We start from the raw sequence: 52,811 nt of genomic DNA, 5'->3' as shown, positions 1-52,811 counted from the left end.
GATCCCATGAAAAATATGGCCTTTAGAGAGGTCACAAGGTTTGTCTATTATTTGATCTACTGACCTAGATTTTGATGGCACGTGACCCAGTTTCGAACTTGACCTAGATATCATCTAGGTGAACGTTCTGACCAATTTTCATGAAGATCTTGTGAAATATATGGCCTCTAGAGAGGTCACATGGTTTTTCTATTATTTGACCTACTGACCTAGTTTTTTAAGGAACGTAACCCACTTTCGAACTTGACCTAGATATCATCAAGGTAAACATTCTGACTAATTTTCATGAAGATCTCCTGAAATATATGGCCTCTAGAGAGGTCACAAGGTTTTTCTATTTTTAGATCTACTGACCTAGTTTTTGACCGCACGTGACCCAGTTTCGAAACTATCCTAGATATCATCAAGATGAACATTCAGACCAACTTTCGTACAGATCCCATGAAAAATATGGCCTTTAGAGAGGTCACAATGTTTTTCTATTATTTGACCTACTGACCAAGTTTTTGACGGCACGTAACCCAGTTTCAAACTTGAACTAGATATCATCAAGGGAAACGTTCTGACCAATTTTCATGAAGATCTTTTGAAATATATAGCCTCTAGAGAGGTCACAAGGTTTTTCTATTTTTAGACCTACTGACCTAGTTTTTGAGGGCACGTGACCCAGTTTCGAACTTGACCTAGATATCATCAAGTTGAACATTCTGACCAATTTTCATGAAGATCTTTTGAAATATATGGCCTCTAGAGAGGTCACAAGGTTTTTCTATTTTTAGGCCTACTGACCTAGTTTTTGATGGAACGTGACCCAGTTTCGAACTTGACCTAGATATCATCAAGGTGACATTCTGACCAATTTTCATAAAGATCCCTCGAAAAATGTGACCTCTAGAGTGGTCACAAGCAAAAGTTTACGGACGGACTAACGCACGAACGGACGCACGGACGACGGACGCTGCGTGATCACAATAGCCCACAACAAAATCAGATTTTGGCTCACATCAAAAAATAAACGTATTTTTTTTTCGGGAAATTTTATATTTTCTTTTTGTTTTGGGCATTTTTAAGACGTTAGAATTTTTTTTTCTAAATTTTTTTATTTCATCTGCAAAATTACCGACTTTGTCGGAATTTCGCAAAATTTTGCGAAAATACAGAAAATGAAATATGCATTTACTTAAAAATTAGTCGATAAAAATGAATAAAAATTGTACATAATGCGAGTACCTATTGACACAACAACATGTTTACATTTGGTGGCATTTGCCTTATTAGTTATTGAAATATTTAAAAAAAAAATATGTCGGACGATTTTTTTCCGATTCCGACACCTGTTCGACTTCGTCCGTCGTATTTTTTTACTTTTACATCCAATAAATTAAAGTAAATTCTTTCGATTTCTGCTCATATTGAAAATACCTATCGGATGTGTCAATTATTGTTTATATTTTATTATTAAAATGCGATTTTAAGATATTTAAAACACTGGTCGGAACTTTTCGTAAAATTTTACGAAAATGAAAAAATGAAAGAAGAGGCATTTCCAAGTCGAAAGAAGATGAATAAAGAGAGGAAAGTCGCTTTAGTGGGTGTCGTTTACTTATGCTTGAAGTATGATGTTATTATCACCTTAGATGTTTCAGATATTAATTATAATTACCATTAAATTTGAAGAAAATTCACCAATCCACAACAGAAATCAAAATGTGAAGAAAAATTGTAATAAGGATAGCTCCTTATCAAAAATAAGTGAATGAAATAAAAAGGACCGAGGCAAGATGATAGCGTTGGATATCCGCTTGACCATAGTATCAATTATTTTGGGACCGGACCTGGCAACGCAGGTTGAAAGCGCGGATCCCCGGGTTGCCAGCAAAACCACGATATAAATATATATATAACTCGCTTTTTGGTATTTTGCCAATATCTAATAAATTACTGAAAGTATTTCCTTGACATCATGCATAAAATTAAATAAATGTGTTATTAATGTCATAATAAAAAACAAGTATATCAAATCATTCAAGAATATAATTTAATGCATTTGGTTACTACTACCAATGTTCAAAAGTCACAGAAATACACAAAACGTTGTGCTTTTAGAAAACGATTTAATTCAAATAATAAGAGAACAGAGATGTATATTTTGAGTTTTATTACGAAATTGTTTAATATGACACATATTAGCGTTAGGAATGGTTGTAGTAGTATCAGCAAGGGCTGTAGCAAAAACTTTAATTGACAGATGCAGTAAAACTAGCGATAGTATAAGCAGCTCGTAGTTTTAGCAGTGAGCAGTAGCAGAAGGAAAAGACATCAGTAGCAGTAGCAGCAACACTCTCACTGCTACTGCTGGCACTGCTTCTGCTGCTACTGTTTATTCTGCTTATACTTTTACTGTTCACTGGTGCTGCTACTGCTGGTAGTGTTTCTGGTGTTACTGTTGGTACTGCTAGTAGTGCTACTGCTGGTACTGCTACTGTTAGTACTGTTTCTGCTGCTACTGTTTTTTCTTCGATTTTTAGTTCTACTTCTGCTGCAACTGTTACTGTTGGTACTGCTAATGCTCACTGCTACCGCTGCTATAAATATTCTGCTGCTACCGCTCACTGCTACTGCTAATACTTCTTAAGCTAATTGCTACTGCTGATTATTACTCAATTATAGCATGCTGCTGCTGCTACTGGTAATGCTTCTGCTGCTACTGCTAGTAGTGCTTCTACTGCTACTGCTTACTAGTACTGCTTCTGCTGTTACTGCTACTGCTCACTGCTACTGCTTGTACTGTTTATGCTGCTGCTTCTGATGGTACTCCTACTGCTCACTGCTACTTCTCGATGATACAACTGGTACTGCTTCTACTGCTAATGTTTGTGTTGCAATTCGTAAGCTTCTATTACAACCTCTGGTACAGCTTCTGCTGCTAAAGCTCACTGCTACTGTTGGTACCGCTTCTAAGCTCAATGCTGCCGCTGGTAGTGGTAATGCTTGTGCTGCTACTAGTACTGCTTCTGCTGCTACTGTTTCTACTGCTTTTATAGGTTCTGCTTCTGCTGGTACTGTTGGTACTGCTACTGCTTACTGCTACCGCTACTGCTGGTACTGTTTCTGCTGCCTTTGCTGCTACCTCTTACTGCTACTGTTGTTGCTGGTTTTGCTACTGCTAGTACTTCTACTGTCTATTGCTTCCGCTGATTATTACTGTCCACTCATACTGCTGGTAATGCTTCTGCTACTTCTGCTTACTGCTTCTGCTGCTTTTGCTTCTTTTTGTACTTCTACTTCTTATTACTGCTGCTACTCACTGCTACTGCTACTGCTAGTACTTCGTCTGCTACTACTAGTACTGATTGTACCCCTATTGCTGGTACTGCTATTGCTGATATTGCATTTGCTGCTGCTTCTGCTGTTACTACTGCTATTGCTGGTACCGATCCCGCCGCTAATACTATTACTGGTATTGCCTTTGCTGCAACTGCTGCTTCGCCTTCTGCTTGTTCTCCTTTTGCTGCTACTGCTGCTTTTGCTTCTGCTGATACTTCTATTATTGCTGGTACTGTTACTGTTGGTACTGTTACTTCTGCTAATACTTCTTAAGCTAATTGCTACTGCTGATTATTACTCAATTATACCATGCTGCTGCTGGTACTGGTAATGCTTCTGCTGCTACTGCTAGTAGTGCTTCTACTGCTACTGCTTACTGGTACTACTTCTGTTGTTACTGCTACTGCTCACTGCTACTGCTTGTACTGTTTATGCTGCTGCTTCTGATGGTACTGCTACTGCTCACAGCTACTTCTCGATGATACAACTGGTACTACTTCTACTGCTAATGTTTGTGTTGCAATTCGTAAGCTTCTATTACAACCTCTGGTACAGCTTCTGCTGCTAAATCTCACTGCTACTGTTGGTACCGTTTCTAAGCTCCATGCTGCCGCTGGTAGTGGTAATGCTTGTGCTGCTACTAGTACTGCTTCTGCTGCTACTGTTTCTACTGCTTTTATAGGTTCTGCTTCTGCTGGTACTGTTGGTACTGCTACTGCTTACTGCAACCGCTACTGCTGGTACTGTTTCTGCTGTCTTTGCTGCTACCGCTTACTGCTACTGTTGTTGCTGGTTTTGCTACTGCTAGTACTTCTACTGTCTATTGCTTCCGCTGATTATTACTGTCCACTCATACTGCTGGTAATGCTTCTGCTACGTCTGCTTACTGCTTCTGCTGCTTTTGCTTCTATTTGTACTTCTACTTCTTATACTGCTGCTACTCACTGCTACTGCTACTGCTAGTACTTCGTCTGCTACTACTAGTACTGATTGTACCCCTATTGCTGGTACTGCTATTGCTGATATTGCATTTGCTGCTGCTTCTGTTGTTACTACTGCTATTGCTGGTACTGATCCCACCGCTAATGCTACTACTGGTATTGCCTTTGCTGCAACTGCTGCTTCTCCTTCTGCTTGTTCTCCTTTTGCTGCTTTTGCTTCTGCTGATACTTCTTCTATTATTGCTGGTACTGCTACTGTTGGTACTGCTACTACCGCTAATGCTACTACTGGTATTGCCTTTGCTGCAACTGCTGCTTCTCCTTCTGCTTGTTCTCCTTTTGCTGCTACTGCTGCTTTTGCTTCTGCTGATACTTCTTCTATTATTGCTGGTACTGCTACTGTTGGTACTGCTACTACTGCTAATACTTCTTAAGCTAATTGCTACTGCTGATTATTACTCAATTATACCATGCTGCTGCTGCTTCTGGTAATGCTTCTGCTGCTGCTGCTAGTAGAGCTTCTACTGCTACTGCTTACTGGTACTGCTTCTGTTGTTACTGCTACTGCTCACTGCTACTGCTTGTACTGTTTATGCTGCTGCTTCTGATGGTACTGCTACTGCTCACTGCTACTTCTCGATGATACAACTGGTACTGCTTCTGCTGCTAATGTTTGTGTTGCAATTCGTAAGCTTCTATTACAGCCTCTGGTACAGCTTCTGCTGCTAAAGCTCACTGCTACTGTTGGTACCGCTTCTAAGCTCAATGCTGCCGCTGGTAGTGGTAATGCTTGTGCTGCTACTAGTACTGTTTCTACTGCTTTTATAGGTTCTGCTTCTGCTGGTACTGTTGGTACTGCTACTGCTTACTGCTACCGCTACTGCTGGTACAGTTTCTGCTGCCTTTGCTGCTACCGCTTACTGCTACTGTTGTTGCTGGTTTTGCTACTGCTAGTACTTCTACTGTCTATTGCTTCCGCTGATTATTACTGTCCACTCATACTGCTGGTAATGCTTCTGCTACTTCTGCTTACTGCTTCTGCTGCTTTTGCTTCTATTTGTACTTCTACTTCTTATACTGCTGCTACTCACTGCTACTGCTACTGCTAGTACTTCGTGTGCTACTACTAGTACTGATTGTACCCCTATTGCTGGTTCTGCTATTGCTGATATTGCATTTGCTGCTGCTTCTGCTGTTACTACTGCTATTGATGGTACTGATCCCGCCGCTATTGCTACTACTGGTATTGCCTTTGCTGCAACTGCTGCTTCTCCTTCTGCTTGTTCTCCTTTTGCTGCTACTGCTGCTTTTGCTTCTGCTGATACTTCTATTATTGCTGGTACTGCTACTGTTGATACTGCTACTACTGCTAATACTTCTTAAGCTAATTGCTACTCCTGATTATTACTCCATTATACCATGCTGCTGCTGGTACTGGTAATGCTTCTGCTGCTACTGCTGGTAGTGCTTCTACTGGTACTGCTTCTGCTGTTACTGCTACTGCTCACTGCTACTGCTTGTACTGTTTATGCTGCTGCTTCTGATGGTACTGCTACTGCTCACTGCTACTTCTCGATGATACAACTGGTACTGCTTCTACTGCTAATGTTTGTGTTGCAATTCGTTAGCTTCTGTTACAACCTCTGGTACAGCTTCTGCTGCTTAAACTCACTGCTATTGTTGGTACTGCTTCTGACCGCAATGCTACCACTGGTAGTGGTAATGTTTGTGCTACTACTAGTACTGCTTCTGCTGCTACTGTTTCTACTGCTTTTATAGGTTCTGCTTCTGCTGTTTCTTTTGGTACTGCTACTGCTTACTGCTACCGCAACTTCTGGTACTGTTTCTGCTGCCTTTGCTGCTACCGCTTACTGCTACTGTTGTTGCTGGTTTTACTATTGCTAGTACTTCTACTGTCTATTGCTTCCGCTGATTATTACTGTCCACCTATACTGCTGGTAATGATTCTGCTACTTATGCTTACTGCTTCTGCTGCTTTTGCTTCTGTTTGTACTGCTACTGCTTATACTGCTGCTACTGCTACTGCTACTGCTAGTACTTCGTCTGCTACTACTAGTACTGATTGAACCCCTATTGCTGGTACTGCTACTGCTGATATTGCATTTGCTGCTGCTCCTACTGTTACTACTGCTTTTGCTGGCACTGATCCCGCCGCTAATGCTACTACTGGCATTGCCTTTGCTGCAACTGCTGCCTTTCCTTCTGCTTGTTCTCCTTTCGCTGCTACTGCTGCTTTTGCTTCTGCTGATACTTCTATTATTGCTGGCACTGCTACAGTGGGTACTGCTACTACTGGTAATGTTTTTGCTGGTAATTCTACTGCTGGTACAGTTACTTCTTACTGCTTAGTGCTTAGTACAACTGCTTATACCGCCTCTGATGTTAATGCTACTGCTGGCAATGAATTGCTGCTACTGCTACTGCTGTACTTCTTCGGCTGCTACTGCATTCTCTCATTTAAACTGCCCACTGGTACCGCCTTTGATGTTACTGCTACTATTGATACTGCTTCTACTGCCATTGAGTCTGCTGCTTCTTCTACTGTTGATACTGCTGCTGCTACTTCTGGCATTGCTTCTGTTGCTACTGCTACTACTGTTACTGCTTCTGCCGTTACTACTATTGCTTATGTTGTTTCTTCTGATTCTGCTGCTATGCTACTGTTGGTACTACTGCTGTACTTCTCTGATACTAATATTGGCATTGAATCTGCTGCTATTGTTACTGCTGGCACTGCTTCATTTGATACTACTTGCATTGCTTCTGTTGCTGATGCAACTGCTGCCACCGCTCACTGCTACTGCTGCAACTGATTTTGCTGGTACGTCTTCTTTTTCTTCTGCTACAGCTTGTACTATACATGCTTGTACTGCTACCGCTGCATTTCTTCTGATAATGACACTACTAGTACTGCTTCTGCTTCTACTAAATCTACTAATCTACTACTGTTTTCTGCTGTTTCTACTCAAGGCTAGCACTGGCATTTCTTTTGCTGCTACTGGTTGTTTTGCTACTGCTAGCTGATACTGCTATTGCTGCTTCTGCTGTAGCAACTGCTATTAATGGTACCGCTTCTGTCACTACTGCTACTGCTGCCATTGCCATCGCTCACTGCTACTACTGCTATCTTTTCTGCTGGTAATTCTACTGATTCTACTGCTATTGCTGGTACTGCTACAGCTGGTATTGCTACTGCGGGTACTGTTACTGCTTACTGCTATTACTACTGCTCACTGCTACTATTTATACTTCTGCAGGTACAGAAAATGATCACTGGCACTGCTGGTACCGCCTCTCCTGCAACTGCTATTGGTAGTACAGGTTCTACTACTTTAACTACTGGTATTGCTTCTGCTGCTACTGCTAGTACTGCGGTTGTCGCTACTGCTACTGCTACTGCCGGTATTGTTTTATACTGCCGCTGCTTCTTCTGCCTTTACAGCAGCTATTGCTACAGCTCACTGTTGCTGCTGATGCTTCTGCTGGTACTTCTACTGTTTCTATTGCTGGCACTGTAACCGCTGGTACTGATAGTGCTTATTGCTACTGCTACTTCTCACTGCTACTATTGTTACTTCGTTTTTGGTATTAAATTTGCTAACTGCTACTCCTAAATTTGACTGTTGGTACCACCTCTGCTGTTACTGCTACCGCTGGAACTGTTCCTGCTCTTATTTACTTATTTACTTCTGGTATTACTACTTCTGCCTTTAAGGCTACTGTATGTATTTCTTTTTCTGCAACTGCTGCTATTTTTTTGCTGCCACTGCTGCTATTACTGGTACTGCTACTGTTGTTTCTTCTGTAACTACTGTTACTACTGGTACTACTTCTGTCACTACTGCTGTTGCTGCTACTGCCACCGCTCACTGCTACTACTTCTATTTTTCTGCTGATACTTCTATTGTTTCTACTGCTATTGCTGGTACTGCTACTGCTGGAACTGTAACTGCTTTTTGCTACTACCACTGCTCCCTGCTACTATTGATACTTCTTCTACAGCAACTGCTCACTGGTACTGCTTGCACCGCCTCTGCTGCTCCTGCTACTGGTGGTACACCTACTACTTCAACTTCTGGCATTGCTTCTGCTGCGTCTGCTGTTACTGCCGTGGTCATTACTGCTACTTCCGGTATTGTTTTACTGCCGCTGCTGCTTTTGGCTTTACTGCAGCTTTACTTCATTGCTACTCCTCACTGCCACTGCTTATTTAAATTGCTGGAACTGCATCTGCTGCTTCTGCTCACTGCTGCTAAAATTTCTGATTCTTACTTCTTTAGCTGGTATTTCTACTGCACTTGTCATTACTTCTGCTGTTGTTACTGCTGCCTCTTGTCCTGCTATAGTTGCTACTGCTAATGCTGCTACTGTACTTAGATATTTTCTTTGCCAAAACTGCTTCCATTGCTGCTGCTGCTGCTATTGCATCTACTGCTAATGCTAATACAGCTTCTGCTTCTTGTAGTGTTACTGCACACTGCTTCTGCTGGTACTTCTACTGCTCACTACTACTATTAGCACTTCATCTGCAGCTGCAGATTGTTTTAGTTTTTCTTTTGCTTCTACTGGCCCTGTTGCTACTGCTACTGCTGGTATGTCCTATGCTACTACTGCTATTATTATTATTATTATTATTATTATTATTATAATACCAGATTTATATAGCTATCGCAGCTTCTGATTCTTCTGGTACGCTGCTACTGCTACTGCTGGTTTTACTTCTGCTGCTAAGCTGCTACTGCTAGCGCTCACTGCTAGTGCTACTTCTTGTAATGCTACTGCTAGTACTCATTCTGCTCTTTACAACTCTTCATTGATACTTCCTACTTATAGTGCTCTTACTGCTTCTACTAATGCTAGTACTGGGACTGCTTACTGAAACTGCTCCTGCTGCTACTGCTACCTATAACTGCTCCTTCTGTACGGGCCCAGTTTTTACTACTCACTGCTTCTGCTACTACTCTATTGATTTGTAAGCAGAAAGCCCCATACCTTCAGTTGATAACGTTTGGAGTTCGGGACTAATCGGCACTTTATCTTTAGCTGGAGACAATGAATCAACGACGTTTCCCGATTCCACATTTTGTAAATTAACATCCCGGCGCTTTGTTTCGGCTGATTTTCTTCTCGGTGTTCTGCGCATTTTTTGGATATCATCAAGTGTTAAATGATTCACAACGGGGTTCTTCGCTCGCATTCCGTTCATTCGATTTGATTTTTCATACACAGGGATCTGCATTCGTAATAAGCACGTGGCTACATATTACTTACTTTTGAGCTGCCATCTTTTTCTTCTTTTCTTGTATGTCCATTATAAATAATATCACATAAACACAGTCTGAGTCTTATACACGCCAACAAAGCATGTAGAACAGAGAGAAAAACACTTCGATATACTAATAGTAAATCCTTTTAGCAAAGCAGTAATACATACAAAGCAGTAATACATACAAAGCAGTAATACAAATTTGTAATGCATTAGGTCATTGGAAAATGTGTTTATATACAGTGTAGAAATAGATGCAATAAGCATGTGGTCTCTTTTCCAGGCAGCCACATGCTGTTTAAAGATGTCGCATGCAGGCATCACTATATATGTCCGCTCGGTGATAAGAGTGCCGTCCTGACTGTCACATATATGGCATGTGTGCTGCGACGCACTGAGACATACGTATGCCCTCTTACCACGTAACTGCAATGTCTGGCCTCGAATCCGTCTTATAAAAATGACCACGGACTCTCGTAAAACTTGGTGATTTTCCGACTTGATATTGACATCGAGTATTTTTTTTTTTTATTTATTTATTTTTTTTTTGCGCAAAACAGTTTAGTTTTATTTCCTCATCAGCATAAAAAACTATATTGCAGTTTTAGAAAACGACTGTTTTCCAATATAACGTAATATATAAAGGAAATTGAACGTTTCCATATGTCATACAGTATAGTTCGCTGGCTACGAATTAATTAAACAATTCAAATTTACTAAAACCACAATGTTTCGTGTAGGAAAATTACCTTGCTAAAAACAGAAAATATATGTTGTATGTATATATACTGGAGAAAGAGAAAAGATCATTCTTATGAATAATTATTGTATCACATGTTAACCAACACATCATATTTAAAGTCGAATTTTATATATCAGAAGATGAAACAATGGTCTTTGTACTCTCCAACAACAATATCGCGATTTTGACTGGAAAATAAACCTGCTACAGCAATCTTCCACTAAGATTAAATTTTATATATAGAAAGGATTCATGTTTAACCCTGTATAAAAGATCAGTGTTCTGTCTCTTAAATTTCAAAATTTCACAAAACCAAATCGACGGCATGCACAAATGTGTAGATTTATAGGCTGAATATTGAATATTTAAAGACAAAATGAATTTCTATAAGAAAATCGCAATTTTCAATTCCTTTTTGATTTTTAGATTATATTATACAAATTACTGAGCGTTGATGTCGTTGAACATGCAATCCATTATGATAACTTTCAAAATATAAATAATTGTAAAGGTGTATAGTTGTAAGTGTTCTAATAATTCATAGTAAAAAGATGCTGTAGTCACCAAAATAATCACGGAATTTCGTAAAATTTCGGGATTTTCCGACATTGATATTGGTCTTTAAGTTGTTGGACTATAACATCAGGGAATAAAGTTTCTTAGCCATTTGAATTAATGTTGCCAATCAAAAAAAAATGAAACAATAAAGATTTTTAACAAAATCGCTCCAAGGCATCTTTAAAGTTAGCTAAAATTTATTTCTAAACTTTTTTGCCAAATAATCACCATTAATTATCAAGTGAGATGTTGTGCATTTTCTGTCAGCTTCGGAAGATAACCACTAATTGATAAGCAATAATACTGTTAGAAATATTTTGTAGTTATAAATATAACCACGGATTCTCGTAAAATTTGGTGATTTTCCGACTTGATAGTGACATCGAGTATCTTTATTTTTTTATATTTTTTTTACTTGTTTTTTTTTCGCACAACAGTTTAGTTTTATTTCCTCACCAGCATAAAAACTATATTGCAGTTTTAGAAAAAGGGCTATTGGTTTACAAACATACGTTGTAAATAGTGAATAACCTAACATTTAAAAATCACCTTAAAATAATTTATGTACAATAAATTCGAAGTTTCTTTTAATTTTCTAAACATCATGATATATCAGAAATGCACAATTTGAATATTCAACGTACCAGTATCACATATTTCATTTGTGGATTTGTGGAATATTAGTAACATAGCTATCCACCTTTAATAAAAAAGAAACCCAAAAGTTTTTACCAGCGATACGGAGGGATTTCATAAAATTCGGTTGGATGGAACCAGGTTTCTTCTTAGCTTCTAGTTGAATTCTTAACGCGACATTTCTGCTAACATAATAATAAGAACTGTCTGAGACGCACGTCATACATGGCATTTATTATACATTTATTGACTTATGTTTCAGGCAGCATGTTTTTACGGATCTTTAAAAATGATATTGACCGAAGACGCAGAGTAAATATGTATAGAAACATTTATTGAGTGAAACATAAGTCTATAATTGTTATATCATATGCACTTCTCAAATGCACTCATTTGACTGACCAATATTTCATACATACGAGAAAAAGTGATTTTACAAGAGTCATTATTTCTTTGTAGGTCAATATCTATTTTTGTGGACCCGCGAGTGCACCCATTTCGACCAATCAAATGAGCGCACTTGAGAACGGTATATAACATTTATATTTATATTTATTTGACTCTTGTATACATATATGATCAATATAATACAACGTCAACGTAATTCACACCATAATTTGAATGTAAATTACCATTCTATACAAAATTACAAGACAACATGTTCATACATATTAAAATAATATATTTACATCATTCACGAACAATTTACATGATAACGCCAAGGGGCAGTTTGCTAATCGTGTTGTTGAATTATAATGTAAAACAAATATAATATAGAAAATGGTAACAAAAAAGTGGACATTAATACACAGAGAAAATGGGACTAGAAACTTATAAAGCGATCAGATCGTAGGCGAATTGACTATAAAACAGAACTATGATTAAAAATCAAATACAGCATTATTTACAAAGATAGGATTTTCGTCTAATAAGAATATTGAATTTAAGCAGTGGGCATTAGTAAAAACAAACACGAGTTTGTTGCTCTCTGGCAAATTAAAATATTCAGCACACTGTTAGGATAACATCAGTAGTGATACATTAATTGGATATTAATAAAAACTAATTAATAAGCAATTAGTTATTCTATGACATAGATAGATTGGATAACTACCCGTAATTGATAAGTGATTTTACAATTAGAAACACATTGTAGTGATGAAAATAACAGCGGACACTCGTAAAATTTCGAGGATTTCCGACAATATTCTAGAAAAAGATATCGTGTTTTTCAACTTCTATTTTTGTTTTTGCTTTTTATTCGTATTCGTTATTGAAATCTGACATTATATTACTGATTTTCTTCATCGTATACTTTCAATTTCTCTATTTAAAGTACGTTCTTCTTTTGATTACTTCCTCTATATATAGAACAGTAAACATGAATATTACCACTCCCGTATGAACTTTATCATTTAAAATTGTATATGTATTTGTTCGCATGTATTCACACCATGTAAACTTTGACTCTGAATTAAAGTATTGACTTGACTTGGAAAGTGAAATGTAGTATAATGTAACACATAAATTGTGGCATTGAAAAAACATTATATTTACCCTTCACTCATTCAAACAATGGTTACAGAGTAAAATGTAAAAATGAGTACGACAATATGTACACACTCATTTTTTATTTTCTGATAATTTTATTATTTTTTTATTCTACACCGTTTAGATAAAAGTGAAAAGTATATGATTCCGAATAATAATACGTTCAAAATCGCCCGATACAATTTTATGCTAAAAAGGGAATGCAATTTTCGTGTATTTACAAAAATAAAATGTATTATATATTAAGCAACGCAAAATGTTTTATAACTGACCCTATCGATGTAGAATAAGGGGCATTATAGCATTGAGTATATTTTCTGAAACTTAAATTAAATAGCGAATCGTTGCATTTATCTCTTTGATTTTACGCAACAAGACGTAACATTGGAATAACTAACCAAATAATCGTCGTCTATAAAGCAGATAATGTCATATAAGCAATAACAAGTAGATGTGATTATTTAACAGCATAATATCAATTATTTCTTGATCGTAAACAATTCTCTAATTACCACTGTAAGATCAAATGAGGCACTTGAACAAAGTAGGCTGATGACACATTTAGTGTTTAAACAAACCAGTTTTATTTTAGTACGTTAATAAGGACACCCAAATTGCCTCCTATTGAACTATAACTTTTTTTACGTAGTTTGCACATCACACAAGTGTTTTTTTTTTCTTAATCTGCATTTCATTTACCGAATCATATTGTTCTCATATTTTTACAATTTATAAGTAAAAGAAATGAAATCACACACTAAATATTCGGAAAAAAAACCCCTTAAAGCTATTAAAAAGTAATAAAAGCACTTACCAAATATAAAACATATAAAACATTATCAAGAGAAAACACATAAGATTCCGCCTTTAACTTGTAGTTCGAAACTAAAAAAAAAATCGGATAAAGTGTTAATTCGCGAAATATTTTCAAAACTTACTATATCTGTTTTTAGACATGAATCTAATAATGAAGGTACGTGCATTCTTTGTAAAAATACGAATTTCGACAATTAAAAATTTATTCTACATAGTCTACATATTCATGTTTGATTTTTTTCAGTTGACTTTTCAAGTTGTTCCCCGTTCAAAGCAAACTAAAAAAAAATATCCTAATAAATAAATAAGGAAGAACTTTTAAATGTTATGCTATTAGATGCATTTTAGAAAGCAAATAGCGTTCTCTTTGTTTCGTTAGGAAAAAGTTCAAAGACTATGTGGACAATTTCGCAAATATATACGAAATGATTTCGTGAAAATTATAACGGCATACATGTGTCTGATATTTTCTAAGACTTCTTTTTAAATATTTTCTGAATATTTACACATAAGATTTCATTAGATATCTATAATCCGCCATACTCAAGCACTGATTTGCTCGTACATTTAATTGCAGATCGAAGAGATATATTGATAAATTTTTCGAATTATTTCGTTCGATTCAACGTTAGTTGTAGAAATTCCAAATTTGATTTTAATATCCATTTTAATTAACAATAAAAAGCATTCCAAATGACTTCATTGTTTCAATCATGTATTATTCCTTATGATTACGCGATTAATATTGCGAGAAAAAAGAAGACTTTATAAATAACATTCTGTAAGTTAGATTCAACGGAAAATCCACAAAAAATGCGGGATGGTTTCGTAAAAATCAGCGACATAGTTCTGTTTCTGATATTTTTTTCTTTTAAACATTTTCTTTGAATACGTAAATGAATAATAAGTAAATAAAAATCGTAACACTACCAATAACAAGCACGACTTCACTAGTATCTTTTACCGCAAATGGAAGAGACACGACTTAAACGTACATTTTAAAATTTTAAAATTGTATTTCATTTTACATTGAAATTATTGAAAAATTAACCCAATCGAATTAATCATTCCAAACATATACTATTTATTAAGACCACACAATAAATATTTCGATGAAAGACAATAATGTTAGATGTGACGGAAACTCGCAAAAAAAGACGAAATAATTTCGTAAAAATCTGCGGCATAATTCTGTTTCTGTTAATTCTTCTTTTAAACCTTTTTTTTTGAAATTTAATATGTAAAATATTATTGAGATATCTATAAATTACCATTATCAAACAGGTATTTGATAGTATCTTTAACCACAAGATGGAAGATACAAGATAAATTATGTGCGACTTTTACGTAAATTGAAGAATTTCAAATTTAATTTATAAGTTAAATATTCGCAGAATCACACCCAAACGATCACATATCGTCAATTATTAATCATTCATTATGATAACACGATAAAAAATTCGACATAATAAAGTTAAAACATTTTAAAGACAAAAACGTAGAATTTTACGTGAGATTTCCGCAAAATTTTGCGAAATCAGAAATGTTGTAAGCACAAAAGCTCACCTTGTCACTATGTGACAGGTGAGCTAAAAAAATGATAGAGAACCAGATAGTATAAAAAGTATTTAAAGAAACAGCTTCCGAAATAAGTATTATGAACGCACTGAGCAAGAAGGAAGTAATCATCAAAATCAAACAATTTCTCAATGAGAATGAAATTTTCAAGTTCTTCAACAAGAATTTCAAAAGACAATTGTCATTATCTGAACAAATTTTATTTTACATTCATTCGCTTTTGTGTGATCGCTTTTGTCTTCGGCAGCCTACTCTATAATTTCTCATTGCTGATCATTCTTACAGAAATAAGAAACGGTTAATTAACATTTTAAAACTCATCTTAAAGCTGAAAATACTTTAAAACTTTTTTATCAAGATTTTGTCTCATTTGCCAATTGGTTATACTATTTTACCGGATAATACAAATTTTATGGGCGAAGATGTATTTGAAATAAATTACAACGTATGGTTATAACAAATTTGCAAAGAAACAAACTGCAGTGAAAAAATATATTCTGTTCTATTACATGTATTCTTAGCATTTTGTGTTTGTAACTATTCAAGATTGTAGAAATGATATTCGTAAGTCATCGTGACAGCAAGAAATTTGTTCTGTAACTTGGAAAAAGTTATTCTTTACAAACCAATGACAGTCAAGGTCATATAATTGTTATTACATAATTCCTCTAAAATATCTTTCGTCTCACCTTCTCAGCTTCCTCTTTCCCGACTTCTTTCACAACACTGGCCTCTGGCTCCTGTGAAGTGAAAGAAATTTTTTTCTCAGATTCTGAGCTATTTCAGTAAATCCATAACATTTAATTGCATTTTAAACATTTGGACGCGAATATCTATAATTTTCATGGAGTAATGCTGTCTGTAAGTGCAGTTGATATCTTTTTACGAATGATTTGCTCTAATAATAGTACCTAAATCACACTATTTCTGTCGGGAGAGGTTGCCACGTATTTTATTTGGTTGGACAGAAATGATTATCACAAATGGGTAATGTTTTCGGAATACTCGGTCATGAGTGAGAAAATTGTTTTCCATTTCGGTCAAACAAAAGCAACGCGCTTTTAATTAAAATGTTTTAATTCAAAAAGAATGTTGAAGAACAAGACTTATAATAGCTAAAGATAACTACAACATCATTTTAATACACCCATGTATTTATAACTCGCCTTTGCCTCTGGCGTATCATTGTCGTTCGCACTGTTTGTGACCGCATCTTCTTGTTTCTGAAAAAAACAAAAACAAGCGACTGATGTATTGCCATGCAGTACAGAGTCCCCTCTTGAAGTTGAAGTAAAACCTAGTTATCTTATATATAAGCTTACGGTGTATATTCAAAATTGTGCTATATATACAATTTTTGTTATAACGCAAAATGTTTCGCATTGAAAATCTACAGTTGTCAATTGCTTTTTAGAGCTATTAATTTATAAATGAATTAATAGCATTTTACTTTTACACTTGTAAATTTGTAGGAAATTATAAAAAATGTAGTGAAATACTTTATCATATTATTGAGAAATAATTCAGAAAAAATACACCATTTCTTTTCTTCAATTTAGTCCATACGACACATCAGCTTGTTATGTTGAATGGTATCAAATTAATCAATTATCCATGTAAGGATGAAAACATTACAGACTTGACAAGAAAATGACCTGAAATAAGTACTCGTCAAATTCGGACTACGTTCTGAAGGAGAATAAATGTTTCAAGTTACGAAATATTGTAAATTCATCTCAAACAAGTATTGTCATCAGAAAACAGTATTATCTAATGTTGTTTAGATAGACTCACATTCGTGTGTTCGCTTTTGGGCAGAGCTCTATTTTAACCAAGTGAATGCAGTATTGCCATGCATACAATGCCATTCAGTCAATCGGCCATTCAATTACTCGGCCATTCAGTCACTCGGTCGTAATGTATAAACAATACTGTACTAATATGTTATAACAAAACACTTGGATTAAAATTTATATACATTAAAACCTACAGTTGTTTCCATATACCATTTTTGGCCGATTATCAAAAAAAGTATCCTATTTATGGGAAAAAACGGGAAATTTATCTTGAAAAAATCTAAAATGTCCACACAAAACTCTTTACAAGGTAGAAATAGGTCAAAATACACCTAACCATTGGATGTAACATGCATGTTGTACCACAGAAAAATGGTATTGATTTTCCCTACGAATGTAATAAATAAGATATAACATAAGCTATTTATAGTAAAACAAAGGGACATTATTCTAAAAACAAGGGTGCCTCATTGTGGTGAACTTTTGTGCCAAGTTACATCAAAGTCACTTTATGCAAGAAGAAGAAATGCTCCGGACAAAGTCATTCCTGAATTTGACATTTGACCTCTAATTTTGACTTGAACTTAAATCTAAAGACCTGGTTCTTGTGCAAAACCATCCGATTCATGATAGTGAACATTTATGCAAAGTTACATCAAACGCCTTCCATGCAAGAAGAAGAAATGTTCCAGACTCAGTAATTCTTGTATTTGAACTTTGGCCTTTATGTGTGACCTTGACTTCAGACCTATGGACAAGGTTCTTACGCACGACACTCCGTTTCATGCTGGTGAACATTTGTGCCAATAAATATTAATATCCCTTTAAGGATTGTTGAGTTACAGATTGGACAGGAAAAAAGCCCTTTTGTCCTTTGACTTTAAAGTCTGACCCTGACCTTGCAGCTAAGGGCCCGGGTTTTGCGCATGACACAATGTCTCATCCAGGGAATACTTGTGCCAAGTAAGATTAAAATCCATTTTAGCATGACAAAATTATACACCGGACAGGAAAGAAGTTCCATTGACCTTTGATCTCCAAGTGTGACCTTGACCTTTAAGCTAGGGTTCTGGATGTTGCGCATGTCACGACGTCTCATCATGTAACATTAAAATCCCTTGAAGGATGACAGAGTTCTGGACCGGACAGGAAAAACCCCGATTGCCCATTGACCTCCACTAGTGACCTTGACCTTTGAGCTAGGGTCCGGGTTTTGCGCATGATACGTCGTCTCATCATGAGACCAAGTAATATTAAAACCCCTTATGGATGACAGTTATGGATCGGACACGAAATTGCGGGCGGACAGAATGACGGACGGACGGACGGACGGAAAAGCGCATTCCTATAGTCCCCGAAACTGGTTGTTTTTCAACCTTTTGGGGACTAAAAAACTACAGTGTATAGTTATAACAAATTCCATGAATAGATAGATATTGCTTTCTATTCTGTTCTGTTTTCGTCAGAAGCGACATTGCCTGTTAGTATTACATGTGCCTTTCAATAACTATATGATGGCATGCAAATTTATCTGTAGGCAGAGCAATTCAAACTGTACAAATGATTGTTCTGGCCGTAATGATAGCAAAGAGCGGTTCCCTCATTTCTAAACCGCACATTTTTAAACCAATAGCAATGAACGAGCATCAGGGAGGATCGGTCTACAACTAGAAAATGCTTTTGTAAAAAAGCGCATGTCTCCCCCAATGCAAAGTCCTATAGGCAAGAAGTCAATAGGGGTCAGGAGCGAAAGTCAAAGAGACACTGATGGTTGGCTGCAATAGGGATCATCTACTTGGCATGTCCAGTCATCCCGCTAAATTTCAACACTCTTGGCCTAGTGTTTCTCAAGTCACTGTTCAGGCTCCTGTGACCTTGACCTTTGATCAAGTGCCCTCAAAATAAATAGGGGTCATCTACTTTGCATGTCCAATCATCCTATTAAGTTTCAACATTGTAGGTCAAGTGGTTCTCAAGTTATTTCCAAAAAATGATTTTACATGAACAGGCCACTGTGACCTTGATCTTTAATTGACTGACCCCAAAATCAATAGGGGTCATCTACTCTGCATGTTCAATCATCCTATGAAGTTTCAACATTCTGGGTCAAGTGGTTCTCAAGTTATTGATCGGAACTTGTTATCAATGTTCAGGCCCCTGTGACCTTGACCTTTAACGGAGTGACCCCAAAAACAATAGGGGTCATTTACTCTGCATGAACAATCATCCTATGAAGTTTCAACATTCTGGGTCGAGAGGTTCTCAAGTTATTGATTGGAAATGGTTTTCCATGTTCAGGCCCCTGTGGCCTTGACCTTTAACAGAGTGACCCCAAAATCGTTAGGGGTCATCTACTCTGCATGGCCAATCATCCTATGAAGTTTCATCATTCTGGGTCAAGTGGTTTTCAAGTTACTGACCGGAAATGGTTTTCAATTTTCAGGCCCCTGTGACCTTGACCTTTCACGGAGTGACCCCAAAATCGATAGGGGTCATCTACTCTGCATGACCAATTATCCTATTAAGTTTCAACATTCTGGGTCAAGTGGTTCTCAAGTTACTGACGGGAAATGGTTTTCAATGTTCAGGCCCCTGTGACCTTGACCTTTGATGGAGTGACCAAAATCGACAGGGGTCATCTACTTTGCATGTACAATCATCCTATGAAGTTTCAACATTCTGGGTCAAGTGGTTCTCTAGTTATTGATCGGAAATGGTTTTCCATGTTCAGGCCCCTGTGACCTTGACCTTTGACAGAGCGACCCCAAAATCAATAGATGTCATTAACTCTTCATGACCAATCATCCTATGAAGTTTCAACATTCTGGGTAAAGTAGTTCTCTAGTTATTGATCGGAAATGGTTTACAATGTTCAGGCCCCTGTGACCTTGACCTTTTACAGAGTGACCCCAAAAACAAAAGGGGTCGTCTACTCCAGCAGCCCTACAATACTATAAAGTTTGAAGGTTCTAGGTCAAATGGTTCTCCAGTTATTGCTTGGAAATGAAGTGTGACGTACGGACGGACGGACGGACGGACAGGGCAAAAACTATATTCTCCTGGGGGAGACATAATTACAAGATTACTGAAACATATCTTTCGTCTCACCTTTACGGCTTCCTGTTTTCCAATATATTTCACAGCTCCGGCTTTTGCGCCTTTGAAGCAAAAGGAAGCTATTATTTCACAGATTTGCAACTTTATCAGTGAAACCGTAAAATATAATTACATTATAAGCATAGCCATTTGGACAGCATGAATATCAGGCGAAGATGCACTATTTTTTGGAGTAGTGTGGTCTGTAAATGTGGTTGATAATTTTATCCACTCAAGATTAAAATGAATGATTTGCGCTAAAAATAGTACAGTCTATCTTAATCACACTATTATTGTAAGCAGAGATAGTTGTGTATTCTATCTGGTATGAGAAGCATTATTTTGTTTTCAGAATAGTCAGTCATAGGGGAGGGTTCGCTATCTATTTCTGTCAAACAAATACATTGCGCATGTAATTTGAATGTTTTCAATGGAAAAAACCAACAATGTTCAGCAAATAAAAGTTAGTATAGCAAAATATGACTATCTGTTATGTTAACTTGTCAAATTGTAATAGTTTTATCATTTTGATGAGGTCAAGAAATAATAATTCACCTTTGCCTCTGGCGTATTTTCGTTCGCACCGTGCGTGGCCGCATTTTCTTGTTTCTGGAAATAAAAAAAACACAACTAGTGCTGTCACAGGAGTGACGAATAATGCCCCCACAATACCGCCTTATCACAGAAGAAAGCCAATGCCAAAATCGAACTTGTTCTGGGTCACTGTGGTCTTGACTTTTGACCTACTGACCTCAATATCAATAAGGATTATCTGTTGGTCATGATCTACCTCCCTATTATACATATTTTTGTGATCTTTTGCCAAATAAAGCGTTCTCAATTTATCGTCCGGAAACGGTTAAACTGTTCCGAGTCACTGTGTTGACCAAATAAAAGTAAGAATAGCAATAGATTACTATGAATAATGTTTACTTTTTAATTGTAACTATTTTAACATTTTGTTAAGGTCAAGTGTTTATAATTCACCTTTGCCTCTAGCGTATCATCGTTAGCACCGTGTGTGGCCACATTTTCTTGTTTCTGAAAATAAAAACAAAACACCTAGAGCTGTCACAGGAGTGACGAATAGTGCCCCCACAATACCGCCTTGTCACAGTAATATGCCAGTGTCAAAGTGGAATGTGTTCTGAGTCAATGTGACCTTGACCTTTGTCCTACTGTCCTCAAAATCAATGGGATTATCTATTGGTTATGACCAACCATCCTATCAACTTTCATAATCCTAGGCACAAGATTTCTCAGGTTATTTTCCGGAAGGTCAGTGTGACATTGACCTTTGACCTACTGACCACAAAATCAATATGGGTGGTCAACTGGTCACTACCAGCCTTCCTATTAATTTTCAGTGATCAATGATCCTAGGTTCAAGCGTTCTCAAGCTATCATCCAGATACGGTTTAACTGTTCCCGGGTCACTGTGACCTCGAGCTTTGACCTACTGACCTCAAAGTCGAACTTAACCTGTAATGTATGATGTTACACATATGTTCTAAAAATTATTTAAATCTGTCAAGCCTATCATTAGTTATTGTCTGGAAATCATGAAAAGCAACGGACCGACAGACCGACTGAAAGACCGACAAGCTCATTTATATATACACCCGCCGTCAACAAAAAAACAACAACACTTCGTTTGTGGTAGAATATCAAGTGAATAAGCTTTTACCATGCAATACAGAGTGCCCATTGTAAGGTGACTAATAACCTGCAGCATGATCGTATATATGTCAATGGTGTATATACAATATTCTGTCATATATACACAATGTTATAACGCGCTTAATTTGGACTTAAATATGCATATCTGAAAATACACATCTCAATATTTAATTTTTGAGATTTCTTGAAATTTCACAGGACATGTCTTGTTATTGGAAATATTTGTGCCAAGTAATTTTGAGCATGACACATTTGTTCCAAGTAATATCAAATTCCCTAAATGGATGGCGGAATTATGAACCGGGCACGAAAACGTGGACAGACTGAATGACGGACGGAAAAGCACAAGCTATAGTCCCCGAAACTGATTTTAACCTACTTGAATGATTGACACTTCGGGGAATAGCTTTGTTGGAAACGTTGAGTAAAGTTTACATTTCTACGACAACAAAGCGTTTAACATTTAAGTAAAAGCATACAATAAAATTTGTGAGTCATAGTGTGGCTTTAGAGCTAGTTATTGTACAATTGATAATGGTTTTATACTCTATTCTATTGTCTCAAAGTACTTCTGTATGAAGAAAAAGTCTTTATCTGTAGCCTTCATCGATTGTCAGAAGGCCTTTGACTCTGTTGATAGGTCTTTACTTTACGAGAAACATTCTTTCTGAGATTCTGATGTATTTCAGTGAAAACATAAAAAAACATAAAATATAATTGCACTACATATGTTTGAACATCACGAATATCAGGCGTAGATGTACACTTTTCAAAGAATAATGCGATCCGAAAGTGCATTTATAGATCTGTTCTATCAAGAGCGACACCAATAATTTGCGCTAAAATAGTACCTAAATCACACTATTTCTGTAGGCATTTTATTTAGTTGGACAGCAATGATTATAACAAATGAGCAATGTTGTCGGAAAACTGACATAACAGAGAAAATCGTGTTCTATTTCGGTCAAACAAAAGCACAGCGCTTTTAATTAAAATGTTTTAATTGAAAAAGAATGTTGAAGAAACAAGACTTGTAATAGCTAAAGATAGCTACAATATCATTTTAATACACCCATGTGTTTATAACTCGCCTTTGCCTCTGGCGATTCATTGTCGTTCGCAGTGTTTGTGACCGCATCTTCTTGTATCTGAAAAAAAACAAAAACAAGCGACTGATGTATTGCCATGTGTACAGAGTTCCCTCTTGAAGATGACTAATCATCTCAACTGCAGTATAACAAAAAAATCTGATATATAAGCTTATGGTGTATATTCAATATTGTGATATATATACAATTTGGTATAACCCAAATTTTGGCTATGAAAATCTATAGTTGTCAATTGATTTTAAAGAGACGGGCCTGTGAATACTTGATGGATAATTGAATTACAGATCGGACAAAAACGCTTTTAAAAGTTAACCTCCAGTGTGATCTTGACCTTTTAACTAAGGGTCCGAGTGTGGCGCAGGTTGCGTTTGTTCCAAATAATATCAAATTCCCTAAATAGATGGACAGGTGTATGAATCGGACACAAGATTGTAGACAGATGGAATGGCGGACGAAAAAGCACAATCCTATAGTCCTGATTTTAACCTACTTTAATAATTGACGCTTAAACTATTTAATTTTAAAAAGAATGAATATAAAATAGATGAGTTTTGTGTATAGCCCAATTTAAGGTTTAAGTGTTTATAACTAACTCACATTTGAATAAGAAGAATCATCTTCCTCGCCGTTTGTATTCACGACTGCTTGTTCCTGAAAGAATCTATGTATGTCATGATATTATACGATATAACAGTATGACTGGCAGTAACAATCTATGTGTGTTGATCATTTTATTTATTCAATATATTTAAAGATAAAAAGACCTTCCAGAAACTATTCAAAGTATGTTGCTTGAAGTAAAAACGTCTATGATCGGCTACTTGTATGTTTTAAAGTGAATAATACTGAACATGTTCGCATTGATAAAGGAAACATTTTCAGTTGTACACATATTTAGGAGACCTACTTAGAAGCATCAAATAATCCCATCATTTTCGATTTCAAATAAAGCCTTACAACTAACCTGTGAAAACACACCCCTATGAGCGACGTCCTTTTCAGTCTGAGATATGTCTTTCTCTTTGTCAGACTGTTTAGAAAAGGTAGTGTAAATATCATTATTAATCTGTCCCAACTGCAAACAAGTAGCTTAAAAGTTAACAAATTCAGCTTTTTGCATATTTTATCAGTAAAATTTGTATCAGGATAATAAGCCATACTATTATTTCATTTTATCTTTTACACTGTAACGTACATTTATTTGCAAAATGTGTTTTTCGTTATCAGCTGCAGTGTCAACAATTTCAACATAATTTTGCGAGTTCTATGAAACCTTTGAATAAAAGTGAACATATTCGACAACATTTTCAAATGGTAATTTTAAACGAAACAAAATTAAATCGCATATATAATCAGGCCAGCCGCCAGCCAGAGTATTTGATACGTTGTAGTATTTACAACAATTCTAAAAGGAAACTGGATAAAATTCTAGGGTTTACACCAGTTTTCATTATACGTAAGCAATTTACTGTATCAAAGGTTATTTCACTTTTTTTTTGATAATAGACAAACATGTTATGTAATGTCTGTTTAAAATAATCTTTTGAATATGCCAGTAACTGATACGCTCCTATCTTCAGAGGTTTTCTACTTTTTTCCTACGTAAACAGCCTCAATACTTGACCGCGTTAAATAATAAGCATTAGAAAATAACTAGAGCTATCACAGGACTGACGAATTTTACCCCCACAATACGGCATTGTCACAAAAGTAATCCAATGTTAAAGTCAAACTGTTCCGGGTCACTATGACTTTGACATTTGACCTACTGACCCCGTCTCATCGTCACATCGTCTCATCATGTAATATTAAAATCACTTGAAGGATGACAAAGTTCTCGACCGGACAGGAAAAAACCCGACTGACCACTGACCTCCAATAGTGACCTTGACCTTTGAGCTAGGGTCCGGGTTTTGCGCATGATACGTCGTCTCATCAAGAGACCAAGTAATATTAAAATCCCTAATGGATGACAGAGTTATGGACCGGACACGAAATTGCGAACGGACAGAATGACGGACGGACGGACGGAAAAGCGAATTCCTATAGTCCCCGAAACTGATTTTTTAACCTGTTGGGGACTAAAAAACTACAGTGTATAGTAATAACAAATTCCATGAATAAATAGATATTGCTTTCTATTCTGTTCTGTTTTCGTCAGAAGCGACATTGCCTGTTAGTATCACATGATTGTCTTTCCATAACTATATGATGGCATGCTGATTTATCTGTAGGCAGAGCAATTCAAACTGTACAAATGATTGTTCTGGTCATAATGATAGCAAAGAGCGGTTCCCTCATTTCTAAACCGCACGTTTTTCAAACCAATAGCAATGAACGAGCATCAGGGAGGATCGGTCTACAATTACAAGATTACTGAACCATATCTTTCGTCTCACTTTTACGGCTTCCTCTTTTCCAATATATTTCACAGCACCGGCTTTCGGCGCCTTTGAAGCGAAAGGAAGCTATTATTTAACAGATTTTTAACTTAATCAGTGAAACCGTAAAAAATAAGTACATTATAAGCATAGCCATTTGGACAGCATGAATATCAGGCGAAGATGCACTATTTTTTGGAGTAGTGTGGTCTGTAAATGTGGTTGATAATTTTATCCACTCAAGATTAAAATGAATGATTTGCGCTAAAAATAGTACAGTCTATCTAATTCACACTGTTATTGTAAGCAGAGATAATTGTGTATTCTATCTGGTATGAGAAGCATGATTTTGTTTTCAGAATAGTCAGTCATAGGTGAGGGCTCGCTGTCTATTTCTGCCAAACAAATACATTGCGTATATAATTAGAATGTTTTCAGTTGGAAAAAACCCAACAATGTTCACCAAATAAAAGTTAGTATAGCAAAATATGGCTATCTATAATGTTAACTTGTCAAATTGTAATACATTTTGATGAGGTCAAGAAATAATAATTCACCTTTGCCTCTGGCGTATTTTCGTTCGCACCGTGCGTGGCCGCATTTTCTTTTTTCTGGAAAAAAAATCACAACCAGTGCTATCACAGGAGTGACGAATAATGCCCCCACAATACCGCCTTATCACAGAAGTAAGCCAATGCCAAAATTGAACTTGTTCTGGGTCACTGTGGTCTTGACGTTTGACCTACTGACCTCAGTATCAATAAGGGTTATCTGCTGGTCATGATCAACCTCCCTATTATGTTTTGTGATCTTTTGCCAAATAAAGCGTTCTCAATTTATCGTCCGGAAACGTTTAAACTGTTCCGAGTCACTGTGTTGACCAAATAAAGTAAGTATAGCAATAGATTACTATGAATAATGTTTATTTTTTATTGTAACTATTTAAACATTTTGTTAAGGTCAAGTGTTTATAATTCACCTTTGCCTCTAGCGTATCATCGTTTGCATTGTGTGTGGCCGCATCGTCTTGTTGCTGAAAAAAAAACAAACACCTAGAGCTGTCACAGGAGTGACGAATAGTGCCCCCACAATACCGCCTTGTCACAGTAATATGCCAGTGTCAAAGTGGAATGTGTTCTGGGTCAATGTTACCTTGACCTTTGTCCTACTGTCCTCAAAATCAATGGTGTTATCTAATGATTATGACCAACCATCCTATCAACTTTCGTAATCCTAGCCCGAAGAGTTCTCAGCTTATTTTTCGGAAGATCAGTGTGACCTTGACCTTTGACCTACTGACCTCAAAATCAATAGCGGTGGTCAACTGGTCACTACCAGCCTCCCTATCAATTTTCAGTGATCAATGATCCTAGGTTCAAGCGTTCTCAAGCTATCATCCAGATACGGTTTAACTGTTCCCGGGTCACTGTGACCTCGAGCTTTGACCTACTGACCTCAAAGTCGAACTTAACCGTAATTAAGATGTTACACATATGTTCTAAAAATTATTTAAATCTGTCAAGCCTATCATTAGTTATTGTCTGGAAATCATGAAAAACAACGGACCGACAGACCGACTGAAAGACCGACAAGCTCATTCCTATATACACCCGCCGTCAACAAAAAAAAAAAACAACAACACTTCGTTTGTGGTAGAACATCAAGTGAATAAGCCTTTGCCATGCAATACAGAGTTCCTATTGTAAGGTGACTAATAAACTGCAGCATGATCGTATATATGCCAATGGTGTATATACAATATTCTGTCATATACACACAATGTTATAACGCGCTTAATTTGGACTTAAATATGCATATCTGAAAATACACGTCTCAATATTTAAATTTTGAGATTTCTTGAAATTTCACAGGACATGTCTTGTTATTGGTAATATTTGTGCCAAGTAATTTTGAGCATGACACATTTGTCCCAAGTAATATCAAATTCCCTAAATGGATGGACAGAATTATGAACCGGGCACGAAAACGTGGACAGACTGAATGACGGACGGAAAAGCACAAGCTATAGTCCCCGAAACTGATTTTAACCTACTTGAATGATTGACACTTCGGGGAATAGCTTTGTTGGAAACGTTGAGTAAAGTTTACATTTCTACGACAACAAAGCGTTTAACATTTAAGTAAAAGCATACAATAAAATTTGTGAGTCATAGTGTGGCTTTAGAGCTAGTTATTGTACAATTGATAATGGTTTTATACTCTATTCTATTGTCTCAAAGTACTTCTGTATGAAGAAAATGTCTGTATCTGTAGCCTTCACCGATTGTCAGACGGCCTTTGACTCTGTTGATATGTCTTTACTTTACGAGAAACATTCTTTCTGAGATTCTGATGTATTTCAGTGAAAACATAAAAAACATAAAATATAATTGCACTATATATGTTTGAACATCACGAATATCAGGCGTAGATGTACACTTATCAAAGAATAATGCGATCCGGAAGTGCATTTATAGATCTGTCCTATAAAGAGAAACACCAATAATTTGCGCTAAAAATAGTACCTAAATCACACTATTTCTGTAGGCATTTTATCTGGTTGGACAACAATGATTATAACAAATGAGTAATGTTGTCGGAAAACTGACACAACAGAGAAAATCGTTTTCTATTTCGGTCAAACAAAAGCACAGCGCTTTTAATTAGAATGTTTTAAATGAAAAAGAATGCTGAAGAAACAAGACTTGTAATAGCTAAAGATAGCTACAATATCATTTTAATACACCCATGTGTTTATCACTCGCCTTTGCCTCTGATATATATACAATTTGGTATAACCCAAATTTTGGCTATGAAAATCTACAGTTGTCAATTGATTTAAAAGAGACGGGCCAGTGAATACTTGATGGATAATTGAGTTACAGATCGTACAAAAACGCTTTTAAAAGTTAACCTCCAGTGTGATCTTGACCTTTTAACTAAGGGTCCGAGTGTGGCGCTGGTTGAGTTTGTTCCAAGTAATATCAAATTCCCTAAATAGATGGACAGGGGTATGAATCCGACACAAGATTGTAGACAGACGGAATGACGGACGGAAAAGCACAATCCTATAGTCCTGATTTTAACCTACTTAAATAACTGACGCTTGAACTATTTAATTTGAAAAAGAATGAATATAAAATAGAAGAGTTTTGTGTATAGCCCAATTTAAGGTTTAAGTGTTTATAACTAACTCACATTTGAATAAGAAGAATCATCTTCCTCGCCGTTTGTATTCACGACTGCTTGTTCCTGAAAGAATCTATGTATATCAATTATACGATATAACAGTATGACTGGCAGTAACAATCTATGTGTGTTGATCATTTTATTTATTTAATATGTTTAAAGATAAAAAACCCTTCCAGAAACTATTCAAAATATGTTGCTTGAAGTAACAACGTCTATGATCGGCTACTTGTATGTTTTAAAGTGAATAATACTGAACATGTTCGCATTGATAAAGGAAACATTTTCAATTGTACACATATTTAGGAGACCTACTTAGAAGCATCAAATAATCCCATCACTTTCGATTTCAAATGAAGCCTTACAACTAACCTGTGACAACAAACTCCTATGAGCGACGTCATTTTCAGTCTGAGATATGTCTTTCTCTTTGTCAGACTGTTTAGAAAAAGTAGTGTAAATATCATTATTAATCTGCCCCAACTGCAAACAATTAGCTTGAAAGTTTACAAATTCAGCTTTTTACATATTCTATCAGTAAAATATGTATCAGGATAATAAGCCATACTATTATTTCATTTTATCTTTTACATTGTAACGTACATTTATTTGCAAAATGTGTTTTCGTTATCAGCTGCAGTTTCAACAATTTCAACATAATTTTGCGAGTTCTATGAAGCCTTTGAATAAAAGTGAACATATTCGACAACATTTTCAAATGGTAATTTTAAACGAAACAAAATTAAATCGCATATATAACCAGGCCAGCCGGCAGTCAGAGTATTTGATACGTTGTAGTATTTACAACAATTTTAAAAGAAATTGGAGAAAATTCTAGGGTTTACACCAGTTTTCATTATACGTAAGCAATTAATTGTATCAAAGGTTTTTGATAATTGACAAACATGTTATGTAATGTCTGTTTAAAATGATCTTTTGAATATGCCAGTAACTGATACGCTCCTATCTTCAGAGGTTTTCGACGTTTTTCCTACGTAAACTGCCTCAATACACGACCGCGTTAAATAATAAGCATTAGATAATAACTAGAGCTGTCACAGGACTGACGAATTTTACCCCCACAATACGACATTGTCACAGAAGTAAGCCAATGTTAAAGTCAAACTGTTTTGGGTCACTGTGACTTTGACCTTTGACCAACTGACCCCAGAATGAAGAGGGGTCATCTGCTGGTCATGACCAACCTTTTTTCAACTTTCATGATCCTAGGTCCAAGCCTTCTCAAGTTATCATCCGGAAACGGTTTAACTATTCCGGGTCACTGTGACCTTGACCTTTGACCTAATGATCTTAAATTCAAAAGGGGTCATCTGTTGGTCATGACCAACCTCTCCATTAAGCCTCGAGATCCTAGACCAAAGCGTTCTCAAGTTGTCGTCCGGAAACAGGTTAATTATTCTCGGTCACTGTGACCTTTGACCTATTGAACTCAATAAACGTCATCTGCTTGTCTTGACCGACGTTCCTATCAACTTTCATGATCCTAGGCCTAAGCGTTCTCAAGTTATAATCTGAAAACTGTTTAACTGTTCCGGTTCACTGTGACCTTGACTTTTGACCAACTGATCTCATACTCGAACATGGCCTGTATTTCATGATGTTACACCTGTGTACAAAAATTATTTAAATCTGTCAAGCTTTTCATGAGTAATCATCCGGAAACCTTGAAAACCTACAGTCCGACCGACGGACATGTTCACTCCTATATTCTTCCAAACTTCGTTTGTGGGGTATAACTATATATTTAGTATATCAGAGGCACAGGTAATTATCATGACTTAGAATTTACTTACAAACGAAAACGATCACAAGAATCTCGTATTAAATTTCAATTTTATCTTTCAACATTATTGCAATAGTAATAATGAAAGTAGAAGTTCTTCATCTAACTGTAGTACTCTCTATTGTACTCAATTAGTTCCTTCATGTGTTTAAAAATGAATGAAGTATTGCCATGCAATAGAGACCCCTACTGGAAGGCATCTATTATTCTCTATTGCAGTAATACAAAATGAACTAATATCTGTCAATAATGGTGAACATTTGTGCCAAGTTATATTAAAATTATTTTATGCATGAAGAAGAAATGCTCCGGTCAATGTCATTCTTGTATCTGATTTTTGGCCTCAAAGTGTGACCTTGGTCTTTAACCTAGCGACCATAGTGGTCTCATAGTGGTGAACATTTGTGCCAAGTAATATTAAAATCCCTTTAAGGATTGTTGAGTTACATACTGCAAAGAAAAAAAGCCCTTTTGGCCTTTGACCTCCAAGTGTGACCTTGACCTTTCAGCTAAAGGCCCAGGTTTTGCGCATGACATGTTGTCTCATCCAGGGGAATATTTGTGCCAACTGATATTTAAATCCTGTTTTGCATGAAAAAAATTCTATTGATCTCCAAGTGTGACCTCGACATTTAATCTAAGGTTTGGGTGTTGCGCATGGCAAATTGTCTCATTATGGGGAACATTTGTGCTAAGAAATTATTATTATTATTATTATTATTATTATTATTATACCAGATTTATATAAATAATAATAATAACTACTTGGCACAAATGTAATATTAAAATCCCTTGGTGAATGACAGTGTTAAGGAACGGACACGAAAGAGACCCTGTTCATTTCATGTTAACATTTGACTGCCAAGTGTGCCCTTGACCTTTAAACTAGGGGTCTGAAATTTGTGCATGACACATGGTCTTATTATGACGTGCATTTATGCCAAGTAATTTTAAAATCCCTTCAGGGACAGCAGAGTTATGGACCGGACAGGAAAAAAGCCTTGTTGATCTTTGACCTCCGATTATGACCTTGACCTTTCAGCCAGAAAAGACAAAAACGTCTTAGAAGTTTCATGACATCTACGTTTCATTTTTTGTCAGTTTGAACATAATTCTTCAAATATGAGGTAGGAGTATGTTTTCTCAAATGTGTCTTGGTATATGTGACCAGATTGTGATCACTATAATTGTATCCATGGGAAAAAGCCAAAATAATCACATACCGATTGGGGATTGTTGGCATCATCTGCAGTTTTCTCCTCTTTATCTCTTTTGCTACCTCCTTCATTAACCTAGAATGATGAAACCAAATAACATCATGTGATTTATACAGATTAGATATTCAGAAATACTAGGCCTACCTAAACTAAACAAACGGGCGCGGGAGCCACCTAATTTAGTCGCGAAATGGCAGATGAGTTTTTCAAGTAAGAGGTTTGAAAAAGTCTATATAATTATGTGTAGAGCTGTAGTTTTTGTTTGATTCTTATCAGACCCCTAGCTCAAAGGTCAATGTCACACTTGGCAGTCAAATGTTAACATGGCATGAACAGGGTTTGTTTCGTGTACGGTCCATAACTCTGCCATCCATGAAGGTATTTAAATATAACTTGGCACACATTTTTCCCATGATGAGATGACGTGTCATGCGCAGAACCCGGACCCCTAGCTCAAAGGTCAAGGTCACAACTTGAAGTCAAAGGTCAATAGGTTTTATTTCCTGTCCGGTCCAGAACTCTGTTATTAATCAAGGGATTTTAATATCACTTGGTATACATATTCCCTATGATGAGATGACGTGTCATGCGCAACACCCAGAACCCTAGCTTAAAGGTCAAGGTCACACTTGGAGATCAAAGGTCAATGGGACATTTTTCCTGTCCGGTGTATAACTTTGTCATGCCAAACAGGACTTGAATATTACTTGGCACAAATGTTCACCGCGATGAGACGGCGTGTCATGCGCAAGTACCTCGCCCCTAGGTCGAAGGTCGAGGTCACACATAGAGGCCAAATGTCAGATACAAGAATGACTTTGTCTAAACACTTTTTCTTCATGCATGGAGGGATTTTGATGTAACTTGGCATAAGTGTTCACTACCATGAGATGGATTGTTGTGCGCAGGTACCAGGTCCCTAGGTCTAAGGTCAAGGTCACACTTAGAGGTCAAATCCCAAATTCAAGAATGACATTGTCCAGAGCATTTCTTCTTTATACACGAAGGGATTTTGATGTAACTTGGCAAAACTGTTCACAACCATGAGGCAGTCTTGTTTTAGAATTATGAGCCTTTGTTTTTACTATAAATAGCTTTTATTGTCAGGCCGTAGGGAAAAACTGAGACCAGTTTTCTGTGGTACAACATACGTGTTACATCCAATTGTTAATTGTATTTGGACCTATCTCTACCTGGTAAAGATTTTTGTGTGGACTTATATAGATGTGTTTTTACTATAAATAACTTATATAATACCTTTTTTGATAATCGGCCAAAACAAAATGCTATATGAAAACAACTATAGGTTTTTATATATACAAATTTAATCCAAGTGTTTCTTATAACATATTGTTTATATAGTACAGCCGGGTTGAACGTCGCACCGACACACATATAGGTTATATAATGACTTTCAAGCTCTGATGGTGGAGGAAAATCCAAGGTGCCTCTTCGTGCATTATTTCATCACGAGCACCACCTTGCTTCCGTAAGCCAGCTGGGTGGCTTCCTCAAACGAAAATATTCAACGCTCTTAGTAAGGATTGAACCCACATCGATTAAGGGCAAGTGATTTCAAGTCAATCCGCACGGCCATGATGGCCCCGCAAAAGCCCGAAAGACGCCATATGACCTACATGTATAAGTGTGTAGTTATAAAGGAAATGATAATCACATACCGATGGAGGCCGTCTGGTATCAGTTATCTCTGCCGTTTCCCCCTCGTTATTTTCTGTATTTTCTGTGGTGTCTTGCTCGCTGTCCTAAAATATTGGAACATAATACCACCATGTAATATTTAATGACGAATGCACAGTAATACTAGCTAAAGCACTCTGATCGTGTGCCCATCCCGTAATGATGAACACGTTGTTTTCAATGTAGATGTTCAAAGAAGTCTGAATTATGGCCTGTTTTTGTTTAACTTTCTGTCTGATCTTCTTTTTAACAAGAGCACCGCCTTACGGGTGCTGACGCTCATCTGATTTTTTTTGTGTAATAGAAATATTGTCCTACCCATGATTTTCTAACTCTTAAAAGGGCCATCATTCTTGCAAAAAGCAGGATAGAGTTATGTTTCTTGATGTACAGTGTCCACTTATGATGGTGAAAAACTGTTGCAAGTTTTAAAGCAATAGCTTTGATAGTTTATGAGAAAAGTTGACTTAAACATAATACTCAACCAAGAAAATGATTTTCTAAGTCCAAAAGGGGCAATAATTATTGCAAAAAGCAGGATGGAGTTAAGTTGCTTGCTGTACAGGGTCAGCTTATGATGGTCAACAAGTGATGCAAGTTTCAAAGCAATAGCTTTGATAGTTTAAGAGAAAAAGTTGACCTAAACATAAAACTTAACCAAGAAATCTGATATTTTCTAAGTCCAAAAGGGGCCATAAATCTTGCAAAAAGCAGGATGGAGTTATGTTTCTTGCTGTACAGGGTCAACTTATGATGGTGAACAAGTGTTGCAAGTTTTAAAGCAATAGCTTTGATAGTTTAGGATAAAAGCTGACCTAAACATAAAACTTAACCAAGAAAACTGATTTTCTAAGTCAAAAAGGAGCAATAAATCTTGCAAAAAGCAAGATGGAGTTATGTTTCTTGATGTACAGGCTCTGCTTATAATGGTGAACAAGTATTCCAAGTTTCAAAGCAATAGCTTTGATAGTTTAGGAGAAAAGTTGACCTAAACATAAAACTTAACCAAGAAATCTGATATTTTCTAAGTCCAAAAGGGGCCATAAATCTTGCAAAAAGCAAGATGGAGTTATGTTTCTTGCTATACAGGGTCAGCTTATGATGGTAAACAAGTATTCCAAGTTTCAAAGCAATAGCTTTGATAGTTTAGGAGAAAAGCTGACCTAAACATAAAACTTAACCAGGTAACGCCGACGCCGACAACCGCTCAAGTGATGACAATAACTCATCATTTTTTTTCAAATAATCAGATGAGCTAACAAGAAAATGAAGCCATGCAGTCATGTGGGAGATCAGTAGCTTTACTAAAGTGCCGCTTTTGGTGAAAGGATTTCTTGAGGGGCATCTACGAACTATCTGCAACATTAAAAGCTGGAAAGAAGCCATATGAGCTATAATTAAGTCGGTATAAAAAACCAAATTAATCCCATCACATACCGATGGAGGCTTGTGGTTATCGTCTGCAGTTTCGTCATTTCTGAGTTTTTCAAGTAAGAAGTTCGAAAAAGTCTCAATAACTAAGTGTACAGCTGTAGTTTTTGTTTGATTCTGAGGTGAATATCCCTTTAACATTTTCGCAGAAAACAAAAATAGAAGAGAATGCTGCATCTGCTTAAATTTATATAACCCTCAATTTTGGAAATAAAACCACACCAGAACAGTATGATTTTGATAACCTTTTGATGTGAAGTGACAAGAAAATCACCTCTTTCCTGCTGTTTGTCTTCATTTTTGTCAGTTTTAAGAGTATTCTTTACAAAGAGGAAAGGATCTGTAACCTCAAATAGCCCTGGCTTTGTTTGGCAAAATCGGAAAACGTCTCTCAAGGTTTAAAAGGTCAAGAAGATTTCATCAAGCGGTGATAATCTAATTACTGACGCATTCGATTTCAAAGGAACTACAAATATATAATAAATATATACAAGGGGGCATACGGGTCAAGGGGATAAAGTCAGTGTTGCGTTTAAAGTTGACATAATAATAGGTCATACAGCTTTGATCAAGAGCGGGCGTCTAGGTAGAACCACCGATCTTCCGTACGCAAGCTTGATGGCTTCCTCACATGAAAAATTCAACGAACTAAGGTATTTTAAGTCAGCGAACGTAACCACCCCGCAAAACCTCGAAATACGCCATATGACCTATAACTGTGTCGGTATAAAAAGCAAAAATAATCACATACCGATGGTAACTGCTTGGTATCATCGGCAGTTGTCTCTTCTGTATTTTCTGTGGTTTCTTGCTCTTTTTTCTAAAATATTGAAACATAATACCATCATGTAATTCTTAATGAAGAATGTACAGAATTACTAGGCTATAATTTAATAAACATATGGCCTGTTTTTGATTAACTTTCTGTCTGAATTTCTTTTTAGCAAAGCTGATGCAACTTACTTATACCTCGACTTTCGTATGACTTAGTACCAGGTTTTGATGTGATTTAGCAGTAACCAGTTGTGACAAGACAGTTAAAACTTAGAAGATTCATGACCACTACTTTTACTCTTCATTTTGTATCAGTTTTAAGAAAAAAAAATCGAAATGAGTAAGAACTTGTAATCTCAAATGTGCCGTGTTATGTGTGACAAAATAGTTATAACTACTCATATTACATTTTATATTTTGGACCAACATTCCAGAACATTTTAGTGTTCGGCGATAATGTCATTATATAGTCGTAAAATTCTTTTTTTGATGACAGTACAATACCAAATGTAAAAGGGCGGTGGTGCTACGGGACCGAGAGGCTCAGGCCACTGTTATTGATTAACATGCCCCACACCTCTGTGGTTTAAAGCCTCGCAGGAGTTTAATATTCTTTCATGAGAGGAAGCCATCTAGACGGCTGCGGATGACCGGCGATTCTACCAAAACTCCCTGCGCGTGGTGAAAAGATGTCTGAATGTGTATCCTGGGGTTTCCTGTACCATAAAAAGCTAGAATGACGACATAAGACCTATAATTATGTGAAGGAAACGAAGCAAAAATAACCACGTACCGATGTAGACTGGTTGGCATCATCTGCAGTTTCCTCGTCTTTATTGTCTTTGTTTTCTCGGTCTTTAATCTAGAATATTGAAGCCAATTGCAAGCATGTAATTGGTACAATTTAATGTTCAGAAATACCAAGTCTACCTAAACTAAAAACTAAAAAAAAAAAAAAAAAACAGCGCGGGATCTACCTGATCTAGTAGCGAAATGGCAGACAAGTTTTTGCAATGAAAAGGTTCGAAAAAGTTTTAAAAATCTGTCTAGTTTTAGTTTGATAGCCTTTTAACGTTTTCGTAGAAATAATCGAAGAAAATGTTGAGTCTCGTGAAAGTTATTAAATTTTATATAAACATCCATTTTACTAAAAGTACATGGTCAGAACAGTCAGAATTTAGAATGGGGATGAAAAGTTATGGAGCCAGCATATTACAGAAACTGCCAAAAGACACAATTAAAAAGCAGGCACCATATCCAAGGAGTGATAAAACAATACACAAAGCTATGGAAACGGGAGTATTGGAACCACCCAGACCAACATGTTCAAACTGAGAAACTAAACAGTACCAGAAACAAGACATAAAAGTCGTGCTGAACGATCTGAGAAGATCGAAATATGACTGCCCTGATTGAATGTATAAGCCTCAATTAATGGCCTGTCAGAAGTAACAGGTAGTGCAATTTTCAGTGTAAAGTATGTTGTAATATTCCACTTTGGCCTAGCTACAACCTAACCAATAACGTTACAACGTTTATGAATTTAGGCATAAATATACTCACTTGATCAAAACCATTTAGTGTCAAAGTCAAAGTGGCAGTGACCTTTGACACATCGGTCCTAAAAGCAATAATGATCATATCTTTTGAAGTTTGACTTCTTGAACAAAGCGTTCTCTATTATTGATCAAAACCGTTTCAGGTCTCAATCTCACTGTGACATACACCTGTGATCTAATGACCCCAGAAACTACAACAATAGAGGAAGGACGGCCCTAGATCGGTCATCTGTGTGTCACAGCTCATATGAACAGTTTCGCTAAGGGTTCTCGATGGGAAAATATTCTCGGAATTATTTTGAATTAGAACCAGTGCATTCTGACAGTTTTAAAGTTTCCTCTTAATAATTACGGGCTTGTAAGGACAAGTGCGTGTTTATCGGCAGAGGCATGTGGTAGTCGGAAAGTGGGTGAAAGACTACACAGAAATCTAAGACACAAAACCAAGAAATTATAAAAATAACATTCGAGAGGTGGAATAATGTGGGTTGTGGAAGAGTGAGGGGAGTTTTTAAAAAAAAAATCTACAGAGCCATATAATGAAAACCTACAGTGTCACGTGGCAGTCGTGTTTAGTTTCTGATAGCAAGATTTGAAAGCTTTTTGTCTTGGTTACCATTTCAACAAGTATCCTGCATGTTCTAGTTTAGTTTTTGCTAATTCAACTTATGTTTATGGTTTTTAATGGTTTAAGAGATGGTTTTCAAAGAAACTGGTGGAGGTCTGTCGGTGGACGGACAACGGACATTGAACAATGCTAGAAGTTCGTAAAGAGCATTTCGTGCCCAGGTGAACTAAAACTTATTGATTGACCACAGGCAATTACCCTATGAAATTTGATAACTATCGGCTGAAATATTTTTAGTTATTGACCGGAAACCAAACTGCCTACCGACATTCTGACAAACTTCTTCAAAGTATGGTAGGGGGATCGAAGAGAAAGTAATTTATTGTTTACCTTTGTCTTCCCCGAACCAAATGTATTTTCAGAAGTACTTGGCAGGTTCCCCGCCTTTAGTTTTGAGTCTTCTATTTTCTTGTAATCGACAATGACCACCTGCTTTTGAGTCAAATTTGATGTTGTTAAAACTTTTCATAAAAACATTCATTTATTTACAATGAATAAGCTTTACTATACATAATGGAGTACTTGTGTTTTATACCCTTGTATCTTAGTAGTGGTCATGTTATATATGTAACATGAATCACAAACAATATATGACTTCGAACAAGTATTAGACTACACTGATTTCTATTATAATGCAAGCAGAACTTAATTTTTTATTTCCGACTTAGCTTATTTACAACATTTTTGAAAAACCTGACAGTATGGTCTGCCTGCCAAAATGCCCTTTCATCGATACGAAAGTCAACGCCATGGTACGATGATCACAAGCAAGATGCGACGTGTATGCCAATGTAATAAAACAGGTGGCATATATATTTAACTGACTAATGTATGATGAAATAAAACAAAGAGATCCATCAAGAGCCCAAGTTGATAATTATAATCTGACTATTACTATTTGGACATTTATTATGTATGGCACATTGTTTCTTAAATGGTAACAATTGTGTTTAGTATGAAATATATTATTAACGCTAAAATGCTCAAAGATATGACCAAGGAAAGAATCAAGAAACAATAAGATGTTTGACACTGACCTCATGAAATGTGTCAGGACACACTCTAGTTGCTGATATAAATTACTTTTAGTATAAGAACAAGGCAGCAAAAACGAAACAAGAAGAATTTCAAACTTTCCACTTTTAAACTACAATTAATGGCCCTCAGGTGTCCATATCATAGACGAATAGGAATAATGTGACTAGTCTAGATAAAGGGTCACAAAAGGGTGTTTTTTTTCAAACTCTTGCCAGCCGTTTCTGGCAAAAAAGTCTTGAATTTCTCACTATATACGTACAGGAAGAAGTGACCACACCATAGACTGGCATCAGTCGTTAGAGTCATTGAATGTAAAGCACCTGGCCATAAAATCAATCCTCTCTGATACCACTTTCTAGAAAAATTTACAATATCTCTTGCCTCTGTCTGAGATGAGACTAGAGAGAAAATGTTTTTCTGAGAAAATTTAAGTGTCAGTGTGAAGAAAACAACATTATTACAGATTAATTGATATCAACAGACTTTGTAAGTGTAACCACACTATGGCGGTCATGTTTTAGACAAATCATAATGATCTGAATTTGGTAGAGAGCCACCTAAAAATTTGGGTGAAATTACTTCGTTAGCGCTGAGGGCCTGTGGTCTATCAAAAGATTTCGTTTGACGATTTTTCGTATGTCAAACGTCATGCGGTCACGGTTTTAAAAAATATCGGAAAACTGGAAAATCTTGGTAAAGACTCACCCAATGATTTGCCTGAAAAAAATTCAAAATCGATTTTAAAGTTATCGTTATACATATGTGATAAGTGACCATAACCTTTGGCGTCCATGTTAGTTGAAGGATCGCAAAAATTTAAATACCATTGGCAGGTCAGACACGGAACATTTCTGTTAAACTATTATGAAACCGTTTATGATAAAGGAAGATTTTCAAGGTTCCTACTACAGATATACTACGCCCGCTTGCGGCAATATGTTTATAGACTTTGAGGTATACGACTACCTGAGTCAAGTTTTATTAACTTCCACCAGATTGCTTCAGAGCAGACTTCGCTTGAAAGAGGTGATCACAATAGTTTCGTGCTAAGGTGAGCTACGTATTGATAGCAACTGAGACTACATTGTAATAAATAGAGCGTTGTACCTTTTGTGTGCTACTATTTGTTTCTTCCAAAGGAGCGACTGCCGCTGGGATAATATCCTCATCCGTGCATTCTTTTGAACATTTTGATAGCTTGCTTGGAAATACAAGTGTACACAAACTGTCTTTAATCTTTTGACCATGATCGCTTGAAACATCACTACATAGCTGACTTGCTTTCTGAAATATTCAGATTCGATTCAATGTTTAAAATGCCGTGTGGCGGCTGTAAAAAGTATCCCCGTACTTGGATTCAGTGTTGTTATATTTTCTGGTCCTTTGGGATCATGGAGTCCATTAAACATATATGTAATAGAGTTCCGCTTAAGCCGGTGCTAGGGGGCGTGAGAGGTGTTGCACATTTCATTACCTCTCATGAACAGACTCAATCAAACCGAGTCTGCTATTATTCATTTTGGTTGCATTCTTTGCTTCAAAAGGATCTTTTTTACAGATTTTATTACATAAATGTTACTACGTCTACGGAAGAAGTGTCTAGAAAAATTATATAATATATATATTATATATTATATAATTATATATATATATATATGATTATACAAGTTTTGAAGTTAGCTAGGTACGAATAATTTTCAATTCAGATATATAAATCGTGAACACATAGTAATAGCGTACTATTAAATGCTTACTTTCTAAGCGTTCAATATGGTGAAACGAAAAGTTTTCGAACGTTGAGGCAAACGTTGGCATAATATTTCCTGAAATATTACATTTTATGTAATGCTGCACGTAATGCTGCACGTCTGATAAACAAGAAGTCATAGTATAATCTCATTTATCCGGGTAACATGAAATAAGGACGGATCCGGCATACGGAAAGGAAAATCATCCTGCGTATAACTGTCGTCTCATGCTCTTATTTACAAAATCAGCAACATGCTTCATCCTGCGTATAACTGTCGTCTCATGCTCTTTTTTTACAAAATCAGCAACATGCTTTCTAAAGATAAAACAATGAGTCCAAAATTGCTGGCCCATAAAAATCCAAATTATGCGTGAATTAAACAAATGATAATATCTGTAAAAAATATTCCCTGTATTTAAGAAGATACGGAGTGGAAATGAAGTTAAGCAATTTGACCTTAACTTCCCAGTAAGACATTGACTTTGATTTAGTGACCTGCTCTGTACGCTCTAGTCTTTTATTCAATAATATATTTCATTATAATTATAATTCAATGTCTTTTTAAAAATCAAGGGTATTGTTTTGTCTTCATTTTGACTCTTATTGCTGAACTTAATCTTCTATTGTATCTGATTCTTCATGTAGAGCGCCTGTCATCTCCTCTTCATTAATAACAAGAGCTAAAATTATTGATGTTGACAGCTCTCCGAACCGGTAGAACCAATTGGCGGAGACTACATTTAACATTAGCTGATGCTGTAGTCTGGACAATGCGATTTCTAGCCCAGCTGAATATTAAAACGGATATTAACTTATCATAATTGTGACTAATATCTCCAATAATTATGTTTTTAACAACTGAGTCTTCAGGCCGCGTACTGATTGAACAATATGCCTTAAAGTCAGGGTTAAATACCTTCTTCGGTATTCCAATTTGCGAAGAATAAATAAGGAAGATGCTTCTCGTTTCCTTGGAAATCAAAACAGTCATCGATAAGAAAAGTCATTTCAAGTAAACAGTGATATCCAAAATATTTGACAATACTATCAAGACTTTTGTTTTTGATTACCTCTCTCCTTGTAGACAACTTCTCTTTATAATTTACATTATTAGAAAAAATGTTTAGAAAAAGTCGAAAAGGCTTTCTGGAGAGGCTGATACGTTTGGATGTATATACACGCATATCTCTGTTTATGAAAGATTACAAAAAAGAATAAAACTTGTCTAAAGACGAACATGAAAATTTCATTAAATGACAGTACTGTTGCAAAAATACTTTACAAAAGTCTACTCAGTGTTGTTATGAGTTTGATGAATGCTATTAAAAGATTTTTCTGTTGTTGGTCTCTGCCTTCTGCCTATAAAAGCAATGAGTACTTACGTATAATTTTTGCAAAGTGTTTTCTTTTATTATCATTTTTATGATCATTTTGTGTTTCATATATCGTGCATTTTGTTAACATGACTGTATGTGCAAGGGATTAACCCTTATCATGCTGGGCACGATTGATTCTGCCATTGCGACCAGTGTGGATGATTATCAGCCTGTACATCCGTATATCTTTTAAAAGTTAATGATACTGTTCAAACTGAAAGATGGACAAGTTCATTATTGAAACTTAGCAGGGAAAGGGTTAACGCGGTGGGGATAATTCTTATAACTTTTGAACATGTGGGTGTCAAGTGTGTGATTTTGTGATCATCATTAACCGGTTGTTTCTTTCGTACTCTTTGTTTGTTTGTTTTTAACCGGTTTCTAAATTTTATTATGTACACATCCAAATAAACAGATTAGCTCAAGCGGAAATCCTATTCTACTTGATCCTCGGAGGATGACCTCTACGAAAACCAAGGCTCCGGCTCGATGTTGTTTTCTAGGCGGCCATTTTCCGTAAAGAAATTTCGCTATCTGACTCCAAGGTAACGTCACTCGGAAAAAGTCTTTGGGCGACTGTGATGAAATCTAATTAGCGACATATACATCTGGAAAACACACCTGTATCGATTTCTTGTGTGCCGAGGCACTTGACGGAATTTCTTCGAGTGACTCGTAGGCAAACAGATTTTGTTTTTCTCGGAGCACAAAATATCGATTTGATGTACTGATACGTGTATAAGACAGAGTGTTTGTAACAAATGATATTATGATCTGAGTTTTTTTTTTGAATTAAATGAAAAATCGGGAAAACAACTTAGCAATTTATATTGGCTCACAATATTTTCTGAAATTTGTGAATTGTAGTGGCATCCTTTTCTGTCTATTCAAGCTTGGTTTTACAATTAATACACTTGCAATGTTAGGACAAAGTGATTGTGATATCATTAATGCATAAACACGTGTTGCAGGATTCCGTTTGACGGACTGCATTCTTGGAAAGCTGCTTTTCCTATTTGATCTAATGGTGTCGATACAAGCTGGACGTATCGTTAATGTGCATAACAAGAATATGTAATGGATTATATGCTATTTATCCATCCACAACTTGTTCCAGAGTATTACTCTTGCATACAAGTATTATACAAGCATAGAAGGAACGACTTTTGTTACAGCACAGTTTCTTCATAGAAGAGTATTTAAACCAAGCGTGGGAAATGCACGTCCGTAAACAGAATTGACGTCATATCATTTGAAAAGTGTATTGCAAGACTTCCAGTTTGATTTAAGTATGTTTAGCAAGGTATTATTAAATATTTCTCGTACATTCCTGTTTGAATCTATACCTATACTACATGTGTAAAGAACACAACGTAACTATCATTAGCTCGACTTTCAAAGAACAGTAGAGCTATTGGACTCACCCATGCGTTGGCGTTGGCGTCGGCGTCGGCGTCCCGATTTGGTTAAGGTTTTGTATGTAAGCTGGTATCTCAGTAACCACTTGTGGGAATGGATTGCAACTTCACACATTTATTCACTGTGATTAACTGACCTACACTGCACAGGTTCCATAACTCTATTTTGCTTTTTTTACAAAATTATGCCCCTTTTTCGACTTAGAAATTCTTGGTTAAGGTTTTGTATGTAAGCTGGTATCTCAGTAACCACTTGTGGGAATGGATTGAAACTTCACACACTTATTCACTGTGATAAACTGACCTACATTGCACAGGTTCCATAATTCTATTTTGCTGTTTTACAAAATTATGCCCCTTTTTCGACTTAAAAATTCTTGGTTAAGGTTTTGTATGTAAGCTGGTATCTCAGTAACCACTTGTGGGAATGGATTGAAACTTCACACACTTATTCACTGTGATAAACTGATCTATATTGCACAGATTCCATAACTCTATTTTGCTTTTTTACAAAATTATGCCCCTTTTTCGACTTAGCAATTCTTAGTTAAGGTTTTGTATGTAAGCTGGTATCGCAGTAACCGCTTGTGGGATTGGACTGAAACTTCACACACTTATTCACTGTGATAAACTGACCTACATTGCACAGGTTCCATAACTCTATTTTGCCTTTTTACAAAATTATGCCCCTTTTTCGACTTAGAAATTCTTGGTTAAGGTTTTGTATGTAAGCTGGTATCTTAGTACCCACAAATGGCAATGGATAGAAACTTCACACACTTGCTCACTGCCATAATTTGACAAGCACTGTGCAGGTCCCATAACTCTACTTTGCATTTTTTCAAAATTATGCCCCTTTTTCGACTTAGCTGTTTTTGGTTAAGTTTTTGTATGTAAGATGGTATTTCAGTATCCACTAATGGCAAAGGATTGAAACTTCACGCACTTGTTCACTGTCATGAGCTGATAAGCACTTTGAAGGTTCCATAACCTTTTCCCCAATTTTTACAAAATTATGCCCCTTTTTCGACTTTTGTAATCATTCAATTGACAAGGCTGTTGAATAGTCGGGCGTTGCTGTCCTTGGACAGCTCTTATTTTTATCCTGTTATACATGGAAAAAATACATAAACCTAGTACATAAATGTAGATCAATGTGATGTCATTTACAGCATCAAACGTCATTTTACACACCTGGTTGTGAGACAAAGTTTTGTTTTCAAGCATGCAAGTAATAGCTTTCTATCATTTTCACTCATTTAATAGTTAAGTCACTTTGATAGCTCTTGTTTTTAGTTTAATATGCCAACCGAGGTGACGTTCAGGTATCATATACACGCCGGGGAAATCGCTCGATTTAAGTAACAAATTTGGTTTTTAATTTTCCTTACTACTTTACCGATTTTAATAAAACAATATTAAATAAAAACCGCCGAAGACAGGAAAATTGGTGCTTTTCTCATAACAAAGCGTCTGTCAGAAGTTCTTGATACTTCCCTCTAACACTTCGCACGAATGATTTCTTTCAGGAAATAAATGTGCAGGCAACGTACACACTGAAATTCATGCAAAGAGTTTGAAGACAGTATTGTTAAACACCGACACACGTTTAGTGCCGAGGAAATCACTTGTTATTTCTGTCTTCGACACATTTTGTGTATAAAATTATCAAGAAACACGGAAATTACAAACAGAGATGTTTCATGAACCGAGCGATGTACTCCGTGTATACGATATCAAAAAGTCACGTTGGTCGGCCGCCCTTAAAGTGTATGAAACAATTTCATATTCATTCTTATAACACGACTATGTGATTTTATTTGAATGCATTATGTAGCTTTTTCCTTTGCTCCAATTCAGAAAATCCATACGTACAGAAATACTACAGCTGCATGTACAAGAGAGCACGACTATTTATTAATGGACATGTTAATTTCAAGCAAGTCTATAACATCAAGCAAATTCTTGTAAAAAATACACATTTATTTACAGAAAAGGAACGTAGACGACTCAAGTCTTTCCCATTTAAATAACACACAGTCAGTCTAGTATCACTGCTGCCATTGATTAAAGAATGTTATATGTATCTAAGTAAATTTATTGAAACTGTAAGATTACAACATCACATTAAGATGAATGATAAATGCGTTTAATTATAATAGCGAAATATCATTTATTGTGCCAGTGTTTTTGTTCTTCTTATACTTTTCCTTGAGCTACTCCTTTTGCTAGCATGGGTCCATCCTTGTGAAGATAAACTGCTGGCCACACAATATAATCCAGGAGTTTCCCCGATTTTGTGTATGGTTTGTATTTGTTTGTATCGAAAGGAATGTCGTCACCCACATCTATAAATTCAACATACACGGGTGGTTCATGTCTGCACATTGACCAGCAGATGTTCATGCACTTCTTGATATACGAAACTACAGTCCCTTGTTTCTGCTGATCAATACCTAGTTCCTGTACAATGATGTCACTTCCGGCCTGAAAACAAAGATACGGAATTCTACTATTTGATTCATTTAATATATTGCCATATTTTCCTGACGTCTTAAACATCAATAAATACGTCCTCAATTGGGCAGAACAAACTGGATTGAAATATGACGTAATTGTTGTAATTTCAGGTTTTGCCAAGAATAAACGTTATGCTGTGATAATGTAAAGACATTGAATCCTGCCTATTTTTTTAGCAAGATAGTTGATTTACAATAAACAATAACATATCGCAGGTGTTTATATTTATAGGACACACTGATAACAGATAGTACTACAGATGCATAAATATCAAATAAGTTTCTCATAATAAAATCTTGTTCTTCAAAAGCACGATTTGTGCATATCAATGATATCATTATGTATTTAAATGGAAATCAACAAATAAAACGTGTTATTCAATTTGTTATCTGTGACTACTATGCAAACTGGTTTTCAGAATAAAAACTGTTTCACTGTATTATGCTAATATAGATTATGTAATGTACACTACATTTAACATTGAAAAGTAACTAATTAATGTTATACCCTTTCCACTTCTTCTGAAAGTTGTACTTCAAAAAACTTCCTTGCTTCCATAATGGTTTTCTTTTGTTCCTTTTGGAGCAGTTCGAAGTCTGATTCAAGTTTCATCCTCTAAAAACAAAGTGATATAAAGTTTTAGTGCCACTATTCGAATTAATGTGATATGAATAAAAGGTACACATGTATCATGCTATTATTTTAACGAAATGATGCATTGTAACATCTATTGTCATGTTACCCCACATACTGGACAGCTAAAACTTAAACAATATCGTTTGTTTGTCATTTCATTTAAGAATCTGTATGTTACTATTGCTTTGAAATATGTTTCTAAAATATGCCTTACCTTTCGCTTTGGTTCTTCATCGTCGTTTCTTTCCTGACTCTATAAATAATTCAAGATTAGTAAATGGAGATAGTTTAATAGTAAAATTATTAATATCCTGAAGTGCCACATTGCCGTAGGAAATGAAATATTTGGTTTTAGTAGCCTGAGGACGCATAACTTTGCAGTGTCTCAACTAACCCTAACCCACGTTGATGCAGTTTTATTGGAATCAATAAAAAACGTAAAATATATTTCTGGTCACAAACGCCTACAACTTATATGCAGTAACAAATCTGGCTAAGTCAAGTGGTACATAGCTCTTCGATACCTTGATTGACCTTAAGTGATGTTACGCACATCTACACTTGATGGTGCTCATGGAAACGACGTATCAAAACTGTGGAAGTAGTTCACGCCACGATATCCAGAATACCAATAAAGCCGTTGTACACATTCTGGCTAAGGTTTATGTTCTAACTGCAATGTTTGAACTGACCCAAAACGATGATTTGTATTATGTTTCATTAGAATCCCTTTAAAAGTGTTGCATTGCGGTATAAGTAATGTCTGCTTGGGTATGAAATGCCCGTTTGAACATGATTCCCTTTAAATCCGTCTCAAATTGAAATCGCTAAATCATATATGAATTGTGTTTATACAGTAAGAGCAGTACATAGATCATTAATCATCAAAATTAAACATAGTCAAAATTACAAAATGGATACATAGCTAAACGTTTATATATTTATGTGTCTAGCTATATATTTTTACAAATGTATAAATGTAAGGTCACCATTTGTGTTGAAAAAAGGATCATTATCATACTTAAGAAAAGTAAAACATGTTAAATCAACTTAAATTCAGTCTAAAAGTTAGCGGTTTTACCAATGGAAATTATTTATAGCTGTTATAATAGATGTTAAACATTGGTTGAAATGCTGTTTTTACGAAAACTGCAGGTTTGACATTTTAGCACAAATCTCTAGCGTGCAACATAGCACATACCTGTTTAAATATTAATACCTGTGCATTGGAATTGGCTATTTCTTCCACTCGTTTATTTTCGCCTAAGTCTTTTAGCTAAAGAAATAAACAACGCATTAAAAAACCAACAACCGATTACCGAGGCTGGTATTTTGTAAGATTTTACAGAAGCATAAATACCACCAAAAATAAATAAACTATTACCGATTCGGTATTATTTGAAGTGCCTATATCCCTATTGTTGGTTTTAATGTCTAGAATATATCCGTCCATGTCAGCTACAAAACGGGGCGCTTGATCAACATCTCGTTTGGTCTAAAATATGAAACATAATGATGATTTAAATATGATTACTTATTTATATAGGTGTGCAAAACACAGACCTGATTCGGACGTTTGTTATGGTCGGTAGCAAACAAGTGGAATATACACTGAGAAATGGCTTTAAATTCATATTTGTTCCTATACATTGTAATGTTTCTTTTGTGTTTCAAATGGGTCTTCTTTGAACATATCTCTTGTTAATTTTTCTTTAGAGTTAAAGACGATGATACTGTTAAGTACAAAGCAGTTGACACAATTTTTCTCCTACATCCTATAAAGCAGAAATAGTGCTCTTCCATATTTGTCCTGTTACTATTTTAAATATGAATGATATTTTGAATCAAACAAGACACAACAGAAGTGTATCATAATTAACTTAAACCTAACGAATTGACCATAACGCGCAAAATGGTTTTCTCTGACTAGGCCCTCGTGAAAGCATTATACGGGAGGGTACCCTTTTTGTCGTAAATTACTTCTTCCATACATTAAATTCTAAGTCACTCCGGTACATGACAGGAGTGTTAGATAGATACAGGGATTTACGTAATGAACCTTGTTCATATACACATGTGACTTAGGAAATAATTCAATTAAATGTTTGATGATTTCTCCTCAAAAAAGAATAACAACATACATCAATCAGAATAACCATTACGGTATTAATGTTTTTTGCAAAACCAACTGAATCAAAAGCATTTTATACTGCCAAAGGGCAACTTACACTTTGTGCGAAGGCTGGTCCATGTACATTTCCAACTCCTCTACCAGTAGTATCCGTCATGTTGTTATCATTCTATGTAAAATGTAAGCAAGTTAATGGACAGAGCAAATAAAAATACAAACGACATGACAATATTTCATAGTATGACTCATTGTCTATTACAGTTTTGCATGTATTTTTCTCGGTATAAGAAATACATGTATATCATCTTACTGAGCTACCGGCGTTGCTAAGAATTTTACAAGAATTTTTTAACTCTATTATCAAAATACCTATTTGACGTTTTGACAGAAGAAATTCTAAATTTTTGAATCTGAATGTATTATAAAGATGGTTCGTATTTTTTTTAGCTCAAAGTGATTGCTGAAGATACTGACTTTTGACCCACTGACCTCAAAATAAAACATCCATGCAATATTTATCAGCCACAGGTCTAGTATTAAGTTTGAGGGATATATCTCAAGAAATTCGCAAGATATTGATCGAAAACTGTCTTTGTTTTAACAGTCACTGTGAAATTTACGTTTGACCCACTAACCTCAAAAGCGTTCACCGCCAATGAGCATTTTACATATTGAATTTGAGATTCAAATGTCAAATCATTTTTATGTTATCGGGCGGAAATGAAATTGACGGCGGATGTAGGACCATGGTAACCCTTCTGGCGTGTTAAAATGTCATAAAATGTTGCTTCAAAGAATTTGACCATCTTAAATCATTCGATCTATTTGCAGTAGAGACATAAATATTAATCTCTCTTTTACAGCCAAGTCGATCTCTCTCTTTTATCTTGATTAGCTAAAATATTCTTACGCTGTTTGAGCACTTTGACGTCGGTGCTAGGGGGCGTAAGAGTTATTGTATATTTCATTGCCTCTCATGAACAGACTCAATCAAACCTAGTCTGCAATTCTTCTTGGTTGCATTCTATGCTTCTAAAGGATCTTTTTACATATTAGATGTATACAAAACAAAACGGGATGTTTGGTACGGTAACCATAATATATGATTTGAATGGAAAAGAATATTTCCCTGAATTATTAATGTTGTGCACTGGAATTTCGAAAGAAAGCACAAAGCTAAGCTAGAATGGAAATCCTTCAAGTTGCTTTAAGTCTTGGTTATGTCAATGAATTATATACCTTGACAATCGAAATAAGTGAATGTAACATATTCTACTATTGTAAATTTTTACTCATTTTAGTACTCTATAAGATACCATAATTACCATAAATAATATAACCTTTATCACGCATAATTTGTTTCTGTAACTTGTCCCAACTGTAGTATAAATTGCTATTCGTTAGATGAATAATATATGAAAAATCATCTAAAAGTATATGATATGCTGGAATTGCAGCTGTTCGAGACAGACCATGATGGTCGGACTATATATTGAAACCTTTGTAAAGAAAATATAAAAAGGAAATGTAAGCGGGGATGGGTTCAACGGAAGACTTTGGAACATTGTTTGATATACATTTGTCATTCTGCATAAATGGTAAAGGAAATGGCACATTTAATGGAAAAGTATCACAAGAGAAACAAGCAAATGACCTCTTTTGATGACCATATTGTAATCTAGCCACATTGCATAGTATATTTTAAAACAAATCTTTCCAGTTATAACTTAAAATAAACAAGATTATTACTAGCTATACCAAAACAATTTTCTTTAAAATGCTACAGAATACAAATTACATTAACGTATAATATGGACAACAATTCTTTAGCATCATGTTAAAATCTTAAATAATTTTAGGTGCACAAGTATTGAACACATCACATACTAAGTATTGAACACATCACATACCACTAAAGAAAAACAGACTGCATCTGGTTGCATTTTATAGGTGTTATTTAGAAACGTAGTCTCTACTCAGTGTATCTGTTTAAAAGAATTGCGCCAAGCCAATGTTTTGGGGATCGAGGGGTGATTAACATGTCAGTGCCTCTCAACAACCGAGTCAGCATATATTTTGTTTGGTTGCTTCGTAAGGATATTCGTATAGTCTCGCATTAAAATTTAAACTGGCACATACCCATTTACTAGAGTCTGCTTCTTCATTTCTAGTTCCATTGTTCTGTTTAGCTAAATATTTGACAGCTTTCGAAAGGGTTATCCGATTTACATCTAGTTCTGTCTAAAATATGAAACAATTCATGGAAAGACGAGGATAAATTTGAAATCGGATGATGAAATAATATACTGTACTTAAAATGAGCAGGGTATATATTTTCTTTAAAAGTGTTTCTTTGTGTTTAATCATTCTTGTAGAAAAGTTATATTCTTTTAAATTTTACCGAATTTGCTACAACATATAAATATTAAGATAATAGTTTAAATATAGGAAAATATGTTCTCGTGAGAAATAGATAAGTGCTATTTTTCAGCAGACATGCAGAAAGGTATAATTTCTTCTCAATCCTGTCTATATAAAATAACGCGCATTCTTAAATCAATTTCACCCGTGAGTAGTTCACGGAAGACAGATATCTCATAAGTATACAAAAACTTACATGAGTGGTTATGAAATGAAAATATTTAAGCAAAAACACACTGTTATGGTTTGAGATTTTTGATAAATCATACGCACATAACTCTTGACTTACTTATTTGATATGACTTATTATAAAACAGAATTATATAGACATAAACTTCGTAAGTATGAATAAGATTTGTGAAGAAATGTTGGTGCTAGGGAGTAAACATTAAATAAAACTTTTTATAAGGTCCACAACTCGACTAAAATCAATCAACCAAACAACTAGTGAAATATGTGCAACTAAGTCTGGTTTTAATCAATTCTATAAAGCTTCATTTAATCCTCACAGTAGTATTGATGAAGTAGTCCAGTCAAAAATATGAAGTCTCTCCTCGCCAAAATAAACCAACCGAACAATACTGAGGAAATACAAAGCAAACTATTGTACTTAACCATTCTACAAAGTTAGGTTGAAATCAAACAAGTAGACAGACGATCAGACAGGCAGACATAATGATTTGCATAACATACGTGTTTTCTTGTTCTGATTCTTTAGCAAGCGTTTAAACTTTATTTCTATGTTATTATTTCTCTTTTCTATATTTGATTCCAGTTCAATGATCTCACCAGCAACTAGTGTTAGATAAAAAATAGTTGTAATCCCAGGGTTTCTAGCAACTGATAATTAAACGAATCACTCTACCTCTACAAAATCATATTAACATTAAAATGTACCTTTGAAGCTGTTCCTAGATTCAGCTGTGTGTTGAGAGAAGTTTTGCCATTTAAATGTCCCTGTGGTACGTGTGATTTAACAGTTAGCGAAGAGAAACTCCTTTTGATAGATTCAGCATGATTTTCCGATACCTCGTTGCATAGTTCATTGGCCCGCTAAAATAAAATGTAATCTTTAGTAATTTGTTTCCACTGGATCTTTGTTTTAGGCAAGATACATTTTTGAATAAGTGTGTCGTTACCACAACGTTTTACTGCGAGAGTTATAACTACGAGGCTTCAAGTTACCACTGTAGGAACTAAGTACATAAATTCTACGTTTTGTGAAAAGTGAGAAAATAAACGAAATACGTTTAAGGATGTAAGATCAAATTTGTTATACAGTTAAGACTGTTTTTATACTCTGTGAGCTTGAAAAGGAAAATGTACAGGTCGGTCACCGCACTCGTTTTTATTTTATAGGGCATTTTCTTCACCAACTGTTATTATGTTAAAAGTATTTTGCTGCATTAATGACATGGCACAACGCCTCATAACAGAAAAAAAAACGTTGGGGTCATCGTGTATCTAAGAGATATATCTTAAAACATTAAAAAAATGGTAAATAATGATATTATTAGTTCTTTTTGTTTAATGTATACTTCTTAGATTATATAAAGTGCAATGTTGACACTTTTCTTTCAGTTATAAGCCTGTTCCCCGACTTCATCTCAGTGTCGTCATATTTTCTGGTCCTTCGAGACAATTGATTTCAACTCATTTAGACTTAAAGATTGAATACTGCTTAAGCCGGTGCTAGGGGGCGTTGGCAGCGTTGAATTTTCAA

The 52,811-nt window shown here is 35.7% G+C and overlaps 3 protein-coding genes and 1 long non-coding RNA gene across 4 annotated transcripts; all 4 read right to left on the bottom strand.

Annotated features, from left to right (window-relative positions):
• Positions 1 to 3,281: 3,281 nt before the first annotated feature.
• LOC128553342 (serine-rich adhesin for platelets-like) lies at positions 3,282 to 6,861 on the bottom strand. Its single transcript, XM_053534481.1, has 6 exons — positions 6,734 to 6,861; positions 6,253 to 6,611; positions 5,302 to 5,646; positions 4,215 to 4,697; positions 3,794 to 4,027; positions 3,282 to 3,565 (listed from the first exon to the last, which is right to left on the bottom strand). The coding sequence occupies exons 1-6, from the start codon at positions 6,859 to 6,861 to the stop codon at positions 3,282 to 3,284; spliced, it is 1,833 nt and encodes a 610-aa protein (XP_053390456.1).
• A 9,736-nt stretch (positions 6,862 to 16,597) lies between these two features.
• On the bottom strand, positions 16,598 to 21,371 carry LOC128553343 (uncharacterized). The gene is made up of 3 exons (XR_008369319.1): positions 21,316 to 21,371; positions 20,884 to 20,937; positions 16,598 to 16,659 (listed from the first exon to the last, which is right to left on the bottom strand). It is a non-coding gene; the product is annotated as an uncharacterized LOC128553343 (long non-coding RNA).
• Positions 21,372 to 23,746: 2,375 nt separating this feature from the next.
• LOC123556768 (uncharacterized protein DDB_G0286299-like) lies at positions 23,747 to 41,577 on the bottom strand. Its single transcript, XM_053534480.1, has 12 exons — positions 41,503 to 41,577; positions 39,944 to 40,120; positions 38,129 to 38,227; positions 36,405 to 36,473; positions 35,589 to 35,657; positions 33,388 to 33,471; positions 31,715 to 31,783; positions 29,060 to 29,125; positions 28,697 to 28,750; positions 26,478 to 26,531; positions 26,056 to 26,109; positions 23,747 to 24,147 (listed from the first exon to the last, which is right to left on the bottom strand). The coding sequence occupies exons 1-12, from the start codon at positions 41,575 to 41,577 to the stop codon at positions 24,034 to 24,036; spliced, it is 984 nt and encodes a 327-aa protein (XP_053390455.1). The 3' UTR covers positions 23,747 to 24,033.
• A 3,370-nt stretch (positions 41,578 to 44,947) lies between these two features.
• LOC128553341 (uncharacterized) lies at positions 44,948 to 52,141 on the bottom strand (the record flags this gene model as incomplete). The annotated part of the gene is made up of 7 exons (XM_053534479.1): positions 44,948 to 45,867; positions 46,408 to 46,515; positions 46,751 to 46,789; positions 47,921 to 48,031; positions 48,765 to 48,836; positions 50,807 to 50,908; positions 51,986 to 52,141. Coding segments are annotated over 7 exons (876 nt in total), but the record flags the coding sequence as incomplete, so codon positions are not given.
• Positions 52,142 to 52,811: the final 670 nt, after the last annotated feature.

The sequence above is a fragment of the Mercenaria mercenaria genome, unplaced genomic scaffold, assembly GCF_021730395.1.
Source record: "Mercenaria mercenaria strain notata unplaced genomic scaffold, MADL_Memer_1 contig_3722, whole genome shotgun sequence".
NCBI lineage: Eukaryota > Metazoa > Mollusca > Bivalvia > Venerida > Veneridae > Mercenaria > Mercenaria mercenaria.
Note: the sequence above shows the minus strand (reverse complement) of the source record. Positions and strands in the feature narration are given on the sequence as shown.

Bases quoted from the DNA above. Each gene is read 5' to 3' on its own strand.
- LOC128553342 (XM_053534481.1), bottom strand. From the start codon at position 6,861: ATGCCAGAAGTAGCAGCAGCAGTATCAACAGTAGAAGAAGCAGCAGAC. The intron at 5,647-6,252 runs GTAAGCATAAGT...AATTAGCTTAAG, and splicing joins AAGCAAAAGCAGCAGAAGCA to AAGTATTAGCAGTAGTAGCA. The intron at 4,698-5,301 runs GTAAGCAGAAGT...AATTAGCTTAAG, and splicing joins AAGCAAAAGCAGCAGAAGCA to AAGTATTAGCAGTAGTAGCA.
- LOC123556768 (XM_053534480.1), bottom strand. From the start codon at position 41,577: ATGACTGTTTTGATTTCCAAGGAAACGAGAAGCATCTTCCTTATTTAT. The intron at 26,110-26,477 runs GTGAATTATAAA...TTTTTTTTCCAG, and splicing joins ATGATACGCTAGAGGCAAAG to AAAAAAGAAAATGCGGCCAC. The intron at 24,148-26,055 runs GTGAATTATTAT...TTTTCTAAACAG, and splicing joins AAAATACGCCAGAGGCAAAG to TCTGACAAAGAGAAAGACAT.